Source organism: Erigeron canadensis, chromosome 9 (genome assembly GCF_010389155.1).
Source record: "Erigeron canadensis isolate Cc75 chromosome 9, C_canadensis_v1, whole genome shotgun sequence".
Lineage (NCBI taxonomy): Eukaryota > Viridiplantae > Streptophyta > Magnoliopsida > Asterales > Asteraceae > Erigeron > Erigeron canadensis.
In genome coordinates, this window is record NC_057769.1 from 34,641,675 (window position 1) to 34,713,763 (window position 72,089).

The 72,089-nt window shown below is 32.8% G+C and overlaps 4 protein-coding genes, 1 long non-coding RNA gene and 1 other non-coding gene across 7 annotated transcripts in view; 2 read left to right on the forward strand and 4 right to left on the reverse strand.

The window, feature by feature from the left end:
- LOC122581153 overlaps nt 1-1,477 on the reverse strand; it is an 8,922-nt gene extending 7,445 nt beyond the window's left edge. Inside the window, exon 1 of the mRNA XM_043753318.1 lies at nt 521-1,477. The gene's annotated coding sequence lies outside the window, so the exon portion shown is untranslated. The remainder of the gene's footprint in view (nt 1-520) is intronic.
- An 18,919-nt stretch (nt 1,478-20,396) lies between these two features.
- LOC122583033 lies at nt 20,397-21,095 on the forward strand. The gene is made up of 2 exons (XR_006321302.1): nt 20,397-20,768; nt 20,848-21,095. It is a non-coding gene; the product is annotated as an uncharacterized LOC122583033 (long non-coding RNA).
- Nucleotides 21,096-22,375: 1,280 nt separating this feature from the next.
- Nucleotides 22,376-27,901, reverse strand: LOC122582939. Of its 2 annotated transcripts, XM_043755369.1 has the most exons (9): nt 27,816-27,901; nt 27,617-27,721; nt 27,434-27,539; nt 27,212-27,341; nt 26,440-26,739; nt 26,237-26,341; nt 26,031-26,135; nt 25,812-25,935; nt 23,980-24,741 (listed from the first exon to the last, which is right to left on the reverse strand). In XM_043755369.1, exons 1-5 carry the CDS (start codon nt 27,831-27,833, stop codon nt 26,526-26,528), a joined length of 573 nt encoding a protein of 190 aa, XP_043611304.1. In that variant the 5' UTR covers nt 27,834-27,901; the 3' UTR covers nt 23,980-24,741; nt 25,812-25,935; nt 26,031-26,135; nt 26,237-26,341; nt 26,440-26,525. The 2 variants fall into 2 exon arrangements, with proteins under 2 accessions (XP_043611305.1, XP_043611304.1); XM_043755370.1 differs by lacking the exons at nt 23,980-24,741; nt 25,812-25,935; nt 26,031-26,135; nt 26,237-26,341 and adding an exon at nt 22,376-22,417.
- Nucleotides 27,902-41,376: 13,475 nt separating this feature from the next.
- LOC122582949 lies at nt 41,377-43,215 on the forward strand. The gene has a single exon (XM_043755380.1). It carries the CDS (start codon nt 41,790-41,792, stop codon nt 43,080-43,082), a length of 1,293 nt encoding a protein of 430 aa, XP_043611315.1. The 5' UTR covers nt 41,377-41,789; the 3' UTR covers nt 43,083-43,215.
- Nucleotides 43,216-61,515: 18,300 nt separating this feature from the next.
- Nucleotides 61,516-61,588, reverse strand: TRNAR-UCU. Its single transcript has one exon. It is a non-coding gene; the product is annotated as a tRNA-Arg (tRNA).
- A 673-nt stretch (nt 61,589-62,261) lies between these two features.
- On the reverse strand, nt 62,262-67,431 carry LOC122581723 (pyruvate kinase 1, cytosolic). The gene is made up of 16 exons (XM_043753987.1): nt 67,301-67,431; nt 66,852-66,948; nt 66,474-66,571; nt 65,869-66,024; nt 65,507-65,584; nt 65,086-65,217; nt 64,663-64,743; nt 64,497-64,568; nt 64,315-64,404; nt 63,953-64,097; nt 63,780-63,868; nt 63,546-63,641; nt 63,381-63,448; nt 63,158-63,257; nt 62,892-62,951; nt 62,262-62,696 (listed from the first exon to the last, which is right to left on the reverse strand). The coding sequence occupies exons 1-16, from the start codon at nt 67,367-67,369 to the stop codon at nt 62,544-62,546; spliced, it is 1,584 nt and encodes a 527-aa protein (XP_043609922.1). The 5' UTR covers nt 67,370-67,431; the 3' UTR covers nt 62,262-62,543.
- Nucleotides 67,432-72,089: the final 4,658 nt, after the last annotated feature.

A 72,089-nucleotide genomic window follows, 5' to 3' on the forward strand; every position in this document is an offset into this window, starting at 1 on the left:
TGTGGGATCAGAAACGTGTTCATCACATCCCGAGAAGACAAGATCAAGACTTAAAGCCCATCGATGCATATTTAGGCCCAAGATCAAAATTAGAGTCGGTCTAATTTAGACTTATGTTTCCATTTATTGTTTCAAGCTCTTATATAAATAAAACCCTCACGTAATACGATTAATTAATGAAATCAAAAACCAAAATTAATTCCATTCGTTTTCATGGTATCAGAGCCCTAAGTCGACTTGGGCTTCATCATCTACCTCTTTAATCCCTAATTATATCACCTAAATCAAAACTGAAGCCACCATGGCCGGAGAAGAAGGCAGCGGCTCCAGTAACGATTTGGCATTACAATTCGCAACTCTTTTACAAAACAACAATCACCAATCTCAGAATCCAAAATTATCGGACAACCTTCAAATTAATCTCAAGCTTAATAGTCAGAACTATGCTCTATGGACTCGAATGATTCGAGTCGCTATGGTGAAAAATCAAAAAATCTATTAAATCACTTAAGCGACTTACCTCCTGAGAAAGCCTCATCCGAAAAGTTTGAAACATGGGAGCAAGAGGATCTTATTGTATTCTCTTGGCTCATCCAAAATATAGAGCCAAATATTGCCGGAAACTTGACCGAGTTTTCCACCGCCAAAGACTTGTGGGATGCTCTCGTCACTACTTATAGTAGTGGCAAGGATAAGTTACAAGCTTACAATCTTCATGTTAAAGCCAACGAAATCAAACAAACCAACAAACCCATCGAAGACTTTTGGATTTCACTTCAAGGGATTTGGGGCGAGATTGATCGTATCGATCCGAATCCAATGAAGTGTCCAGAAGACATCAAAGCCTATAATAAGATTCGATCCGATCAAAAATTGTTTCAATTTTTAAGTGGATTAGATCAGAAGTTTGAATCGGTCAAAAGAGAAATCCTTCGACTCGACCCTTTGCCGGCGGCTAAAACCGCATATGCAACCATAAGGAAAGAGGTCGCTCACCAACAAATTTTGGGAGAAACCACCACCACGGCCGCCGTTGAAGGAGCACAAGGCATAGCCACCGGATTAGTGGTTAAGGAAGAAGATGGATTCGGGTTTGCCACCAAACGATTTAATCAAAGTAGTGACAAACAAAAATCAGTGATTCAAGATGATAAATCACATCTTACTTGTGATGAATGGGCCTGAAGAGACACACCAAAGACCAATGTTTCCGATTGGTGGGTTATCCAGAATGGTGGGTCGGAAATAAAAAGGGTCAGAGATTTAACCCATCAGATAGAGATAAATCTTCAACCACTCGCACTAACCCCACCAAAGAAAGTAATAGTAGTGATGGCCGGAGATCGGAGAAGGGATTCGGTGGGGTGGCGGCGGCTGAAGGTGAATAGGGGATTGGTTTTTCGGTGTTTGATGGTAAGAAAAAAGAGACAAGTCTCTCAAATGATTTTATTGAGAAACACCGATCCACACAACACCACCAATTACCAAATCCACATTTAAATAGTAATCAATTTTATAAAAAACCTTTTTTTATGGATCGGGTAATGGGCCTCCTGTTCTAAATCGGCCAGCAAAGATAATTGGGCCTAAATCAATAGCGAAAGGATTTGTGGCCCGTTCTGATCATTCTAAGTCAAACGGGTCATGGATTTTTGATTGTGGTGCCACTGACACTATGACTTATGATATATCAGATTTTTCTGTTTTTTCAAAACCTAAAAGGACCCATATTCAAGCTGCTAATTACGGGAAAATGGATGTTATGAATGGAGGATCAGTTATGATTTCTCCGAACATCCGTTTAACTAACTGTCTTTATGTTCCATCTTTGTCTCACAAACTTTTGTCAATAAGTCATGTGACAAAGGAACTTAATTGCTCAGTTCTCATGCATCCAACGTTTTGTTTGTTACAGGATATCAGGACGGGACAGATCATTGGGTGTGGCACTGAGAGAGAAGGATTGTATTATGTTGATGAAGTTACTGAAAGCGGGACTGTCATGCTTGCTCATGGAACTAGTGAGAGAGAAGCATGGTTATGGCATAGAAGATTGGGGCATCCGTCAGTTATTTATTTACATACGTTGTTTCCGAAACTTTTTCCTTTGAATAAAAAGATTGATTGTGAAACTTGCATTTTAGCAAAGAGTCATAGGCAAACTTTTAAACCTCGTAATACTAGAGTTGAATTTCCTTTTTCATTGGTTCATTCAGATGTGTGGGGTCCTGCTCCGATTTTTGTTGACGATTGCACTTGAAAAATAAAGATGAAGTTTATGATAGATTCACTGTTTTTTATAACATGGTTGAAACTCAATTTCAAAAATCTATCAAAATCATGAGAACAGATAACGGTGGAGAATATGTGAATTCACGAATGAACCAGTTTTTTCAATCCAAAGGAATAATTCATCAGACCACTTGTCCTCACACCCCCGAACAAAATGGTGTGGCTGAAAGGAAAAATAGGATACTTTTAGAAATAACTAGGGCACTTATTATTGAGTCCTTAGTTCCAAAGGGTTTTTGGCCCGAAGCCTTAGCTACTGCTACATACTCGATCAATCGGCTTCCTACAAAGATTCTCGATATGAAAACCCCTTTGAAAGTCCAGCTTCCATCGGTTCTTACTTTGCCGACTAGAGTGTTTGGATGTACAGTTTTTATTCATATTCCAAAATCATATCGTGATAAACTTGAACCGTGTGCTGAAAAATGTGTTTTTGTGGGATATGGGGTTACTCAAAAGGGTTATAGGTGTTACAATCCTAAAACTCGACGTATGTTTACTACGATGAATTGTGATTTCTTGGAAACCAAGTATTTCTACTCTCAGGAACTCAGTGGTCAGGGGGAGGAACAAAGTGACACACTGAGTTGGCTTCAGTATTCATCAGATGTTCAGACTACAGATAAAGATCAAGATTTACAGTCCTCCTCTCAAAGTGACAACCCAAGTCCAGACCTGATATCTGAGGTAAGTAATTCTGAACCAAACCATGATTTGGATATTCCAGTAAATGAAGTGCAGGGAAATGTTAATGAAGGATCAGAAAGTATAGAAGAAGTAATTCCAGAAAGTGCTTCAGCAGTACTTCCAGAAAGTGCTTCAGCAGTAAATGTTCCAGAAAGATATATTCTCCTGCCGAGGTCTACCAGGGGAATACCTGCAAAACGATATTCTCCAAAAAGGAGTTCCCGATCTAAGTATCCGGTAGGCAACTTTGCTGGTGTTGCAAATGGTGTTTTCTCCAAAGAAGCAAAGGCATTTACAACAAAATTATATTCAGAAGAGCTTCCGTCAGGAGTAGAACATGCTTTGAAGTTAAAGAATTGGAAAGATGTTATGAATAGTGAAATGGAAGCTCTTATCAAGAATGATACATGGGAGAAGTGTGTTCTTCCAACAAGAAAGACTCCAGTAGGATGCAGATGGATATATACCATCAAATACAAACCAAATGGAGATGTAGAAAGATACAAAGCAAGACTTGTTGCCAAAGGATACACTCAAACCTATGGCATCGACTATTCAGAAACTTTTTCTCCAGTTGCAAAGCTAGATACAGTAAGGGTTCTTTTCTCAATAGCAGCAAATCAAGGCTGGTCTCTTCATCAATTTGATGTGAAGAATGCCTTCTTACATGAAGAATTAGAAGAAGAAGTATATATGGAAGCTCCCCCAGGTTTTTTTCATGATTTCAAACATGGGGAAGTATGTAGATTGAAAAAGTCCTTGTATGGGCTTAAACAGTCACCCAGAGATTGGTTTAGAAGATTTACTCTTGCTATGAAGAAATATGGATACCAACAAAGCAATTCAGATCACACTTTATTTCTTCGACATAGAGGAAATCTAGTGACATGTCTAATAATTTATGTTGATGATATGATTATTACAGGAAATGATGAAAAGGAAATGAACAAACTAAAAACAGCTTTGTTTTCAGAATTTGAGATGAAAGATTTGGGAGATCTGAAGTATTTTCTTGGAATAAAAGTTTCAAGATCAAACCGTGGAATTTTTATTTGTCAGAAGAAGTATATGTTGGATCTTCTAGCTGAAACAGGAATGATTGATTGCAAACCAGCAGATACACCCATGGTCATCAATCAAAAATTATTTGTGAAGACAGAAGTTAAAACTATTGATAAAGGTAGATATCAAAGGTTGGTAGGGAAACTTATTTATTTGGCTCATACACGTCCTGACATAGCATATGTTGTTGGAGTGGTAAGTCAGTTTATGCATCAACCTCAGGAAGACCATATGGATGCAGTTCTACGAATTATAAAGTATCTTAAGAGGACATCAGATCATGGAGTGTTATTTAAAGCTAATGGTCATCTCAAGATTCAGATATATACAGATGCAGATTGGGCAGGAGATAAAGGTAATCGAAGATCAACTTCTGGTTATTTCTCAATGATAGGTGGTAATTTGGTTACATGGAAAAGTAAAAAACAAAAAGTTGTTTCTTTGTCAAGTGCTGAAGCTGAATTTAGAGGCATAGCTAGAGGGTTAGCAGAAGCGTTCTGGTTAAGGAAGCTTATGATTGAAATAGGTTTTGCTCCGAAAGAAAGCATTAAAATAATGAGTGATAATGAAGCTGCTATCCAGATCTCAGAAAATCCAGTTCAACATGATAGAACCAAACATGTGGAAGTTGATCGTCATTTTATAAAAGAGAAGTTGGAGAATGGGATTATTAAGCTACCTTTTGTTAAATCTGAAGAACAGCTTGCTGATATTCTAACCAAAGCAGTAGGAACGTCTATGTTTCATAAGTGTCTAAGCAAGTTGAATTTCGGTAGTCCCGCTATTCAACTTGAGGGGGAGTGTTAGATATTGTGGGATCGGAAACGTGTTCATCACATCCCGAGAAGACAAGATCAAGACTTAAAGCCCATCGATGCATATTTAGGCCCAAGATCAAAATTAGAGTCGGTCTAATTTAGACCTATGTTTCCATTTATTGTTTCAAGCTCTTATATAAATAAAACCCTCATGTAATACGATTAATTAATGAAATCAAAAACCAAAATTAATTCCATTCGTTTTCATATATAACATTTAATGATGAAGAATTGATAGAGAGAGAGATAAGAATATATGTGTGTTCTTGAAATCTAGAAAGAGAAAGAGAGATAGAAAGTGAGTGGTGAAAGAATGGGTGGAAGGGATTGGGGGTGGATAGGATAGGGTTGGGTCATGGGTTGTGGGTTTGACCCATGGGTTGACCCGACCACCTAACTAGTTAAATCAAAAGTTTCCTTGTACCGTCTAGTATCATATCAAAATAGGTGTGGTCAACCCACCTGCTAAGCATATCATACATCATTAAGTCTCAAAATGAACTCTCAATTAAATCATTAATTAATTTCGTTAGTCAAATTACGCGTAAAGTCAAACGGTCAAAAGTCACGGATATTACATGGTATGACGGTACCATAGGCTACATGTGATAGTCCTTTGTGTTTTTGTCCTCCTTCGTGTGTATAAACGTATGCAATGGTATTCACTAAGCTTTGGCTTATTCTTTTAGTTGTTACCTTTTTATAGGTGGCCCTGGAGGTGGAAGCAAGTTATGTAATATAAAGAATGGAGTTTGAAGTTGCTTTTTGGATTATTGATTTCTTTAGCTAAATGCGGTTAATGGTAACGTTGATAGCACCCGTAGAGACCCCTTTGAACTATGGCTCATGATACATCGACTTTTTTGGTTTAATTATTGATTTTTGTCAAATGTAAGAAATAAGAAGTTTCGGTTACTTTTATTGAGTCATTTTGTATTAGAAATGTGTTGGATTGTAATTGAAATGTATCTTTGGAAAAGTCATAATCCGTAACAGGTTTTGACGACGATTTTACGAATGGGTCATGCCGAAATTTCTGATTTTTGGTGCATTGTCTTTTATAACTAGTTTTACTTTTGTTATGTTTATTTCTATGTCTAAAACTTGTTTGAACTCAGAAATGACGTACTATGAAGTTTGGTTTTGAGTTGGATGAGTTGCAAGTCGTTGTAAGTGTCAAAATGAGTTATGGAAAATTTTTGTCAGCCTTTTTCCACTGCGCCGCAGTGGTAGGTCTCAGTCCCACTGCGGCGCAGTGGGATACCTCTGTAAAAAAAAAATTCTCTTATTTTCTTAACTCGAGTCCTGTCGTTTCAAGTTGGTAATCAGAGCCAAGGTTTAAGGGATTTAGCTATTTAATGTTTACAAGGATACCTAGACTTAAACCATAGACGAGACTTGACCTTATGTGTATAGTTTGGTTTCTAGTGACATATGAAAGTATTTAACAAAATTTCACTTGAGATGTACTATAATATGTAATCATAATAATGACTGCAGCATTATTATCATTGTATATTATAATAGCTCAAGTTAAACTCGTTAAATATGGAAGTATGTTAGTATGAAACTATAGGTTGGAGACCTTGCTTGGCAATGTGAATTATTTGCACCTTTGCTTGTCGAATTGTAAGTTTGACTGGAAATTTGAGTTGCTTTTGAGTTAATATGCCATGTCATGAATGTAAAGAAATGAGAGTTTTAAATACATGGTAAACGTGGAATATATGCTAATGTGTATTTGACTGTTGATATGCGAATGTGATAAAGCATAAGTTTTGCCTAAATAATCGGTTACGAGGTCGTAAAAGTGAAATCTTGAAATGATTTGTAAGTTAAGTGATGGATTGTCGCTTATAAAGAAAAAGCATGTTGAATAATTAATGAGTGTTGAATGTTGTGTTATTATTTAGTGTAAGACCATTGGGTTGTGAGACCCGAGGCATCATTATTATGGTGAAAGACCAGACACAGTATGACGATGAAAAGTAATGGTATAGTAACGTGTTTAAATTAGTAGTTTGTGTGATGGATGCATGCTACATGTTAGTATAAAGTGCATGTTAAAAGACCATACAAAGTTTGGTGATGAGAAGCAGTTGTGCAAGGATATGATCTAATTGGTTAATTAATGTAAAGAATGCACTTGATATGAGTAATATAAAGTTGTAGAATTGGAGATTCATAAGTTAATTATGATTGTATTAGTGATATGTTGAAAGACCATACGAGATATGGCGAATGTGTTTGAAAATGATAGTCAAGCTTTTATTAAATGAATATATGAATACTTGTTATGTGATGATGAATATTATGAATGAATATAGTATAGTGAAATCATGAGGATGATATAGTTACAATGAATTAGCAAATGATAAGTATGGTAGTTATAATAATTAAAACCTAATGTGAGGTCCTCCGAGCCAGTTTGTCTTCTTTTCCTTCAGGAGCGTGTGATACAAAGTTTGGGAATTTGATCAGCTAAATGTGAACGATGTCAAGTTTCGTGGAAGGAGGGGGTGACTAATTGAATATTTCTGTTTGTGAGAATAAAATTGTCTTCCGAAAGAAGTGAAGCGGTTAATTCCTATTGGTGCTTTACTCGTACGTTTAGTAATCATTGTATGACAGTCAAGTTTCATGTGTTTGGATCATCAATGCCGAAAAGAAAAGCATGAGCTATGGCGAATATTCTTGTTGTTCGTAATTTTTCTCAATGTCTTTTAGTGAATTTTATTCGTTTTAGTCGTTTCAAGTGCTTCCCCTCGTTTCCAGGAGGTACGATTACCTTACTTCATGAAATAAAAGATAGTGGTATGCGCGTGTGCTTAAGTCATTCGTGAGGTCAATAAGGTAACAATCGAAAATGAGCACTAGTTGTCAAGATCTGATGTTCTATTCGATCAGTTGGAAGCAGTTTCTTATTATTCTAAGATGAATTTTCGTTTCAGTTATCACCAACTTAGAGCACGTGATGAAGATGTTCCTAAAAATGTTAGCTATACTCGTTGTGGGCACGTTGGATTCGTAGTTATACCCTTTGATTGTATTAAAGATTTTTCAACGTACATGAGTCTTTTGAACTGCAATTGTCGCTTGTTATGAGATCATTCTGTTTTGTTTGCATTGACAACGTTTTGTCTATCTTAAAAGTCAATCCGGTCATGAAGTTCTTTAACGTGAAGTCTTGGAGATACGACGAAAGTGAAAGTTCCATGTCAATTCATTGGATGATCAGTCTAACTAGGAGAGGTGCAATTTTCCCGGACGTGTGATTACCAAAGAGGAGAACGTGGTTGATCCGGTTTGGATTAGTGTTGTGATGAATTGGAGACAACTTACAAGATCAACATAAACTAGAAGTTTCGCAGGTGACGGGTGACGAATGTTGTTTTGTTTTCGGCCCTCTTGAAGATAGTCTCGCCGTTGACCGAGTAAATTAGTAAGAATATGAAGTTGAACCCCGACTGTCACAAGAAGAGGTATGTGAAGCCCCGATGTTAATATTACCCGAAGACTTGGAGAATATGATGGTTTATTGAAACGTTTCCACAGACGGCCTTGATTGTGCTTTCCCGCAAGAGGAGAAAAGTTGGACGATGCTACGAGGCATTAAGAGAAATAAAGAAGAATTGTTTTGTTCCCGGCTTAGAGTTCATCGGATTTGTTTCTTTTACTGTAAAATTTTTGGTGTGTTTACCTCTATAGTATCAAGTTTATCGCTTTATTTTGATCTTATCATTCCTAAGTATTTTCTTTTCTTATCAATCAACAAATGTCGAAAAATTTAATTAACTCTTTTGAAAGATTACGTATATGAAGTTTGGTGTTACCTGGGTAAGTCAATGTAGTGGCGGACGTCTAAGCCTGTGAAGATCTCATCTTTCTTTTGTGTTTTATCATCGAACATACTAATCACATTTGATTTCTTCGTTCAAATGGAGGAAGCTCAAAAGATGTGTAGCACGGATATAGTGATGGAGATGTCTATGAAGATTAAAATGATAAATAAAACTTAAAACAGGTCATGATCGACAAGAATCTTATGCGGATAAAGGAGAAAGACTTATCAAGTTCAATTTTGGTGATTTTGTAATATGAATAATTTGTCTTTAGAGGCGTTTTACGAGTTGCATATAAGGAAATCTAAGGTCTCGGTTTTCGATTCTTTCAAAATACCTGCTCGAGTCGTCAAGGTTACTATTATTTGAAATCTCCCCAAAAAAAAAACTTCCAAGAATTTTATTCCACCTTTCACAATTCTCGTTTTAGGACATATTTTGCCACTAAGGTTTTACGTGTAGTATTAAAAGTAATCAAACTTCAAAATGAGTTTACATAAGACATTGTCGACAAGTCTTTAGCCTGGGGATGAAATGTTTAAGAAGTATAAATCAAGGCTATATAATGGCGTAAAGTTCTATGAAAGCAAGGAAGAAATGTCGTATGATTAATGGCAAATTGAGTGAATAGCTTCACTGCAAGGTCGTCACTAGATGTGGCTTGGATCATGAGGACGTGATCCGTTACAAGTGGGGGAGAGTTGTAACATCCTAAAATTTTTAGGCCAATGAGAATGAACCTTTATTATAGTTTTGACATTAAAATAGTTTCCTAATATTTTATTTCTAAATAGAGGGTTAAATTAGTTGGAATTTTAGCGGATAGCAGGTGTTATACCCACTAAATTTCAGTTGGGTCGTGGCATAACAAGAATGTAACAACAAAATTCTGGCAGATTCTGTACCAGTTTTTGTAATGTGTAAAACTTCCCTGTAGCAGAATTTTCACTTGTCGAATCCTAAAAAGAAAATGTAGGTTATTGTGTTAAGTAAATTTTGCCACTGTAATGGGTTAAAAAGACGAAGTAGAACTCTAGATATGAATTTTTGAATTCAGGGGCGCAATGCTAATTTTTCAGCAAAACTTGTTATGTGTCTGTCATTAAAACGGGTAAAACACATTCTTGCAAGTTAATTCATATCTTGGTCACTGAATATAAAATATACCTAAATGTGTTAAGAAGAAGTGACCACTGGAATGGGGTCAAACTATGTTGTAGAACTCAAGTTATGGTCATTTGAAGTCAGTAAGGTCAAAACTGTTTTGTTAATAAAAACAGCAGCAGTGTTGGTTTTTAAAACGACCAGAAGTCATCTTTGAAAGACAATTCACAAGTTGGTCACAAATGATAAAATGTAGATATATGAGTCTTATAAATTTGGCCACTGGAATCAAGTAAAAAGAGTGAGTAGAAATTGAGTTATGCTTGTTTGAAGGCAGCTTGGTCAGATATGAAAATAATAATTTTAAACAATAATTTTGTTGACTATTTTGTGATTACGATGAAAATAATAATTTTGGTAAGGATGTTGTATAGCCATATCATTATGATTATGAGAATGCTTTTGACATGTGGGTCGAGTCTTTATGAAAATTTGATTGTGGCCATATTTGCTTAAGTTGAGAATAATAAGAAAATGGTGATTTTGCTATTAAGATGAATGACCACATTGTTGTGAAATCAAATTGAGATTTTGAAAGAAGCCAACCTTAGAATATGATGAGACTGTGAATTATGTAAAAGTTGGGTTGGGCATTGAGATGCTAGAAAAGATTGTAATGTATGGCTTGTTAACCATGTGTATGAAGTAATTGAGCTTGATGATCTTATATGTGTAAATTACGAACTATTGCTAGGTGGAAAGCAATATGATTGTTAGATGGTCATCATGGATTTGGTTGTCGCGAAAGAGGTGAGTACTCTTGCATATGATTATATATACGCTGGGTCAATTGACCACATCATGTTGAAGTTGTTTATCCATGAGTGGAAAGACCACCATGTTGAAGTTGTTTATCCATGGGTGGAAAGACCACCATGTTGAAGTTGTTTATCCATGGGTGGAAAGACCACCATGTTGAAGTTGTTTATCCATGAGTAGAAAGACCACCATGTTGAAGTTGTTTATCCATGTATGGAAAGACCACCATGTTGAAGTTGTTTATCCATGTGTGGAAAGACCACCATGTTGAAGTTGTTAGTCCATGTATGGTAATTGATTTTGGCATAGGCCCGTATGGGGCATAGTTGTTATGAGGCCTAAGAACCTCTGGGGCCTAAGAATCCCGATAGTTATGATTGTTTAGCTTATATGGATCCATATATGTGTTGTTAGCGCAAAGGTGAGCATGCAAGAGATGGTATGACAGTACCATAGGCTACATGTGATAGTCCTTTGTGTTTTTGCTCTCCTTCGTGTGTATAAACGTATGCAATGGTATTCACTAAGCTTTGACTTATTCTTTTAGTTGTTACCTTTTTATAGGTTGTTCCGGAGGTGGAAGCAAGTTATGTAATATAAAGAACGGAGTTTGAAGTTGCTTTTTGGATTATTGATTTCTTTAGCTAAATGCGGTTAATGGTAACGTTGATAGCACCCGTAGAGACCCCTTTGAACTATGGCTCATGATACATCGACTTTTTTGGTATAATTATTCATTTTTGTCAAATGTAAGAAATAAGAAGTTTCGGTCATTTTTATTGAGTCATTTTGTATTAGAAATGTGTTGGATTGTTATTGAAATGTATCTTTGGAAAACTCATAATCCGTAACAGGTTTTGACGACGATTTTACGAATGGGTCATGCCGAAATTTCTAATTTTTGGTGCCTTGTCTTTTATAACTAGTTTTACTTTTGTTATGTTTATCTCTATGTCTAAAACTTGTTTGATTTCAGAAATGACGTACTATGAAGTTTGGTTTTGAGTTGGATGAGTTGCAAGTCGTTGTAAGTGTCAAAATGAGTTATGGAAAATTTTGGTCAGCCTTTTTCTACTGCGCCGCAGTGGGATACCTCTGTAAAAAAAAAAATTCTCTTATTTTCTTAAATCGAGTCTTGTCGTTTCATCATGATAATAATACACTTATAAATATAACAAGACCAATATACCACTCAAATAAATTTACGCTTTAAATGTGAAAATAATTACTAAAAAAAGGCTAAGGTTTTCTTATGTTTTGTGTTTACTAGATAATAAGGGTTTAAAATTATTATCTTTTCTGTTCATCTTCATCGACATCTCCATATTCGTTATTAGAGGCACAATGCAAGGATAACGATAAATATATTTTCTTCTTGTATTGTTGTTTTATTGTATACTCGTTTCTTGCTTCTATACTATACAAGATCGTATGGGTTTTCTTTATATATGTCTTTTTGTGTATGGACTAGCTTATTGATGCAATATAAGTAAGCATGCCTAGCTTTTTAATTTTTTAATTTGGTTATTAGTTACTCCCATTTGACTTATGATTTTTTTTGTTGCTAAATAATTGTTTACGAGCTTGGTGTTTAATTAATATGAGTATTCTTATATACTGTTAGAAGGATTTGTATTTTGGATTCTGTAAACACAATGTATCATAGATATTAATGTGATAATCTTCAGGTGCATAATGAAGGTTCATGCATAATTGGTATTTGAGTGTATATGTATTATGTAAATAATTAGTGTATATGTATCACGTAAATAAATTATTTTATTATATAAAAGGTATTTTTGTCATTCTTAGTTTTTTTCTTTTGTGATTTCAGTATAAATTGATGTAAATAGAACAAATTATAAATTTAGGTGGCCCATAAGTCTCATATAATAAATTGGTGGCCTAAAAGAAAACAATGAAATAATTGGGCGGCCTTAATGAACATTATCCCAAAAAAAAAGGTACCGGTGAAAAACCAGAGCTATTCTATCTATTGTTTAACAACACGCTCTGTTACTCAATGAAGGACAATATGGATACTTCTATTATAACTTGTAAGTTTTAAAAAACAAAAAGACTAGATCAAATTGTGTACTTGTACGACTGTACACATACACCATAATCACAAGACTCTAATGTTTCCATCATATTTTGATTGAGAAAATCGCAGTCTTTTCATTCTTTTAAGGAGGTGAGGGCTTCGCGTATGTGAGGCTGCGTACCCTATTTTTTTTTTGCAGGCGAGGTGTAGTTTTAGCCGCTTAAAAGATTGGGATGCTATGAAAAGTGGGGGCCTACTGTTTCTGGGGGCCTAAAGCATCCACTTGACCTCACATAGTAGTTGGGCCAGCCTTGCCTGTCGGGGCATAAGTCTTTCGTTTGGTTGGTAAAAAAAGGCAAAAAAATAATTGTTAAACAAATTTCATCACACCGACTAAGTGGGTGGTACAAACACTACAAACAATGTTTGGAGAATTTAATACAGTACTAATATAGTCAAGTGACATTCCTTTTTCTACTTATTCCTTTACAAAAATACAACTTTACTTTACAATATAATCAAACATTTACCTCATAATCAAATACGTTAATTTAAAAATAAATTATAAATTTATAATACATCAATTTTGCATCTTTTATTTGTAAACTACAATATTGATACATTTTGATCATCACACTTATTTTATTTTTTTTAACGGCGGATGGGAAGGTCGTTTTATCAAGCTTAGCAGTAACATCCAAACGGACAGTATGCTCAGGGTTCAAGGCACTACACCGCTGGTACCCCCAAAGGGAGCCTATTTTACGCTAAAGAGGTAAATGCCCGAGGTCAATGGGGAATACAAGATTCGATCCCATAACCTCCAAGCCAACATCTCCTCTCACCAAGATACCCAAAAGGTACCCCGGCTAGCCATTTCATCACACTTATTATCTTTTACTTTTAATTCTTTTCACTATCATTTTTACATTAATTACCTACATCACTCGATTTTCACCATTACCAGCAGTCGGCACCACTCCTACTCATCGTCGTCATCATCACCAATTGCTGACACCATTACACCATTGTCGTCATATTTTGCAAATACTGTATTAAACTAGCTATCACATTTGTTTAATTTTTTTAAATGGATCTAATTTGTTAACAATATTAATTTGGATAAATGTGAATTTTTTTTAATTAATTTTGCTAGTTTATTTTTATTTATGATTACAAATATGTATAACATATTTTTGAGATAAAGTGATAATTTTATTTTTATCTGTGATGATGATATATAAAAATTTTTAAGCATGCATTTTATTTAATTTTGAATAAAAGAAATGTTAATTATAATAGATATTAAAACATAGTTTGGTTGGGTTGTTGATGAGAGTGTGAAAGTTGGGTTTAGTTCTGTTGGATAGTTTTAAGAGAGAGATATTAGTTTTTTAATGAATAGTATTGGTGAGTTGGGTTGTGAATGAGATAGTCTAAGGTGAACTCCCGACATTCCAGCCCAACCAAAGCTTAACCTCTTAGTCTGTTAAAATACCAATTTAATTGTTCTAACTTAGAATGTTGATATGCAGGATGAAGCATAGGACCTTTGGTAAATGCATTGAATCTAGGAGGGACTAAAGATGATCAAGTTATGGACCACGGGTGTAAGCTTTTATCTGGAAGAGGGGCTAAATATGGACAATTGGAGCTAGTTTCTGCTAGTTGGACTGAAGTTGAATAAAGTCATCAAGTTCGGGTTAAAGTTGTAGAAGACAAGAGGATCAAAGAGAAGATTGTATTTTAATTTTATATAAATAGAATGAGATAGGGCACTGTAGCCTCTACCTCTTTCTGCAGCCTTTCTTACCGTCAGTAGAAAACCCTAAAATATTTTCCGATGTAATCTTCTTATTTTTGTTTTGTTTTGTAAGAACTCTAGTTTTAATACATCATTCAGTTTGTTCTTTAATCTGCTGCATTGATGACTGTCTATTTATCTATGTTTACTTATACTTTTCTACATGGTATCAACACCCAGGTTTTAAAATTAATTATTTTCTTTAAATCAAAACTATTTTTCGGATCCTTTTATATATAAGTATATATACATACATATATTTATATTAAGTTTTTTTTTTTGAAACCTTTTTTGATATTATCTCTTTATTAATCTCTTCTTACTGCTCATGTGTAGGGTTCAAATCTTTCTAGATTTTGGATCTTTCCATTTGTAGCGGTTTATTGTCATATCTTCAGATCCAATCTTTTTAGGTTGAGGTTGGATATATATCTGACATATCTCTCCTATCTTCTTTATCAATCTTTTTTTAGGGTTCATATCTGATATTATTGGAGTATATTGTTGCCTTATTATGTCCCTTTTCTATATATTGGAATTACTGTTGGCGACCCCACTGTAAGTCTCCTTACCTACCCATCTAGTAGCAAATTGTTTCTCACTTGGAGTGCTCTAAGTGTGAAAGGTTTGGCCTATCAGTTGGGATTTCTTCTTTATTTGTGTGTTTCTTGTTACTCTGTGCTTATTTGCTTTTAAAATGAATTTCTCTGTATACTGTGAGTATATTATTGAATCTTCTCGTATTGTGATCAAGTTTTATGTGAGTTTTAACTGATATCTATCTGTTCTAATCTTTTCTTGGTAGAAGAGAGGATTCTTGAGCATACCTGTCAAGACACTTGAGTGTTCTTGAATCTGGCCTCTGCTCTTGTTTTCCTTTAGGTTTATTGTAGTTCTTGTTATCTGCTTATTCTATATCTTTTTTTTTCTTTCTTTTGTGTTCTCTGTCTTATTTGTCAATATGGATGGATATGTTGATGATAATCTGGTACCACCTGAAACTGATGTTGAAAGTGGTATTAATGTGTTTGGTACTCTGATTAGCAATCTTGATTTTGGTGATCCTTTGTATTTGCATGCTAGTGACACATCTGGTACACCTTTAGTTAGCTTAAAATTGAAAGGAACTAAAAATTATAAAATATGGGCTTGTGCAATGGAACTTGCTTTGGAGACTAAAAACAAACTTTGTTTTATCAATGCGTCTTATGAAAGACCTACTCACAATGATGTTTTGGCAAAACAATGGGATAGAACTAACTCTGTGGTTCTTTCTTGGATTCTTGGTGCTTTGTCTGAAGATGTTTATCTGGGTCAAATTTTTTCTAAAGAGGCTTTTCTTGTTTGGGAGGAACTTAAGGAGACCTATGATAAAGTGGATGGGTCAATAACCTTTAATTTACATCATAAAATCAATTCTTTAACTCAAGGTGGCAGTTCTTTGTCTGATTACTATCATAGATCGAATGCTTTATGGATACAGTTTGATTCTCTTGTGAAACTTCCTACCTGCACATGCAATGCAGCTAAGGGGTTTCAAGAGCACCACTAGTTGATTAAGCTCATGCAGTTCCTTATGGGACTGGATGAGGTTTACTTGCCCATAAGAAGTAACATTTAGACCAGGGATCCCCTTCCCAGTGTAAAAACAAATTTTGCCATAATTTGTAGGGAGGAATCACACAAGGCTGCACCTGTTGAGGTTCCTCCAAAATAACAAAATTCAGCTTTTGTTGCTAAAACCTTTGAGAATAGAAGGAAATTTTCTGAAACAAGATCTTTTGAACCAAGATATTCTGAAAATAGAAATGTTGAAGTGAGAAGGGGACCTAATCTTAATCTTAAATGTTCTAAATGCCACAGAATAGGGCATACTATTGAAGGGTGTTATGAAATTATTGGACAACCACATGGGTACAACAACTCTTATAGACCCAATGGTGGGTTTGTTAAGAGGAATTCTCATCAGTCTTTTGGAAATTAATCTTTTGGAAGGAATGTTTCTAGTAATCATGTTGTCTCTTCTGAACCACAAGGTTCTGTCACTCCTTATTCTGGTTCCAGCTCTAGTGTTGGACCTTCTGCTTCTAATTTTCAAGTTTCAAGTGAACAAATCAATCAGATTGTGAAAATGTTGAGTGAAAGTTCTGCTACAAAGCCCATTCAGTCCAACATGGGAGGTACTTTTATTTAACTCAAATTCCTTTTTTAACTCAAATTTTGAAAATTTTTTTAGATCAAATCATTCTGAACAATTATCCAAAGCCATCAAAGGATGGATAACTGATTCTGGTGCTTCTCAACCTATGACAAATTCTGTTAAACATATGTTTGATGTTGTTGATGTGTCTAGTCTAGGTTTAATTGTTGGTCACCCTAATGGAACTCAAGCCAAGGTTGTTAAAATTGGGAATTTAAGATTAACAAACAATATAATTCTGTATAGTGTGCTTGTTGTCTGTTCATAAGTTGGCTAGGGATAATAAGTTCTTTATTGGTTTTGATGAGGATAATTGTTACATTCAGGACTTGAGAACAAGAATGACTGTGGGGATTGGTAGACAGTATGATGGTTTGTACTTGTTTGATGAATGTGAAAATGGTAAGAATATTGTGTCTTGTTTCAATACCAGTCTAACTTGCAATATATCTAAACAAACTTAGCACTGCAGGCTGCTGATCATGTGCTCATGGTCCTTAAGGACAAACTTAAACTTGATAATGTGTTGCATAATTTTTCTTGTGATGTTTGCCATAAAGCAAAACAGACCAGGGAACCTTTCCCTTTAACTGAGCACAAGTCCACCAGCCTTGGTGAACTTGTGCACCTTGACCTTTGGGGTCCTTATAGAGTGCAACGTAGGGAAGGATACAAATACTTCCTTACTATTGTTGATGACCATTCCAGGGCTGTGTGGGTTTACTTAATGAAAAACAAAGATGAAACCTTTGATAATCTTGTAAGGTTTTACAATCTTCTTCAAAATCAATTTAATAAACATGTGAAAATCTTTAGAAGTGATAATGGAAGTGAATTTATCAATCATAAAATGAGCAGTTTTGTTAAACAAAAAGGAATTATTCACCAAAACTTCCTGTGTGCACACCCCACAGCAAAATGGTATTGTTGAAAGGAAACATAGGCATTTGCTTAATGTAGCAAGGGCTCTTATGTTTCAAGGGGGGTTACCTCTTAACATGTGGAATGAATGTGTGCTAACTGCTACCTATTTGATTAACAAGTTACCTTCTTCTGTTCTTTCTGGAAAATCTCCTTATGAAATAATTTTCAAATGTTCACCTAATCTCTCCTACTTAAGGGTTTTTGGATGCTTATGTTTTTGCCACCATTTTAAATAACTCTGATAAGTTTAGTGGTAGATTTGAGAAGTGTGTTCTTATTGGATATGCTGATGCAAAAAAGGGCTATAAGTTATTTAGTCTTGATAATAAAACCATCCTTTATTCAAGGGATGTTATTTTTTATGAACATGTCTTTCCTTTAAAAATAAATCAACAAGTTTATGAAAATGAGATTACTCATTTAAACTTTTTTGATAATAATCTTTTTGATAATAATTATCCTTTTATTAATAATCATCCAAAACCTTTAAATCCCAATGATGAAAGGAGAGAGCCTAATTCAAGTGATGACAGTAGACCTTCTAACCATGGTAGCCCTTACTTGGGCTCTGGAATGAATGGTCCATCTGATCACTCTGGCAGTCTTCTTGAGATTACCAGTGATCACGATGCAACACTTGTTGAGGATTCACACAATTATGAGGGTAATGATAATTCTAATGACCCTGACCAGTTGAATGGTAATCCTGTTAATCTTAATGACAACCCTGTTAATCTTAGGAGGTCTACCAGGACAACCAGACTGCCAAAGAATCTAAATGACTTTGTGTTAGGTACTAAAACTAAACACAGTATCACTAATTTTGTTAATTACTCTAAACTTAACACTGAAAACATGTGCTTTGTTACCAACCTTAATAAGCACCTTGAACCCACCTCCTTTTCTGAAGCAAGCAAAGATCCTCTTTGGATTGATGCTATGAATGCAGAAATGGAGGCTTTACACAATAATGGGACTTGGACTCTCACTGATCTTCCTCCTGACAGGGAACCCATTGGGTGTAAATGGGTTTACAAGGTTAAATACAAGTCCAATGGGGATGTTGATAGATATAAGGCTAGGTTAGTTGCTAAGGGATACAGTCAAAAGGCTGGTGTTGACTTTGATGAAACATTCTCTCCTGTTGGTAAAATGGTTACCATAAGATGCCTTATCACCATTGTCACTCAAAACTGTTGGCCTATCTTTCAACTTGATATTAACAATGCTTTCTTGTATGGGGAGATTGTTGAGGATGTTTATATGACACCTCCTCGTGGTTATTTTTCTACTACTGATAGAAGAATGTGTAAGTTGGTTAAGTCTTTATATGGGCTCAAGCAAGCCCCTAGGAAGTGGAATGAAAAATTGACTTCTACTCTTGTTGATTATGGCTTTTGCCAAAGCATTAGTGATTATTCTTTGTACACCAAAAACTCAAATGGTGTTTTTATTGCTTTACTTGTCTATGTTGATGATATAGTTATAACTGGTAATTGTGTTAAAGAAACTAATCAGTGCAAGTAGTTCTTAAGTACCAGATTCTCTATAAAGGATCTTGGTAAATTAAGATATTTTCTTGGTATAAAAGTTCTTGATACAAATGATGGTGTTTGTATGACACAAAGAAAGTATTGTATGGACATCATTTCTGAATATGGTTTGTTAGGATGTAAACCTTGTCATACTCCTATTGACTCTAATCTGGGACCTTGTGATGATAATCCACCTCTTGAAAACATCACTGAGTATCAAAAATTGGTGGGTAAGTTGACTTATCTCACCCTTACCAGGCCTGATATAGCCTTTGAAGTGCATGTCCTAAGTCAATTTATGCATAATCCTTGTTTGTCTCATTTTAAGCTTGCCTTGAAGGTACTAAGGTATTTGAAGGGCTCTCCAGGGAAGGGGATTCACTTGAAAGGTAAATCTAATGTCTCCTTGACTGCTTATGTAGATTCTGATTGGGCCAAGAAGGTGACTGCCAGGAAAAGTATCACAGGATACATTATCTTTCTTGGTGGCTCACCTATATCTTGGAAAAGTAAAAAGCAGTCCACCATATCTAGATCTTCTGCTGAGGCAGAATTTCGAGCATTAGCAGCCATGACTTGTGAAATTCTGTGGGTGCTAAAAATTTTAAATGAATTTGGAATTAGGCAAGAACATCCTGTACCTATTTTCTGTGATAGCAAGGCTGGAATACAGATTAGTGCTAATCCTGCGTTTCATGAGAAAACTAAACACTTTGAGATTGACTTATATATTGTTAGAGAGAATCAATTTGGAAATTGTTGAAACTGTGAAAATAGGTACTGAAGACAATCTTGCTGATTTATTCACAAAGGGACTCACATCTGCTCAACACAATAAACTCTTGAAAGATTTGAGGCTAATTGATCTCTTCCATAATTAAATTGTGAGGGAGTGTTAAAATACCAATTTAATTGTTCTAACTTAGAATGTTGATATGCAGGATGAAGCATAAGACCTTTGGTAAATGCATTGAATCTAGGAGGGACTAAAGATGATCAAGTTATGGACCACGGGTGTAAGCTTTTATCTGCAAGAGGGGCTAAACATGGACAATTGGAGCTAGTTTATGCTATGTGGACTGAAGTTGAATAAAGTCATCAAGTTCGGGTTAAAGTTGTAGAAGACAAGAAGATCAAGGAGGAGATTGTATTTTATTTTTATATAAATAGAATGAGATAGGGCACTGTAGCCTCTACCTCTCTCTGCAGCCTTTCTTACCGTTAGTAGAAAACCCTAAAATATTTTCCGATGTAATCTTCTTATTTCTGTTTTGTTTTGTAAGAACTCTAGTTTTAATCCATCAGTCTGTTTGTTCTTTAATCCGTTGCATTGATAAGTGTCTATTTATCTATGTTTACTTATATTTTTCTACATAGTCACTCCATATAAAGCATGGAAACAAGTTTAAAAAAGTTGTAGAAAGCAGCTGCTTAAGAATTTTACATCTTTCGATGAAGGTTGAGTTAACCAGAAACACATTTTTGGTGGAAATTTTTTTACTTTCTATATAGTTCCTGTCAAATATGATGATACAAATATAATTATGCTTTGGGTGACCTGACCATTCACAAGGAATAGGTTATGATTCTTCAAGTATACATGCTTAGGTTTCAATTTACTTGGAATGTGATCTTAGGTAATTTTTTTCGCTTTGCAGGTTCAGGTATCCAGGATGTCCTTTTTATTGTCGTTTACCATTTTATTTGTGTATACAGGTTGTCTTCTTCATGCTCATCGAAGTAAAGTGATCCCGAGGCGACCAGAAGTTTATTTTAGTTTGCTTTGTGAAGAATTGCAGTTGAAGCAAAACAAGTGTGATCATAGACTCATAGCTAGGATCTTTTAAAATCCAATCATTGTATTGAGAATATTTTGTTTTGTTGGTTTTAGATTATCTATGTACCGCTCTTGTATGTTCACTTTATTTGAATGGATGATTTCATGTGCTTTTGCCTTATTTGAATTTGAATGTTTATGTTTTAGTGTTTAGGAGGATATATCATTTTTGTAATTTGATTGTGTATTTTTTGAAAGCTCATCAAAGTCTATCAAACAGGGCCGGTCTGAAATATTGGATCTTCAAGTAATTTGGACATCCGGAAATGACCCAAGAGTTGAAACAAAATCTTTCATCTATGCTTTAAGCATAACGATCAACATTACAGCACATAAATAGCACGTGATAAAAGATATGAACAAGTAGGTGTTCAGTCCTCTTGGACCTTCTCCTCGGGTTCCATGGTATTTCAGCAACCAAAATAAAGGGTGAGAAATAGGCAGCATGCATGCAACAGGCCTCCGCAGCTCTCCTTTTACTTTCCCTAGCAGCACTTGATTCTTCTACTCCAAATTTCCTTTTAACAGTAACATCCTGTTCCTCGGACTTAAAAGGAGTTACTTTTACTAAACTGGACACGGCGTCAAGAATAGAACGTGATCCAACATGTACAAAGCGGTGGTTGCCTTTGTCATAAGCATTGCACAATTTGACTAACGCCTCAAGATGCTCTCTTCCACATGGGTACTCAGAAAAAGGATATATGGGTGTTTCACCCGTATAGAAGTAGATAACATCAATAGCTATACCCATCTTTGTAAATGTCTTTGCAGCTCTCTCCGCAAATAGCATAGACAGATTCGTAAGCCTGGCAACCAACAAACACATTAGAAAACATTCTTAAAGGTATTTGCAATGAGAAAGATATAGATACACACTAAAAAGTTATAAGAAGAATTACATACCCTCCAACGAAAACAGCGAGCCTCTTTTTGTTATTACTATGTTCAGCGAAGCGTTCTACCAAGGGCATACAGCCAAATGAGAACATGCCTAAAAGGTCTACTTGACCACAGCCGGCATTCATATCTGTGAAACAAGCATGGTCATGTTTAGTGGTTGAATAATAAAAAAAATCCAACATATATAGCTAGCTTGTAATTAAACATGAAGCCTACATGGGAACTTAGCGACTATATCTTCAATAGATCGGGTGGGATAAACCAAATGTCTAGAATCAGAGGAACCCATTGTGTATAAGCCCGCAACAGTATCTGGATTTTCCTGTAACAAAACAAAAACATCAGTTGTTATACATTCCCTGTTAGTAACGGGGCAATCATCAGTTGTTATTTTTGTCAAAAAGTTTCTTCAAGAGGATTAACAGATTAAGGGCAACGTACCTTAAATTTGGCTCTGCAATAGAATTCAATTGCATCGCATAGATTCTGAAAGATATCAGAGTCACAGGGCACCCAACGAGAATTGTCGACACCGATAACTATGCACTGAAAATATATATATTCATCAAATTAGAGTTTATAGCAAAATAGAAAAAGAAAGGAGATGAACCACTTAGATAGAAAGATAGATACCTCTGCGGCATCCGCCATGAAGATGATGATGATTCTGAAAGGTTAGGTACGGTGCCTGCAGCAGATGAATAATCAATAATAATGACAATCTAAAACAGATGAATGAGAAGTATTAATGTTATAAAAGAAAAAGATAAATAACTTACGGAAAATATATTAGAATAAGCGACTCAAGAAATCAATAATTTGAGAGATCAGGAAATCTTCGATTCGAATAAACAATTAGTAGGTCCAGAATTTATAGGATTTTTAACATCAAGGGATTTGAAACCCGATAACTATTTCCTTATTTAAATAGAAAGTGACCGACTTATCAAAGGATTTGCACTACGCATTACCTTAATGAACCCAACCCAAATTATAAAACAAGAACCGACCACAACCAAAGTCAATGACAATTCTAGCCCGACATTCTAGCCCAACCAAAGCTTAACCTCTTAGTCACTCCATAGAAAGCATGGAAACGGGTTTGAAAAAGTTGGAGAAAGCAGCTTAAGAATTTTACATCTTTCGATGAAGGTCGAGTTAACCAGAAACACATTTTTGGTGGCGAATTTTTTTACTTTCTATATAGTTCCTGTCAAATATGATGATACAAAATTATGCTGCTTTGGGTTACCTTACCATTCATAAGGAATAGGTTATGATTCTTGAAGTATATATACATGCTAGGTTTCCATTTACTTGCAATGTGATCTTACGTAATTTTTTTTCTTTTTGCAGGTTGATCAGGTATCCAGGATGTCCTTTTAATTGTCGTAATTTTTTTCGTTTTGGGTGACCAGAAGTTTATTTTAGTTTGCTTTGTGAAGAATTGCTGTTGAAGCAAAAGAAGTGTGATCATAGGATCATTTGGATTCCAATCATTGTAGTGAGAATATTTTGTTTTGTTGGTTTCAGATTATCTATGTACTGCTCTTGTATGTTCACTTCATTTAAATGGATTATTTCATGTGCTTTTGCCTAATGTCATTTTCAGAGAGACTTCCATAATCGTCAAACTCAGATGCTTTTCCAACTGATTTATGACATTGAATTTGAATGTTTATGTTTAGTGTTTAATTAGGAGGATATATCATTTTTGTTATTTGAGTGTGTTTTTTTTGTAAGATCATCAAAGTCTATCTAACAGGGCCGGTCTGAATTATTGGATCTTCAAGTAATTAATTTTGTCATCATGCCATCGATCTTATGAGTCAAAATTAAAAGCTTCAAGTTCGTTATAAAAGCTTTAAGCTCATTTGCATGACGGGACTCCCAAAAGATGACAATCCCAACTCAATCTCACCTACGCAACAATCCTGTGTACACTCAACAAGGTCTTGGCTAGTAAGATTGGACGATCCTATGAGGATTATCCTACTTGAATATTATGTACTTTGACTGAAAATAACCTCATTTGGACATCCAGAAATCAACTACTTGCAAACCCTCATTTGGACATCCAGAAATTACCCAAGAGTTGACACAAAATCTTTTATCTATGCTTTAAGCATAACGATCAACATTACAGATTTACAGCACATAAATAGCACGTGATAGAAGGTAAACAAGTCACACACTTAATGTGATCCGTTGAACAGACAAACATTAACAATTCAGCAGAGCATACATATCCATTAACAGTGCATTTCAACAACCAAAATAAAGGGTCACAAATAGGCAGCATGCATGCATCAGGCCTCCACAGCTCTCCTTTTACTTCCCCAAGCAGACACTTGATTCTTCTACTCCAAATTTCCTTTTGACAGTAACATTCTGTTCCTTGTACTCAAAAGGGTTTACTTTTATTGCTCTCCTTTTACTTCCCCAAGCAGACACTTGATTCTTCTACTCCAAATTTCCTTTTAACAGTAACATTCTGTTCCTTGTACTCAAAAGGGTTTACTTATATTGCTCTCCTTTTACTTCCCCAAGCAGCACTTGATTCCTCTACTCCAAATTTTCTTTTAACAGTAACATTCGGCTCCTTGTATTGAAAGGGGTTTACTTTTAATAAACTGGACACGGTGTCACATATAGAACGTGATCCAACGGCTACAAAGCGGTGGTTGCCTTTGTCATAACCATTGCACAATCTAATTAGCGCCTCAAGCTCCGTTCTTCCACACGGGTAGTTAGAACCAAGATATTTGGGTGGTTCACCTTTAAAGAAGTTGATAACATCAATAGCTATACCCTTGCCTCTAAATGCCTTTGCAGTTGCCTCCACAAATAGCATAGACAGATTCGTAAGCCTGGCAACCAAACAAACACATTTATATTGGCATATATAAGATACCAAAACTAGCGAGAAGCTAGGATACAAGAGAGAGTGAATAAAATAGATTACAAGGGTTGATTGAATTTAAAGCAATTCCATCGACCATTCTAAACAGGGATTAGAATGGCACAATAACTGCTAAACCATCTAAGATCTAATATGCACACTAATCTCCATTCCAAGTGTTAACTTAATTTTGATTTGTAAAAAGGTCAAGTACAACTAAACCATTCCAAAACTATTAAACTAAATTTTAATTTGTACAAAAGTCGAGTACAACTAAACCATCCCAAAACTATAACAATATTATTAAATTACGCATTAAAGGTACATATGTAAGTTGCTCGTCCTGCTTCTTCTACATATAGTTATTGTTTTTTCTTTCAAATGTCGTGATATTATCTTGACAAAAATTCTATAAAAGAATTTGCAGTGTGGTATGTCATCACCGCTAAGAAGTATAATCAAATCTCTAGTATCTGAACCCGTCTAGAAAATAAAAGAACAGGGGATTAAGGGGTGTTGCTCCAAAGGGAAAAAGAAGGAAATGTATGAATGGTCACAAAAGGGGTCTAAATGAATTCGGTAAAATTCTGGACTGATGTAAGTTTGTGGTCTTATGCGCCAAACAATGTTATGAATGTGCTGCATAGGAGCTAAACTCTAGTCATATGTGCAGCATGGGGTGATGAATACGTCACAAAGGTCTACTTGTCAGGACGATAAAGAGTTTGAGTCGGTCACAAAGGAGAGTCTCGGTACATATTGCATACACATGTGTTCATATGATTATGTATGTATGAAATGTTTAAATGTTATGTTTTAGGGGGGAAATTATTGTATAAAACTACCCTTTGTTTATTACAAGCAGGGTTGGATTTGACTTATGAAACAGAGGCCGACCTTTCCCATAGTGTTAGAGGGAACTGGTTGACCTTTGACTTTTTTAACCTTTGTTTACTGAATAAGAAAACGTTCATAAAAGTTCTTTGCAATGAGAAAGATATAGATACACACTAAAAGGTTATAAGAAGAATTACATACCCTCCAACGAAAACAACGAGTCTCTTTTTCTTATTACTATGTTGACCGAAGCGTTTTACCAAGGGCATACAGCCAAATGAGAACATGCCTAAAAGGTCCACCTGACCACAGCCGGCATTCATACCTGTGAAACAAGCATGGGCCTGTTTAGTGGTTGAATAATTAGATACTGTATATATATAGCTAACAGCAACTACTCTAATTAAACATGAAACCTACGTGGGAACTCATTACTATTTCGTCAATAGATCCAGTGGGATAAACCAAATGTTTAGAACTCAAGGAACTCATTGTGAATAAGCCCACAACAGTATCTGAATTTTCCTGTAACAACACAAAAGCATCAGTTGTTATGCATTCCCTGTGGCAATCATCAGTTGTTTATGTTAAAAAGTTTCAAGTAGGATTAACAAAGGGCAACATACCTTAAATTTGGCTTCGCAATAGTATTTAATAGCATCGCGTAGATCCCGAAAGATATCAGAGTTACAGGGCACCCAACGAGGATTGTCGACACCGATAACTATGCACTGAAAATGTATATATATATATATATTCATCAAATTAGAGTTTTTGAAATCGATAGAAAAAGAAAGGAGATGAACCACTCGGACAGAATGATAGATACCTCTGGGGCATTAACATTCTGTTCCCCAGACTGAAAGGGAGTTACTTTAATAAACCGGACTTGGATAGGGCATCACGAATAGGACGTTATCCAACGTGTACAATGTGGCAGTTGTCATTGCCGTCATTATCATTGCGCATTTTAATTAACGCTGCAAGCTCATTTCTTCCATATGAGTAGTTAGAAATAGGATATCGGGTTGGTCCACCTGTATACAAGTCGATAACATCAATAGCTATACCCTTGCCTCTACATGCCATTGCAGTTTCCTCCGCAGATAGAAGAGACAGATTCGTAAGCCTGGCAAACCAACAAATACATTATCAATTGGCAATTTGGCATATATAAAGATCCCAAAACTACTAAACCATCTAAGTATCTAACTCGCACACTAGTCTCCATTCCAAGTGGTAACTTAATTTTAATTTGTACAAAAGTCAAGTACTGCAAAACCATCCCAAAACTATAAGATATTATTTAGTTACACGTTAAAGGTACATATGTAAGTTGCTCATCATATTTTTTGTACATATATTTTTTTTTATAAAAGAATTTGCAGTGTGGTAGATCGTCACCACAAAGAAAAGTATAATCAAATCCTTAGTATCCAAACCCGTCTAGAAAATAAAGGAACAGGGGATTAAGGGGTGTTTGGTTCGTACATCTCCAAAAGGAAAAAGAAGAAAATGTATGAAATGGTCACAAAAGGGGTCTAAATGAATCGGGCAAAATTCTGGACTGATGTAAGTTTGAGCGGGATTAAGAAACATACCCTGCAACGAAAAGAACCACCCTCTTTTTCTTGTTTTTATGTTGACTGAAGAGAGAGTGTTGAGTCAAGGGCATACAGCCAAATGTGAACATGCTTAAAAGGTCCACCTGACCAGAGCCGGTATTCATAGCTGTGAAACAAGCATGGTCGTGATTAGTGGTTGAATAATTAAAAAATCCTACATATATATATAACTAACTACTAATTAAACATGAAAGCTACCTGGGAACTTAGCAACTAATTCTTCAATAGATCCAGTGGGATAAACCAAATGTTCAGGATTAACGGAACTCATAGTGTATAAGCCCACAACAGTATCTGAATTTTCCTGTAGCAACAGAAAAACAGCAGCTGTTAATTATGTCAAAAAGTTTCTTCAAGTAGGATTAACAAAGGGTAACGTACATTAAATTTGGCTCTGCAATAGAACTCAATAGCATCGCATAGATCCCGAAAGATATCAGAGTCGATGGGCACCCAACGAGAATTGTCGACGCCGATAACTATGCACTGAAAACATATAACTAAATTCATCAGATTAGAGTTTTTGAAATTGGTAGAAAAACAAAGGGGATGAACCACCCTCAGATAGAAAGATAGATACCTCTGGGGCATCCGCCATGAAGATGATGATTCTGAAAGGTTAGGTACGGTGCCTGCAGCAGATCAATAATAATGACAGTCTAAAACAGATCAATGAGAAGTATTAATGTTATAAAAGAAAAAGATAAATAACTTACAGATAACATATATTAGAATAAGCGACTCAAGAAATCAAAAAATAGTGAGATCAAGAAATCTTCGATTTGAATAAATAATGAGTAGGCCCAGAAATTATACGATTTTAACATCAAAGGATTTGAAACCCTAGAACTATTTCATTATTTAAAAGCTAATAACTTAAGAACTATTTCCTTATTAAAAAAGTCACTGACTTACAGAAAACATCAGAGGACTTGCACTACGAATTACGTTAATGAACCCAACCCAAACTATAAAACAAGAACCGATCACAACCAAAATCAAGACAATGTAGAAATCCCACTAAGGTGAACTCCCGACATTCTAGCCCAATCAAAGCTTAACCTCTTAGTCACTCCATAGAAAGCCCATAGAAAGCCCAATCACGAGTTCATGGGATTTCTCGAGTTCTGTAGTAGTCGATAGACACTCGAAACTCAAAAAGTGATGGTATGTATGTACAAAATTATAGTTAGGTGCATCTAAGAGTAAAGACGATGAAGTGTCTGAACAGCAAAATACAGTCAATCAAAACCTAGTAAGTTTGTGCATTGTCTTTCAGTCAACCCTTTTTGTTGTCATTGTCATTACCATTGCAGCTTTTAATGAACGCCACAAGCTCCCTTCTTCCATATTGGTACTTAGACGTAGAATATTCGAGTGGTCCACCTGTATAGAAGTCGATAACGTCAACAGCTATACCCCTGTTTCTAAATGCCTTTCCAATTTCATTCACACATAGTATTGACAGATTTGTAAGCCTGGCAGCCAACAAACACATTATTAATTAGCATATATACAAGAGAGAGTGAGAGAGAGAATAAAACAGATTACATTGGATGATTGAAATTAGAGCAATTCCATTTTAACCATTCTAAATAGGGCTTCGAATGGTGCCAAAACTACTAAACCATCTAACTTGCACACTCGTCTCCAAGTGTTAACTTAATTTTAAATTTTACAAAAGTTAAGTACTGCTGAACCATCCCAAAACTATAACATATTAATCCACTAAATAACACATTAAAGGTACATATGTAAGATGCTCATCATAATCTTGATTCTTGACAGAAATTTAATAAAAAGAATTTGAAGGGTGGTAAATCATCACCGCTAAGAAGTATAATTAAATCCCCAGTATCCAAACCCATCTAGAAATTAAAAAACATAGTATTATGGGGTGCTAGGTTCGTACAGCTCCAAAGGGATAAAGAAGAAACCTAGAAATGAAAATGTATGAAATGGTCACCAAAAAGGGTCTAAATGAATTGGTTACCAAAATGTGTGAATGGATTTTAAGGCGTGTAACAACTACAAAGTTCTCTGTAAATATTATAATGGTGAAATACTTTAATGGGGCTAGAAGACTTAGACAAAGAGACCCTATGTCTCGTTATGGAAGATTTTACTCTTATGTTTAGGAAAAAACTAATGGAGAACAGGGGTCTCAAATATCATTGGGGTTGTAAAAAATTGGGAATTACTCATCTATGTGTTGCTGATGACTTGCTGGCTATGTGCTATGGCAATGCTAATTCTGCCAAACATATAAAATATAATATAGAAGCATTTAGTGGGCGCTCTGGATTGTATCCAAATGTTGGGAAAAGTTCTATATTTTTTAGAAATGTCAAGAAGGATGTTAAAGACCAAATTGTTTAAGTTGATACAGTTTAAAGAGGGAAACTGCCCGTTAGGTACCTTGGTGTACCTTTAATTACAAAATGCTTAGGTACTAAAGATTGTCAAGAGTTGATTGACAAAGTAAAAAGAAGGTTGATGGATTGGAAAACAAAGAGTTTGTCATGTGGTGAAAGACTGCAACTGATTACATCTGTATTATCGTCAATGGAGTTGTACTGGGCTTCTGTTCCTGCCGGGTCGATCATTAAGGATATTAAAAACCTTCTTAAAGGCTTTCTCTGGTGGTGAGTTTACTAGGGGTAAAGCTAGAGTTGCATGGAAAGATACTTGTTTACCAAAGGATCAGGTAGACGGGGTTTAAAGTCTTTGAATGATTGGAATGAGGTTTTACTCAACAAACACATTTGGAATATATATGTACTAAAAAGCAGTCCATATGGGTTAGATAGATTGAAACTGACAGATTGAAGGGTAGATCTATTTTGGAGATTGGGTCTAGTGGGTAGGCATCTTGGAGTTGGAAGGGCCGTTTGAAAGTTAGAGACCTTATAAGGAAACATTGTTTATTGTAAATTAGAAAATGGTAGAAGTACATCAGTTTGGCATGATATGTGGTGTAATGTATGTACCCTGAGCATCTATATAACTGGTACTATGATTGATGTTGCAAAGATATAGTCTTACTGCTAAGGTTATAGACATGATTGAATAGTGGGAGTGGGAGGGGGGAGTAGGGTCTGGAACGATACAAGGAACTATGGAAGTAAAATTAATTGGTGTGGTGTACTCAATGCATCCCGAGTCATGCATTCATTTAATGGTTAGCTATACAAGGAAGAGTTACAATTCAAGAAATACTTTGCAACATAGTATCGTTGACTATTGACAGGATTGGTTGACTGTTGACTTTTTTACCCTTTGGCCTTTGTTTACTAGATAAGAAAATGTTCTTTGCAATAAGTAAGAGATCTATATACAAACTAAAAAATAATAAGAAGAATTGCATACCCTCCAACAAAAACAACCATCCTCTTTTTCTTATAGGATTTATGCCTGTGAAACAAGCATGGTCCTGTCTAGTGGTTGAATAACAACTAAAAAAGAAAAATTCTACATATATATATAATTAAACATGAAACCTTCGCGGGAACTTGGCAACTAATTCTCCAATGGATCCGGTGGGATAAACCCACAACAGTATCTAAATTTTCCTGTAACAAAACAAAACACATACGGTATATTAATTACGAGTAATATTCAGGTAATCATCAGTTATTTATGTCAAAAAAGTAGAATCAAACAAAGGGCAACGTACATTATTGGCTTTGAAATAGAATTCAATAGCGTCACGTTGATTCTGAAATATATCAGAGTCAGGGGGCACCTAACGACACCAATAACTATAAACTGAAATATATATCATTAAATTAGAGTTTTTTGAAATATGTAGCAAAACAGATAAAGAAAGAAAGGGGATAAACCCAACCCAGATAGATACTTCAGCATCCGCCATGAAGATGATTCTTTAAGGTTGGTACGGTGCCTACAGCAGATCAATAAATCATTATATTCTAAAACAGATTAAATCATACGAAAAACACGATGATGTTATACAAAAAGGAAAAGATAGATAACCTACAGAAAATACATGCTTTTATCTTTCTTCCAGAAACTCCTGTCACCGACGAATTGATGGATACAGGTTATTTTTCTGTAATTTAATGGTTCATAGTTTGATGGTTATCATTTGCAATTGGGTTTTTTTGGAATGTGTGAGTTGATTAGTTTAGTGATTTTATGAAATGTGCAGAGGAAGAAAACATTGTTGAATGGTTAACTGTAATAATAAGTCATAAGCAATTCAGCATAGTTCATTTACATTTAACAGTGCATTTCAACAACCAAAAAAGGGGAACAAATTAATCAGAGGTAGCATTAAGCCATGCATGCATCAGGCCTCTACAGCTCTCCTTTTAATTCCCCACATATGCAGCACTTGATTCTTCTGCTCCAACTCTCCTTTTAACAGTCGGACTTCTGTTACTCGGACTGAAAGGGAGTTATTTCAAATAAATTGGACACGGCGTCAAGAATAGAAACCTGATCCAACGTGTACAATGTGGCTGTTGTCATTGTCATTACCATTGCACCAGTAAACTAAGGCCACAAGCTCCGTACTTCCATATGAGGAGTTAGAAATAGGATATCGGGGTGGTTCATTTGTATAGAAGTCGATAATATCAATAGCTACACCCCTGGCTCTGAATCCCATTGCAGCTTGCTTCACACACTGCATAGACAGATATGTAAGCCTAGCAACCAACAAACACATTATTAATTGGCATATATAAGATATCAAAACTAGCGAGAAGCTAGGATACAAGAGAGAGTGAATAAAAGAGCTTATAATGGATAAATTAATTCCATTGACCATTCTAAATACAGGGCTTAAAATGGTACCAAAACTACTAAACCATTTACGAATCTTACTTGCACACTATTCTCCATTCCAAGTAGTACTAAACCATCCCAAAAGTATAACATATCATTTAATTACACATTAAAGGTACATATGTAAGTTGCTCATCATATTTTGTTTACATATATTTTTTGTTTTTCTTTTTCAAATGTCATGATATTATCTTGACAAAAATCTTATAAAAGAATTTGCAGTGCGGTATATCATCACCGCTAAGAAGTATAATCAAACCTCTAGTATCCAAAACCCGTCTAGAAAATAAAAGAACAGGGGATTAAGGGGTGTTTGGTCCGTACATCTCCAAAGGGAAAAAGAAGAAAATGTATGAAATGGTCACAAAAGGGGGCTAAATTAACTGGGCAAAATTCTGGACTGATGTAAGTATGTGCCGCATAGGTGTTACAGTTCTGGTCTTATGCGCCAAACAAGGTTACGAATGCGCGCACCATATTGGAGCTAAAATCTAATCTTGTGCGCTGCATGGGGTAATGGATACGTCGCAAAGGCCTTATTTTCATAACGATAAAAAGTTGGAGTCGGTCACAAAGTAGAGTCTCGGTACATTTTGCATACACATGTGTTTGTATGGTTATGTTTGTATGGAATTTTTTAAAGTTAAGTTTTAGGGTAAAAATATAAACATAATTTTTTCTGAAGAATTTGCCATTGTACAAAACTACCCTTTAATTGTTTATTACAAGCAAGGATGGATTTGAATTGGAAGAGGGAACTGGTTGCCCGCGGACTCTTTTTAACCTTTGTGTAGTAAATAAGAAAACGTTCTTAAAAGTTCTTTGCAATGAGAAAGATAATAAGAAGAATTACATACCCTCCAATGAAAAGAACCACCCTCTTTTTCCTATTTCTATTTTGACCGAAGAAGACGGAGTGTTTACTCAAGGGCATATAGCCAAATGTGAACATGCCTTCAAGGTCCACGTGACCACCGTCGCGATTTATATATGTGAAACAAGCATGGTCCTGTTTAGTGCTTGAATAATTAAAACAAGCCTACATTATATATAGCTAACAACTACTAATTAAACATGAAACCTACATGGGAACTTAGCAAATAGATCCGGTGGGATTAACCAAATGTTCAGAATCAACGGAATAATTAACTTCATTGATTCGATGGTTTATGTGAAAGAGGAAAGGAATGGGTGGTTTCACTTTTAAAAGAAATTTGCATAAGACTACCCACAATGCAACGTTCTGCATTTACTACATGCATTCTAGTCATCACTGTCACATCAGTTTTTTACACATTCTTCCTATATGCATTCTCTCTCCTTTTTTTAACTCCAACTCATCCTTTCCACATGCAACCTCTCTCTTCCACATCATCATTTCTTTTTCTATTTTAGATTAAAAACTTTTATTTTATAATCTTAAAAAATATTTAATAAATAAATGTAAAAATATATTTAAATAATAAACAGTAATAAAACAAGATAAAGCTAAATAATATTTTTTTTTAAAAAACTTGCATTACATAAAAAAAATTACATTTTCCTAAAAAAAGTAAAATACAAATATTCAAATTAATTCATGTGGGGCCTACTAGTGGATGCATTTTAATAAAGCATGTGGCTTTTTTTTATAAAAAGTTATATTTAATTCATGTGGGGCCTACTAGTGGATGCATTTAATTAGGGGTGTTAACGGTTTGGTTTTTACGTGGTTAAACTGTATACCAAACCGTTTAAAAAACTGAAAAAAACCAAACCGTTTTTGAATTTGGTTTTGGGTTTGGTTCGTAACCAAAACCGAATTAAATATGTGATTTTTGGTTTGGTTATGGTTATATGATAATAAATTTGGTTAAACCAAAAAAACCAAATAACTTATATTATTATTATGTATTATTAAAAATATTTAATGCATATATTTTTTTGTATGGATATTTATTAATGTATTTTTTTTACCTTTTATATCTATTTGTCTGTTATGTTAATTTTTTCTTGAAATTAGAAAAATTCAATTGACAAACGATGAAGAACTCGATGGAATTTTTTTTAAAAATAATGACAAACAACAATTTAGCAGTTTCAGTTATGTTTACTTATTTATCTATATTGTGTTTGAAGTCTAAATTACTACTTTGGTGAAGATTGAAATTATGAACCTACTTTTGATTGAACAAAACTTAGACAAAAAAAAAAAGTTGAAATTGTGTTTTTCATATTTGGTTTTTTTGGTTTTAAACCAAAACCGAACCGAATTCTAATTTGGTTTTTGGTTTGGTTTTTTAATTTTGAATTTGGTTTTGGTTTGGTTTTAGTTTTGAAAAATAAATTTAAAAAAACTGAAAAACCCGAACCAAATAGATCGAATAACCGAAAAACGAACCGATGAACACCCCTACATTTAAGTGCACTTGGCCAAGCATGTGCTTCCCCTTCGTGCTTCCCCTTCATGCTTCCTCTCTACTGCATCCTTTCAAATGCTTCCTCCATCTCACCAAATGCTTCCTCTCCAATTGAAGCATTGCGGATAGTCTAAGGAATTGAAGAGAAAGAGAAAATGGAAGAAGATGGTGGTGTGGGGCGGAGCGAAAGGTAGTAGCCAAATGGTGAGACATGATTGGGTAAAAGAATCCGTAGGATTAAATTCATAATTTTTCAAAAGCTTGTCTAATTTATAAAATAGGCATTTTTCTTTGTTTATTTAGGTAATAATCTCATATTTAAAATTAAAAAAAAAAAAAAAAACCTTTACATGTTTTGTAAAAATTATAAACATTTACTGAAAGTAAAAATTTAACAAACATTACATAAAATTTTTATATTTGAACACTTAATTGATTAAATTATGTGAATTGAATTCGAGAAGACTAGCAAGTTCCAACTACGAAACATCAATTCAACTTCAAATGGTTGTGTGAGACAGTTTTTCATCGCTTCAAACAAGTGTCCAGACTTTTACTCCTCCGTCCCATATTAAATGTCATATTTTGATTTTTAAAGTCTTTTTCTTTCAACTTTGACCGTGATTGAGCTTTAAATGTACTTTTCATTGATATAACTTTCATTCACTAATATATAACAGAATCAAAATATTTACTATTAAAGTCGGAAGAAAAAGACTTGACCGGTCAAAATAGGACAATTAAATTAATAGGATAATTAGACTTTTCCATTTCTCCAACTAATCCAATCCTAAAACTCCAAGGTAGCTTTATGGAAAGCTTTTTTCAAGAAAAAAAGTTTTTTAAAAAGCTTTTTACCATTGGCTACAAAGACTTTTTCCATCAAAAGTTTGACAAACATCAAGCTATTGATGAAAAGCTTTTTTTCAAATTGAAATTCTCTACCCCTCTTTTCATGTTCTATTTCTAACCTTGTTTAATTGTAATTTTTGTTTTATACTCATTTTCTATCTTTCAGTAACATGCCAACAAAGTTTTCATTTGACATGATATGGAAGTATCATAGTTTAGTTATAAATAAATATATAAATGTAAAAACATAAAAGATCGAGTAATGTAAATATAAAGCGACAAGACGATCGAGTATTATTCGATTTCTTTTTAGCCTATTGGTTAGTTTATTCTCATTCATGGTCTTTCCTTTATTATATATAATTGTTGTTGTATTGAATCTACTATAGAAGAAAAAAAAAAGTTATACTGTATGTTTCTATTATTCATTATATGTTATTCTTAGTCAATGCTACAATTTTACAAACAAAAATATAAAATACATTTATCTAAATTAAAAAGAGGTTATATTTTCCACTCTAAATAGATGGGGATAAATTGTATATATTTAGCAATAATTATGAATTTAGTCATAAAAAAGCTTTAGAAAAGCTACCCATTGGAGTAAATGGGTTTTTTAAAAGATTGGTGTTCAAAAAAGCTTTTAAAAGCTTTTTTCCTTTAGAAATGCTCTTCGTGATTTTAACGATTTGAAAAAAATAATTATAGGAAAGTAGCGTTAAAAAAAGTAAAAGAAAGTAGTGAAAAAGAATTTATAAGACAAAATTAATACTTGTGTTGGGAAATATATTTTTAGTTATAGGACAAAAGTTATAGGAGAGTACTTTTGTTCATTGTGATTTTTGAAGAGGTCATTTTTTTTTTCTAAATAATTGTACATGTGTATTGTAGACTAAGGTTAAAAATATTTATTTGTGTTATCAACAACTATATTACAAAACTGCTCGATCTTAAGATCAAACATGTGTGATACAAGGTTGAGTGGCCTTGACACCGATCTCGAGTTTGTATATCAAACAAGTATGTATAAGTGTCCGTTGTATGTTCGAGATAGTTTTCAATATCTATTTATAGCTATCTTAAAAAGTGTACCTAATAAAAATTCGAACTCATGTCACTTTTAAAAACATCTGAACATCATTTCATTAAACAAACTAGTGAAATGAACATTGTTAACTCCTAATGAAATAGCTCATCTCATCTATACCCACATGTTTTGGGACATCCACAAGAAGTTTATGTTTAAGTTCACTATTGAATGACGAGCATGATACCCATGTAACGCAGCGGCGATGACATTAGTTGTGAAGTGGTGGCGTCGACGGATGGTGGTGGCGGTAATTGATACAAAGATTTTTGATTTTTAGGGATAATGAACATCTTTTAAAAAATTATGGAATGATTGTGAAAGAAGGATAAAATAGTAATTTCGCATGTCCCAAAATTGTAAACTTTTCAACATAAGACTATAATTTTTATATAGTAGTATAAAAGTATAGAAGTATAGATAAATAACGTGTTTGGATCATCTCAAAAAATTCCAATTAATGCAAAGCCGAAGCGATCAATCTTACTTATTGGTCCGGTATCTCATCAACTATATGAATTTTAACATCTTTGACGCAAGCAAAAACAATTTTAACATACTGTAACTAGCGTTGTACCCGCGCGATGCGGAATAAGAAAAAAAACATCGGTGGTTTGTGGGGCGGCGGCGATGAAAAAAAAAATAAGCAGGCGGTGGTTTTATGGTGGTTTTTGGGGCGGTGGTGGATGGTGTTTATGGGGGAATAGCGTACATAGAAGGTGGATTGCGGCGGCGGATGGTGGTATTTGGGGCGGTGGTGGATGGTGTTTATGGGGGGAGAAAATCAGAGAAGCGGGGAGGGAGAGAAAATCGGAAATCGGATGAACGTATGTGTGTGTAATGAGCGTGATGGAGAAAAAATAGGGTAGTGTAAATTAGGAGGGCATAAAAGACATTTTAAAGGTAGAGGTGTTAAAAGGGGGGTGGGGTAGTTTACTTATTAAGGGAGTATAAATAATTCAGAAGAATAAGGGTTATTAGTGAGGTTTTTATTTTTATTTTTATCTTATACTAGCTAATCAATCCGGGTTTAACCCGGGACGCTTAATTAAAAATTTAAAACCAAAAAATATATAGAAATATGTATTTAATTTGTTGTCAATACATTATAATTTGGTACGGAGATGACAACATACTTGTAAAGATGAACATTAATAAAACTGTTTGGGTTGATGAAAAATTAAAAAGTAACTATCATAAATCAATGGTAGATATAAAACTAAAGTTAAAAGTTATGATATTATTTTTCATGTTAATTAAAAATAATTAAGGTTAAAAAAGTAATATGAAAGAAAAAATAAATGACATATTGCCTAATATAAAAAATAGTTTTTTTTTAAAAAAGAAAATCTATTATAACATCATATATTTTTAAAAATAGTTTAGAAAAAAATAATAGCATACCACATAGATAAAAAGTTTATACAAACAATCTTCTTTTATTATATATAGAGATAGACATAAAATCTGAAAAAAGCTTTTCTACATATAATGAAAAAAAACCATAGTAGAAATACTAATATGCAAAATAACTTGTTCTGTAAATGTTTGTAACTTCAAATACAATCGTATGGCTATTACAATAGGTACACCACGATCATAAAATATGTTTCTCATTCATCATAGTAACATTTTTCATGTTTTTTCATATTAAATCACTACTCTACGTTATGTTTCATTATCACATAATTCTTTTTTTACCATGTAGTGAACCATATAACCCAATAGGATGCCCCGATAAGATCCCCGTTGGGTATCGGGTCGGGTTCGGGTATCGGTTTCTTTTCGGGTTCGGGTATAGTATTACCCGCTCTATTGCCATTCCTAGAGCTAAGGTTGTTTACACTTTAACCTTTCCCGTATACTGTTTACTATTAAAGTATTGACGAAACTGAATGTTTATTCAATATTTACTTTAATTATGTCATTGGTATCTTGGGGAATTAATGATTTTATATATTAGTGTCATTTTAGACTATACAATTATATACATCTTGGTTTTGGCCGGGTTTGATCTTTTTCAAGGGTTTTTTTTTAAAATGATATCTTAAAGGTTTCTCTTAAAAGTGATAATAAGGAACGTGGACTGAGGTCTCTAGCATCCCATAGTCCCATATCACTTGAGGTAATAAAATGATACATTATATTATTGAATTTAGTTAGTATAAGGTTTAGTCTTCAGACTTTATGTTACGTATGTACAATTTTCATTACAATAACACCTTTATTACCCAAAGAAATAATCTTTTATAAAATGTTGTACTACTTTTTATTTAATATAATAATAACACATGTTCAATATCCAGCTAAAACACTAATGCACATTATAAGATTTTATATCCGATATTTAGTATTTTAAGCATGCTTTGGGGATACAAGTAATATACTCGTACAAGTTTTGGGATTGATACCTATTATTATGAAAACGGGCACAAGAAAAGAAAAGAAATCGTATATGATCGACAGGACCAAAAAAAACAAAAGAACCAGACTCTTTTTTATTTTTGGTTAAAACGTCACATTATGCACGTAGAAATGTGGAATGGGCTTAAAAATGTAGAATACAGATAATATCTTCAACAGGGCTAAAGCAGATCACACTGGACTAGCCAAGTTATACCCTTATAAAGTTATAATGGGCTAAAATTTTCTAAGGGTTCAAAACATATGAAAGTTGAACTAAAAAAGTCAATGTGTGTATAAGTACGTGAGATGTGAGTGGTAACTAGTGTTGGTGATAACAGTGATAGTAAATTATGCATTTTTTTTAATTATCAATTATTAGTATCAATTACCAATCTAATTAGAACATCTCCGATGGTTGTTTTTGAAAAACTTTTTTGTTAAAAATTATGTAAGAGTGTGTAAGAGGTTTTTTAGATAAAGCTTTCCACTCCAATAAAAAAAAACTTTTAAAAGCTTGAAATTGAAAATAAAATATAGAGTTAATTGCAGGATTCATCCCTGTGGTTTGTCTGTTTTCGTGGTTTACATACCTGCTCAAAAAATTTCGTGAAATAGGTCCAAACTACTCAACTTTTCTGTACATTTCATCCCTGAGGCTGACTCCGTCAATTTCTTTCCGTTAAGTGTCATCACGTGCCTTTCATATGAGGACACTTTGGTAATTTTCACTTTACCTTTACACTTGCAGAACCCTCATAAACGATTCCTTGCATTGAATCATCAATAACCCAATAATAATAATCATGACAAAAAAGTAGTACAAAAAAATTCAATCATTATCATATTTTCATTTTCATATAACCGACTCAGTAACAACAATAATCTAATATCCAATAATTTAATGCAAAATTTAAATTAGATAAAATCACAAAATCATTTAATCATCAGCAAAATCAAAACACCAATCAAAAATTTAAAATCAAACATACAATTTAAATAGATAAAATCACAAAAGTTACAGAACAAATTATTACAATGACAAAAAACTAAAACTTTCAAGCTTAGCATTTACCATGAATCTGAATTTATAAACTTATTCATCTTTATCATGAAAGTCAAAGTGCAGCCCTCTCACTTTGGTGATTTCAGTCGAACATTACAAAAATGTACCAATTATCAAAGGTACCATCTTCCTAATTATCATATCAATTTAGGAACCATAATTAATTAATGTATATATAGATATGGTTGGCAAATGATGGCGGTATAGAGAGAGACAAATAGAAGAAAGGGGGGCGGTTTGACATGGAGGTGGTGATTTGGCTAGCAGCAGGTGGAATAAATCTTGAAGTTTTGAAGCTTTCTGATTAAATGGATAGATTAGGATTGAATTTTTTAAAGAATTATATACACATGTGTGTGTGTAATATATGTGTGTTTTCAATGGGGGCTGAGATATATTTTAATCGATACAAAAAGAGGAAAAGGGCAGGTGGGGTTGGGTGAAAACATACAAAGTTGCCCTCGTGTGCTGTGCATGTGCCACGACTTAACGGCATGAAAGTAACGCCATCAGCCAAAGGGATGAAATATGCAACTAATGTTGATAGTTTGGATGTATTTGGTTAACAAATTTGAACAAGGATGTAAACCATAAAAACGAGTAAATCATAAGGACGAATCCTGCAATTAACTCTAAAATATATTAATTTAGTGTAGAGATAGATTAAAAACAAGAGTAGGTTGACAAATATAACGTCTTTCATTTCTTCTCTCATCAAAAAAATTATATTATATCAAACTTTAAGCTTTTGAAAGCTTTTTACCATTAAAGTAAAAGGTTTTTTTTAAAAAACATTTTACACACTCTTACAATTTTTTATACCAAAAAGCTTTTGTAAAATTACCATTGTGGATGTTTTTATTAGTAAGGTTTTTGACTTTAAAAAAATTTATCATAGTTCGAATCTTATTTACTATATTTAAAAAAGTGGATTATTATAAGGGTTTTAAAAGTCCTAAGTTCCATACCGTCTAATTAAATATCATTATATGGTCTCATATGTTAACAACTAACCATTAACTATTAAAATCACTGCAATTAAACTATGGGTTGTCTATAAGGCTATCTCCAATGCTAAGGATGTCTTTAGACATCCTTCAACTGCCACATCATATCCTTACAAATCCTTAAAATTCTTACAAATCCTTAAAATCCTTTAATTTTATCTCCAACCATACAAACATTCTTACATATCCTTACATCATATCCTAGAATGAAATGTAAAGTTAAAAAGAGGCTGTGGACATCAAAAACTATATCCTTGGTGAAGGATATATAGACTATGGATAAGCAATGACAAAAATGCTATAGACAAGAAAGAATAGGAAAGGATCTCGACCAATATGCACAAACTTCTCCATTGGAGATAGCCTAATAAAAATTTATATGTTTGAAGGTTTTAGAATTTCGGTGGACTATATCCCCAACCCGATAGATACATGAATCGATACATATCCAAACAGGCAAACACCAATAAAAGGGTGGCGCAAAAGATATACAACCAAAACAATGGGCAGCTACTTGTATGAAAAACTAATTTCCCAAAACCAAAAACCAAAACCAGCTGCTCCGCGGCTCCGCCCCTTTGCCCCAAAATCTTTTATATCACTACACCCCATCTACATACAATTCCACCACTACTACTTGCAATTCTACAATCATCATTACCTCAAATACTCACAAAATTTACACCTTTTTAAAAATTCTAAATTCTGGGTATTCATCTATACATCATTTCAGTTAGTGGGTCTATTTCAAAATTTGATCTGGCACAAGTTATTTATTATTTTTTTAACTTCTTGTGATTTTAATCAGCATTTTTCAAGATTCTAAGTTGTGGGCTATCATCCACATGTCATTTGAGTTAGTGGGTAATTTTCAAAAAAATTAATTTTGTACTGGTTTAATTTTAACTGTCTTGAAAAATTTAGTAAAATGGAAAATAATAATGGTATATTTCCTAATACTTCTCAAGGGTCCGGACTGATGGGGCTAGAAATGTCATTAAACCATCAACAAAACCACCCTAGTTTCCACCACCACCAACAACCACCATTCGCCGCCGTATATACTTCTAAAAAAAGAGGTTCTCCGGTTAGTGATGAAGAAGAGCCTCATGGCAATAATCCCTCAACCACCGAGGAAAGTGGTGGTGATGGGATGTTAAAGAAAGGATCACCATGGCAAAGAATGAAATGGACAGATAACATGGTGAGGTTATTGATAATGGTGGTCTTTTACATCGGAGATGAGGTGGCGGCTGAGCAACCGCCGGCGGACACGGCGGTGAAGAAGAAAGGTGGTGGTGGTGGTAGTGGTGGGGGTGGGGTGATGCAAAAGAAAGGGAAATGGAAATCAGTTTCCAGGGCAATGATGGAAAGAGGTTTTTATGTTTCACCACAACAATGTGAAGATAAATTTAATGATTTAAATAAAAGATATAAAAGGGTGAATGATATTTTAGGAAAAGGGACAGCTTGTAAAGTTGTTGAGAATCAAAGTTTGTTAGAAACCATGGATCATTTACCCGCGAAAATGAAGGAAGAAGCGAAAAAATTGCTTAATTCTAAGCATCTTTTCTTTAGGGAAATGTGTGCTTATCACAATAGTTGTGGCGGTGGTGGTGGTGCCAGCGGTGCTGGTGGTGGGAGTGGTGTAGCCCACCATTCTTCACCACCAGAAGTTACCACCATTGAGCAATTGCCACAACATAGGCAAATTTGTGTTCATGACAACGATAATGAGGACGAAGAGGAAGACGATGAGGGAGAAGAAGAGGACGAGGAGGGGGAGGAAGAGGAAGGCGATGTTTTAACAAGCCGAAAAAGGGCTAAAATGGTGGAAAATGATGGTACTAATGAGAACTTAGTACAACAATTCAATAGTGAAGTAAGTCTAGTGATTCAAGATTTGACAAAGAGTGTATGGGAAAAAAGGCAATGGATGAAGATAAAGATGATGCAATTAGAGGAACAAAGAGTAAGGCATCAAGGTGAATCATATGAGTTAGAGAAACAAAGATTGAAATGGTTGAAATTTAGTTGCAAAAAGGAAAGGGAAATGGAGTTGGAAAAACTAAAGAATGAAAGAATGAAGCTTGAGAATGAAAGAATGGTGCTTTTGTTAAAACAGAAAGAAATGGAATTGGTTGAACTTCAACATCAATACTCATCATCTAATGTTCATAATCATAAAAGGACTAGTGATCCATCTTCCATCAATGGTTGATTTAATTTCATTATAGCTATAATTCTTTTCTTGTGTATATATACGAGTTGTTTAGAATTTAAACATACATAGGCTTGTTATTTTGTACCTCGTAGGCTCATATTCTATGAATCAATAGATGTTTAGAATGAAACATCCCACTTTTTGTCCTTCAAATAACTTGTCAATATGTTCTTAATAAATCTTCTATCATTGGCTTGTTTTGATTTGTCATGGGTTTGTTAAACTCTATCAAGTTTTGCTGCAGTTTTATCCGTACACCAGTTATAAAATTTGTTACATTTAATTTTTAGAAATCATCTTACAATGTAACTCTGTAGTTAAGTTATTACTTAGGGGTGATTGGTTCAAAAAGGGGAAATGGTAAGGGTAAGGGAGTCGTAATAGGTAAGGAATATTATCATTATAAAATATATTATATCATAATAATTAATAATTATAATAATAATGAGATGTGAGAGAAGGAGTGAGATATTGATAGTCATTCCCTTCAAATTATTGTATAATGGGTCATTACCTACTTTTAGTATTGATTAACCACTTTTTTCTTAATCAAACATTATTAATGATTATCTTATTCATTCCTCACCCCCAAATACATCCAACCAAGCATGCCCTAGTATACTTTACACATGTAACATTTCCATGTTAATGTATAGTATACTTTACACATGTAACATTTCCAAGTTAATGTATGTTCTTTTTTGGTGTTATGTATTGTGATAAGTTTGAAGAAAAGTTCTACACGAGAGGGAATCCTGGAATTTTGTTAATAAGGGGCAAATTTTTTCGTAGCAGTCAAATGTAAATATACACCAACATAATATTTGAGTAGAATTATAAAGTAATTCAATAATTCAAAAGTAATAAACTAAATACAACTAATGAACTAATACAGTTACATTTTAATTAACTCATAACGCACATGCGAAAACAAAATATATATACTCTGAATCGAATTTAGTTGTATCTATACTTCTATACTACATATTAAAAATTATAGCTCATATTGAAAGTTACAGGGGGAAATGTCCATTATGTCCTCGCTTATTAACATATCACGTAACAAATATATGCGCCAGCTCATTTAGGGTAATTTTATTAATTCACGTCCAAATATAGCTCCCACTTATTAATAAATCACGTAACAAATATAACCCTCCCTTTTCATCTATCACTGCTCATCTACATGTCCTGTGCACACAAACTAATTATGGTAATTATATTATTATATTGATAGATGATCATGCTTGATTTAAAATCATCAATTAACTGGCAAACTTTTTGAACAAACTTGATAATAATTTCCATAATTAAAATGCCATGATTTATTTGAGTTGTATATAAATACTTTTCATTTTACACAAAATTTTCATACTACCATTTTGTTAACAAACCTTTTAGACCCCAAATGGCAAAAACCAATACGTCTACCAATGCTTTTTCATCGTGTAAAAAGAAAAATCGTTGAGGCTCGCACATACAACCCCAAATGACAAGGCTTTACCATGATATCCCGCAGCAACGTACGGGTACCATGCTAGTTTTAATAAAAATAAATATGAGATAACTAAAATTTATCTTATGATGGTAGTTAAAAAAATACAAAGTACATCAAGACTAATGATATGAAAAGAAGCTCACCAAGACTTTAAGAAGAGAATTTGTACTTTAATTACATCCCACATCGATACACAAAAGAAACTCACCATCATTCGACTATCAATAATAACTATATTCTAAAAATGCATAGCTTTAATTGTTATCTAAATTTGGAAGAAGTCGAGGGCCATAATATTTTAGGCCAAGGGCATCATGTACTAATTTGGGCTAAAAAGGTAAAACATTTAAACAACCTATTAGGAAATCAGTTATAGGATATAGCTAATTTATGAAAAATTGTTGGGGCATTAGTGCATTACCCCCCGTATGATACAATGTACATCCGCCTTATAAGATTTGCACTGAATTAACAAGTCAAGCTCGTTCAATGAAAATGAAGATAGCCGATAACGAAATATTAGTCATTTATCTCTTTTACTATACTATTTAGTAACAAATCTCTATCTCTATCTCTAATAAAGCAAGGTTCCTTGTATCTAAAATGTTTTAAAAAGTTGCCAAGTGGCAACCTCCCCCTTTCTTTTAAAAAAAACACCCCCTTAACTTAACAAAATTTACACGGAGGCTTTAAACAAAAAGATATTGAAAAATAATTCAATGTTTTTTTTCAGGGATGTTTCTTCTCCATGACTTTACTATTTCTTCGCCTTTCTCATATTTAGGGTTTCAATTTGAAGATGTTTTTTGCTCTTGGCCAGACGGAATTTGCACGAAATTTTCCCCGGGAAAACAGCATTGAAAGTTTCAAATTAGGATTATGATTTGTTTTTCTTGGCTTATAGTTTTTTTTTTATATAAAATGCAAATTTAGATCTATTCTCTGTTTTTATCTTATTTCTAACTAATTTTTGTTGATTATTTGTTCAGAGCTCGCCTCCCATCAAACGTATTTTTTTTTATATATATAAAATGAAATTTTAGTACTATTCTTTTTGAGGGTTTTGTTGAATGAGATATTTGGGTTGCCTGGGATTGACGACATGGAGTTTTGTTGGATAAGTGTATTGTCAAAGGTTTTATTAGTTGCAACCACGTCAAATTATTGTGTTTAACTTGTATTTACCATCTGATTTGGCTACCCATATTTTTAATGTGAATGACACAAAAATCTTGCTAGGTGGACTGCAACAATATTAGATAACCTTAGATGGTTGTATAATGTATCCGATCATATGTAGTCTATGTAACAATTCAAAATTAATCTTACTTATCACATTATGGGTTAAAACAACTTATTTCCACTACTGAGGGCATACTTTCTATTTGTATATAAAAAACATACAAGTTGAACGGAAACCAACTTGTGGTTAGTGATAGTCATTTCTCATTTCACTTATTTTGAATGTAAAGCAATTGAAACCTAAATCATTCGCATTCTTGCTTTGTAACTTTTGCCAGACTATTCCTACAAGCTTTGTCTGAAGATATCAACTGAATTCATGTCTTCCAACTTTTGTGCCATAGGGTAAACAAAACTGCGAGCTAAACAATACAATGACACTAAACGCTAATACTATTAAAAATATATAGTCAAGCACGCATTTAGTAACACTTAACGCCAATTTTATGCATTTGAAGGTGTTGATACATCATGTTTAAGGTCCATAAGGAAACTTGCTGCCCTATTTGTCTTGTCTTATGAAGTGTTTATTATCATGTACGATGTATGCATCTAACGCAATAATGTTGATTTATTTGATTGAATATATTACACTTTTAGCTCTCAATGGATATGTCGTAAGCAACATTGTTTGCTACTGAGATTGTATATGTAATAAGTTGATTTTACTATAACAGGATTGCCGATAACCAAGTTATAAGGTTTCAGGATACGCCTGATGAGATGAGAGTATAAGCTCATACGATTAATTGGTCGATTCTGGTAAACTCGGTGACAGTGTTGAGGTAAACTTCAATATGAACTTGAAATGTGTTGGAATTTTATTTACTGTGCTCGGTAGCTTTCATTTTTGAACTGACTTTTATTTTTGTTGAAAAGATCACTGTTATATACCGGGCTATGATTGCGAGGATTGGTCAAACTCAGAGGATGTGAACTCTTCAGCTTATTTAGGCTACTCTTTACAGGTGGATTCTGAACTTCATTTGCATCTACCTGCATACGTACCAAAGGAGTTCTCCCTAAACTCTCCACTAGGTGAGTACATGACTTTGATCATTATTCATCAGTGACAAAATGGACAAGTATATATCAATATGATTGTATCTTTTTTGTGTAACAGCTTCTTGAGCAAATATCTATCTTTTTTGGAGTAGTTGATCTTGGCGTTTTTCCAAATACGACTGTTAAAAAGGAAGTCTCTCTTGGTGGGTATTGATCATTATTAATTTGTGTCCTAAACATGTTACCTCTCAGCTGACTTTTAAAAATGAATGTACAGGAATTCCTGTTTTTCCTGGGATGCATGTTGTAACCAAAGCTTTCGATATAACCAAGGTATTCCTTGACTTTCTTGTATTCAAATTAGATGGGTTAGGGTGGTCATGTCAGGCTGACATGATACGTGAAAGTGATTCCCATGCTCGGATTCGATTCTCAAAATGGGTTAAGAAAATATATCTAGAGGCTTTCCGGCTTCTTGAAGTTGCCCTGCAGTAGCATATCACACTACTGGTAAACATTGATTTTATAAAACAAGATATATATTGCCTCCACCATTAATATTACATGTAATCTTTATTTTGCTGTGAAAAGGGAACTCTTTCAAAATATATCTCATCTGACACGGTGGTTCTCTCAACAGGAACCATGAACATGGACCCCATTACGAATGGTGTGTTTGAAAGTGAAAGAATGAGAAAGGATGCAAGTGAAAGAATGAGAAAGGACTATTTGGTTGGTTGTATAAAAAAGATGCAGCTAGGAGGTTGATATATCATATATATAGTTTATTAAATGTTTTTTTTCGATTTTAGCAACATTGCGAACTTGACACCAAAAATGCAGATATTTTTACACTATAATTGTTTTAGGATTCATGATAAAGGATAAAACATTTTCATAGAATTGAAGTTTTGATATCTAATATTGAAACTTATTAACATGGCTACTTTCATATGAAATTAATTTTGATTCACTGCTTTCATATCAAATTCCCGTATAGCCACGACACATATAACGTATTTATGCTTTTAATAAACGTATTTTGCGAAACTTTTATATAAACGCACGGGTTGAACCCGGATTAATTAGCTAGTCTTTGATAAATAAATGAACATTAGCCAAACTCGAGCTCAAGATTGAGCCATGTTCATTTGATTTGGCATTGTCATAAATTAAGTTCGAATTTTCAACTTCAATCAACAAGTCAAGCTCGTTCAATAAGTCAAGCTCATTGTCTGACGAGTAGTTCCGCCCTCGTACAAATGTATAATTGTATATAGTAATTTGCAAAAATTTTAAAAAGTTAAAAGAAGTTATTATGTCCAGTACTTTAAGCTCATGTAACGAGTACTTCAGCGCTCGTACAAGAATATATAGTACGGAGTATTTTTTTTAATAAGTACAAAAAGTTCAACAAATATGTTCGAATGAATAAGAGGGTACTTGTCATTTGCTCATCTTTTATACTTTTACTAAGTATTTTACCCCGAGGGTGCGCGGTTGTCTAAAGTTTTTGTTTTCAATGCGCAATTATGAAATCAAGAAGATTACGAAGGTTAAACAAAAAATTGGTGGAAATAGTGTTTCTGATTCATATTTGATGTTGTCTTTTCATTATATATTGAGTCTAACAAAAAAAAATACTAAAATTAAATATTTGTGGGACTTTAGTCTTGATTACGTTTATGTGTTTATATTAGTATAGGATAGGATATAGGATATTACATATGAAATTAGAAGATTTGGTACATATCTAAAAGATGCTATTACGGGGTTTATCAAATATATATATAAAAAAAAACAAGTAAAATATCAAATAAAATACATTGCTAAATTAGTTTTATTTTAACAAAAGCATTAAATATATTCTTTTTATAGCCGTAAAATGACCAAACAAACAGCATCTCAAAGTCAATCAATATGAATATATGTAACACTGAAACAAATTTTATCAAATTAACACATACAACAAACTAAATGGAAAAAAAATCCAAAGAGCAAAATGCTATAATGACTTGTACCCAAATTAAAAGTCACACAACAAAAAAATTTTGGCTGAAAAATAGGAGTGTTAGTTGAAAACTTATTAATTTATCCACATAACTATTACTCGTATCATTCATTTTAAATTGTCTACATCATACTTCCCTTATAACCCGGCTTATATCGGGATTGGGTACCTTGTTGTTGTTGTATTCATTTTAAATTGTCAAGGACTAGGAAAAGTGAAACTTTCAATTTACCCAAATTAAACAATATTCAAATCAATTCAAAATTTCAAATCCACATTCACATTTCGCTTATATAAAGGGTTTATTAAGCCCATCCCATAATAACTAAATCTATACCCGGTCGTTGACCCGGTTAGAAACTATATATATATGTTAGAAACTATAGATGCAAGTTATTTTATGACCACTTATTTTAGGACCAATCTTAAGACATGTGTTTTTTTGTAACTTACACACCACCATGATCATCTCCGACCACCATGATTTTCCGACCACCGCGTCGCCGGAAAATCATGTATAAGTTAACTTACACATAATTTTCTGGTGGGCCCGTCGCCGGGAAGTCTTAGTATTTTTACAAAAAAAAGTCTTGTATGTCGTAGTAGATGATAATGGTGGTGTATAAGTTACAAAAAACACATGTCCTAAATGGTCTTAAACTAAGAGGTGGTCCTAAAATAATCCACCCCAAAAACTACATATATATATATATATATATATATATATATTTAAGAGTACACGAAACGTATTGAACTTTATATAAAAAAATAAAATAAATCAACAAAAGTGTAAATATCCAACTTTTAATACTAAAAGGCATAACATATATCTAATAGGATAATGACGGGTTGAATTTTGTTGCATTGTCGGGTGTCGGGTTTTGTATAGATCTGGTCGGGTTTTGACCCATGCTCATGCCTAACAACACTATCGCCACCGCTGCCATCCGTCACGACACCACCGCTACCACCCGTCACCTATGATGTATTGCACGGGTGCCCTTTTAGTATAATAATAACAATGCATATATGACTTAAACTATTTTTACTTTTGATTTGAAATTATAAGTTTAAAACCTCATTTTATGAAGCCTTTCTTTCTTTTTATATGTCTCAACCGATAATCCCACGCAACAAAACTAATTTACACTCGGCACAAAGATTTTTAGATGAAAATTACTTTACGCTGCTTTAAATTCTTTCCTTTTTACTGGTTCTTCAAGTCTAACACCATTTTAATTTCGTTAGCTATGTAAAATATTTTAATTTAAATTAAAAAATTAAATACATGTCGTAATTAGAAAATATATTTATATAACATTAAAAAATTACCTTATTTACCAAAAGTTTGACTTTTAATTTTAAAGGCTATGATTGTTTTGTGTATTATTTTAGATAGCTTAAGAGAAAAAATTTATCTATGAGACTAAGGTGTTCATAGGAATTTACCCTAAATGGATATCGAAGCTTGAATGTGTATATATATATATATATATTTTTTCTCATTATAGCATGACCGACTGGTTACCAAGTAATTTAAAAGTTTTTTACCCAAAAATAATAATTTATTGTCGGTTTAATATAGGGTTTAGTGCGCCGGAATGCAACTAACTATGTCCAGAAAGTTATAGTGTGCAAGAACTAACGTTTTTTTATTGTATGTATAAACTTAATAAAAAAGTTTAAATCATGTAACTTTTTGTGACCGACCAATCAAAACCTTACACGTGGCATGTTCAATTTATTTTTTTTCACGTGATAGCTTATATGGGATGCCACGTATACACATTGCATGATTTGAATACTTTTACTGAGTTTATGCATATAATAAAAAAAACGTTAGTTCGTGCACGCTATAAATTTTTGGGCATAGTTTGTTTCATTCTCGCATACTAAATCCTTTAATATATTATATAAACATATGGTTCCCATAACAGAAAAGAAAAAATAAATTATCTTCAACTTTGTACATTTTTTTATAATATAATATATATAGTCAGTTTAGAGTTGTGATATCTAGACGCGGTAACCCATCAACTTGATATTTTGGGTCGGTTTGACCTTTTGGGTCAGTAAGTTAACCCGTCAACCCAAAAATATTTAAATTTTATACAATGTTGATAGTACATCGACCCATCAACTCATTTGATCTAACAACCTACAATCCATTTGACTTAAACTTAAAGAGCAAACCTCACTTTTTACACATTGAATGACCAAATAAAAAAAGTTTACATGGGTATCACACATTCGACCGGTCAACCCACATTACTCAAAACAATTCATTTGATCCAAAAGCAACCAATTTGACATGTCAACGAAAAATAACTCATTTGACCTAAAACAACTCGTCTGACATGTCAACCCATGTATTAATCGAGACGATTGGGTCGACTCAACTTTGGTTCGGGTCAGAAACTTTTCAACGTGTCAACCCGATCCTAATAGAACTTATTTATAGGTCTAGGTAAAATATTATACATAAAAATAACTGTATCAGATATATAAGATATAAAATTTCAACTATCATACTTTATTGCATCTTATCGATAGCAAAAGGCTATAATTATCAAACTATTATTATTATTATTATTATTATTATTATTATTATATATTAATGAACTAATGCTAATTTATAAACTAAAATTTAAAACTTAATTTTTATTTTTTATAATAAATAAAAAAGTTAAAAGAAATTTTATTAGATAGTGATATAACTACACCAACTTCATAATTAATCGTTTGTTGTTTCGGGGGATTTTGTTATTTTCATTTTTGTACATGGATAAAATTGAAATTTTATGTATATATAAATTTGGTTGAAAATAGATGCATACAACATGAAGACTTTGCATGCTTGTTACGAAGACAGCAAGTGTAGAAATTGACTAATTGTTATGTTACCATTAATATAAACTATAGATTAAATAAAATAAATTAGTTACCATGTTTAAAAAAAAAGTTTGACTTCAATTTTAATGGTTAAGATTAATTTAACTTTGAATTTCAATGATCAAGATTAAATGATAAATTTATTTTTTTCTCTTTGTAGTGGTAGCCATATATATATAATTAGCCCCTCATATCGTACCCAAACCACCCCTTTTTCTCTCTCTCACGTACGTGCATGGCTGGGAGAAAAAAAACCAAAAGAAAATCAACGGCTGCCCCTAAATCAAACAAGAAATATAAACCATCAAAAGCTTCTTCTTCAAATGCTGTTGCAGTTGCGGTTGATGTTCTGGCCATTCTTGAGGAACAACATAGTATATTGACAGGGGCGAAATGGGCTCATCGATATTTGTCGACAGAAGTGAGTATTTTTTACTACAAATTATACGATCTTTTTATATTGATAATTATATATAGTACTGTGTTGTGTGGGTGAAACCGGAAACGAAGAAATATATGGATATATGTACATATATACGAATAGATTGATTATTGTTTATCGTTGTTACTGATTATTGGTTGGGGTATTTCAAGAAAAAGAAAACCATCTCTGGTAATTTTTCTAACTAATAATTTTCTTATATCAATAAGATACTCGAATTAAATGTAACATTTTACAAGTCTTCTTTCTAATGATATAAAAACAAAATAGATCTACATAGGAGGGCTTCCAATTAAGGTGTCACTCCAAAAAAGTAATAAGAGAAAGCCCATTGTAATGCCCTTAAAAGGAACTTTCTATTAAATTCTCACTCTTTATATTTATAGTCTAAGATTAGCCATACCATTATAATAATTATGTATATATTTTTGCAATTTCATTGCTTTATCATTCTAACCCAGTAAGTCTATTAAAAGGCAAATAGAAATATACTATTATAGAAATAAAATATATATAAAAAAAAAGGAGATTTTAATGATTTATGAATTTGGTTTTGAGGTTTTTGAAAACTGTAATTAGTTATTTTTTGTAATTTGTTCTTAAAAGGTAAATTTCGCTGGAAAATTCGTGTCGGGATTCGACAGCAGGAGGAGTAACATACGTTGTTTTAACCGTGTCCACGTTAGAGATCTCCTTCGAAATAAAATTGCCTATTTCAACTTATTAATTCGTCCAAAAACACGACGACTAACAGGGTTTAACCCTGCCTGCTGGGTAATTAATTGTTTGTTTCTTTAAATGGGTACAAATTCAAATATCGTGCTAACTAATCATTTTGTTTATATAAATGGGCCGTAGATTTTAATAAGCAGGCTTGTGATAGTTTGAAGCTGAATCACCCATAGACAAAGGTCTCTCTCTTAGCTAAATTTATTTACGCGTTTTTTCTTTTCGCTTATTAGTTGTGTTGCATAATTAATTCATGCAAGTGAAGAATGAGCGAGCTGAAATTTTTTTTGCAGTTATTAAAATAGTGGAAAAAACTTTGTTAACGTTTTTCATTGATTGAGTATTCAATGAAAAACAACTCTCAATCAATGAAAAACGCCGATAAAAATTTTTCCACTCTTTTAACAACTGCAAAAAATCTTCGGCTGGCTCATTCCTCACCTGCGTAAATTAATTATGCAACACAATTCATAAACGAAGAAAAATAACGCATAAATTAATCCTCTGTCTCTGGGTGATTCAGCTTCAAATTATCACAAGCATGCTTATTAAAATCTACGGCCCATTTCTATAAACAAAAATGATTAGTTAGCACGGTATTTGAATATGTACCCATTTAAAAAAATAAACAATTAAGTAACTAAATTACCCAAATGGAATTGGTTGAGCTTCATCATCTAATATTCATAAGAGGGCTAGTGATCCATCTTCTATCAATGGTTGATTTAGTTTCATTCAAAGCTATAATATTTTTCTTGTGTTATATAGTGAGTATTGTTTAGAGTTTAAACATGGGGCTTGATAATTAGACCCATAAAAAAAATCATTTGTACCCAAAATTCAACCTTTGACTAACTTTTCATAATAATTATTACCTTTTACTAATTTTTTAGTTAGATATAATAAAAAGTAATGATTATGTTTTTTTAAAGTAATGATTATGTTTTTATTTATCTTTAACCAAAATTAATATTTTAATGTTTCATTTTATTTATGTATCAACATGATAACATGTAAATATAAAAATGTAAGGTTTATTCTAATCTCTAATAATAACAAGATAAAAGTACAAACACTAAAATAATTAACAAAATGTAAAGGTTTATTTTAAATTTCTAGTAATAAAATAATAAAAGTACAAAAACACTAACTTTTTTAGTCCCAACTATCACTAGATGGGTGCTGAAGACACCTCTATGTCGATGGTGAGTGAACTTTGCAACACGATCAATTAATCTGGATGTGACCAGTTTAGTTTGATCGTGTACCAGGTTAACTGGAATTAAGTATTAAAGTGACAGAATATTAATACATGCAATAATATAAATGACGAGTATATAAACTGGTGAGACAATATGTAATTTTCAAGTGTATTTTATTTATTACTTGTTTAAATAAAATACAAGGTTGTTGCGGAACCAAGATAATACAAGAATGTAAATATCCTAACAACCCATGAATTACAATTGATCTAAACTTGAAAATTCTCCTAAACAATCGAAACACTTAGAGTTGTGAAATGTTTCTTTTTGCGATTGAGAGAATATTGCACAAGTTCACCAATATTGCAGAATATATGTATTTGCAAAGTTATTGATACAGCTTGTGCAAGGACCTCTATTTATAGTCGAAGATTGAGCATGGGGATCTCAACTTCGATGTACAAATATGGTTGACAGCACACAAAAGTATTGTTTAAATAATCCTTTGTGTGTGTTAAATAAAGTAAGACAAAAGGTTACTTTATTCAACCACTCTACATCTTTGTATCTTTATCCAAAGACAATATCATTGTCCGGTTAAAAGGATGTAGAGTAAAAAGGTCCTCCTCGTAATCAGTGTAAAGCTTTGTAAGAGCATTTACACTGGAGGATTCTCCAGTTGATTGATCTGGTAGATTGTCAACTGGGCTTCGCTGCCATTGCCAATCTCTATCTTCCATTTGTTGTCTTTGACTTCAACTGGAAGGTCTTCAAATTCTAGTCGTCTGATCTCAACTGGAGGAAGTCATCAGTTTCTAAACCTGTACAATGCAACTGGACTTCTAATATTTCGGACAATTCCTCATGCTCTCCAGATGTCACTGGAGAGCTCCAGTTTAGTTAAAACTGGACCTAACAAACTTAATTAATCAAATATATTAATAACACCACTCTCACGACGACAAAGACTGATATATAGATCTAGACACGACCTATACATAATTTTCCATCAGGCTGCACACGGACCATGGTGAAATGTCCAATATGACGTGATAACAGGCATTGAGTACTCGCCTTGTAACTCCACCATGACAAAATGTGATTCTCCATTTACAAGGGCAATTGTAAGAGCTCTGTGATGTTCAACATCTTCCGGACCACACCAAAACGGAAAATCGTCGTACTGCCTCTCTTGTCTAAAGAATGGACGATCACACCAAGCTTATTAGCAATTAAAACACTTGCCTCGGGCATTTTCATCTAATGTTCCGGTGGACAAGGGGAACCAAAGAAACACAGGTCTTGATACATTAAATTTATATCGATAACGAAAATCCTAGAGTATAAATCATATCGATTTTGCAACTCTTTTCTCATTTGTTGTCGAATGTACTCATAAAAATTGTCTTCATTAACCCCTAAAAAACGACTCCAAAAATGACATATCAAAAATGTGTCCATATTTAGAGTAAAAAATGGATGCTAAAAAATGAGTTTGACATATAAAAATCAGTTTACTAAAAAATGACGTCCCCCCAAAAGAAAATCAGTTTTAATAAACTCTTTCTCTTCCAAAATAAAGAGCATCATGCTATTTAATCCTCCATTCCCCCCCCCCCCCTCCAAAAAAAAAAACCAAAACATCTCCTCCCTCCCTTCCACAAAACATCCTGCTATTTCTCTTCCAATGGCCGCCACCCTCTCTCTTCTCTAACCACTGCCGCCCCTCTTTTTAATCCTCCATCCAGCGGTTGGTGGTGATTAATTTTAGATTCATAAAGTGGCGGTTGGTCTTGGTTGCGGTTTAGATCTGAAAGCGACGACGGTTGGTGGTGGTTGCTGAAGATGGCGGCGGTTTAGATCTGAAACGGGGTGGTTGCTGAAGATGGCGGCGGTTTAGATCTGAAACAGGCAGTGGTTGGTGGTGGTTGATGAAAGTGGCGGTGGTTGATGAAAGTAGCGGTGCTCGGTGGTGGTTGATGAAAGTGGTTGTGGTTGGTGGTGGTCGCTGGTTTTTCAGAATTGAAAGTGGCGGCCGGAGGTTGTCACGGGGGCGGCCGGAGGTTGTCACATGGGGCGGCCGATTTTTAGTAAGTTTATTACATATATGAATACATGTATTTATAAAATATATATAAGGATCAAGTTTTATATCGCTGGGAATGCATGCTTGCCGGAATTTTCGCCGGAAAATTTATGTTTCTTTACGTTTTCGCCGGAAAAAGTACGTTTGCCGAAATTTCGCCGGAAAATTTATGCTTGCCAGAATTGTTATTACTGTTAATTTGTTCTGTAGAAATGATAGTTGTAATTCATTATTTATAATGTATTTTATTTGTTGGTTAATCTTTGTATTTAATTCCTTTTACTAACTGTATTGTATTATTTCAAGATTTCAATTAAATTAAATCTCTTTTTAACAAAATTATGTTTTCAATAATTTGACTGAAGGGACTGGTATAAAACTAGGCTGTTAAAAATTTTGAAGTCATCTCTCAAGTCTCAAACTGTATTTTATTGTTTCAAGATTGTAATTATATATTTTAACAAGTATATAGAAAAAATAAATTAAAAAGATAATATAATATTTTATGTTTAATAAAATTGAAAAAGTAAAAGCTGAAAAGCCATGACAATAACCTGCTAAAGTAAAAGTTGTCAGAAATTATATTTAAATTGAAAAATGAATTGACTTTAGGGTACAAATAACATCACCCTTAAACATCCATAATGAGTATTGTTTTTGTATCTCTATCAATCAATAGATGCTTAGTTAGAAGCATCTTTCACCTTTTTGTCAGTCCAAATATTTTATCGTTGGTTCTTTTGATTTGTCATAATGGGTTTGTTAAAATCTATCAAGTTTTGCTGCAGTTTTATCCGTACAACAGTTATAAAATTTGTTAACATTTTCTATAAATCAACTTAGGAATGTAACTTGAAGTTAAATTATTCTTTACACATGTACCAAACTTAAAACAGGACATCCTGTAACATCTTCAAGTTAATATATATTTGTATTATAGTTTTTGGTGTTGTGTTGTGATACGTTTGAAAATAGGTTCTACATTTATAAAGTTTGTACTAAATGTTGGTTAGAAAATGATATGGCATAACGTACAACAAGAAAAAGATAGCAAATAACTTAATATTAGTCATTTAAGTGTATCTCTTTTACCATGCTATTTAGTAACAAATCTGTGATATACAAATGAACATTAGCCAAACTCGAGCTCAAGATTGAGCCATGTTCATTTAATCTAGCAACCTTATAAATTAAGTTCGAGTTTGGCTCAACTTCAATCAACAAGTCAAGCTCGTTCAATAAGTCAACTCATCGTGTGTTTTCAAGTACTTCCGCCCTCGTACAAGAGTATATAGTAATTTGCAGAAGTTTTAAAAAGCTGAACAAATTAATATGTTCAGTACGTCAAGCTCATGTGACGAGTAGTTCAACGCTTATACAAGAATATATATTATTTTTAATGAGTACAAAAAGTTCAGCAAATATGTTCGAACGAATAAGAGGGTGTTTGTCATTCGCCAATTTTAGATTCTAATGACTTATTAACATTAGATTACAAATTAATCATTTGTTTACCATATGCTAAATTCTTAATATGAAAAAATAAACACTAGGGGCGCGTTTGGTACGCGGAATGTTTTTGGAAGGAATGAAATCTTTTAAAGGAATTGAAATCTGAATGAATGAAATTTGACGGAATGTTTTTGATTTTTTAAAGATTCAAGTGAGGGACGGAATGAGATTCCTTCCTCCATCCACAAGGAATGGAGATTCCATCAAATGGGGGAATGTTAACATTCCAACGGAATGTGATTCCTCCATCTTTAACCAACCAAACACACTAAAGAATAGAATTCAATTCCAATTCCATCAGATTCTATCAAATTTTGTGAACCAAACACGACCTTTGCACTTGATTTTTAAGCTGATACTTTATAGTTTATAATGCTAAACAGTGAAGGGTTGAAGTAAGAAAGTTTAGGCCAAATCCTCTTTGGTTACCGAAAAGTTATTATCTATGTACTAAAAAGGTATATGAAAATACAAGTTATCTATACATTATAATACAAGTCGAGAAAAAATTGGAATGCAACTGGCAATGTTTTCTTCAATCTTTTATTATACTAAAACACAGTTGCTCTAATAATTTATCGACCAATTACAGCTCTCAATTTCTTAATGTTGACTTTTTTTTCAATTTTGACTTTAATTTACACTTTTTTGTTTTCCATCACAAATTTACACTTTTTACCCAATAGTTTTAATATAATAAATAAATAATAATAGCTTATATATATCCGATAAAATAATAGCTAATATTTATCCAACAAAATAATAGCTAATATATATTCAATAATATGTTCTTTCATATATATAAAATTAATTATATAAAAATAAATTAAATTTATTGTAAATATATTAAGATTTTAGTAGTAACTAGATTTTAGACCCGTGTCCAACACTGGACACGGGATTTACGATATTAACAATATTAGATCTTCATAAATTTAAGTTATAAAAGCTTACAATTTTAAAAAAAACATGGTTTTAAGTGTTATATTTTGCAAGTTGTAGTACAATAATCATAGGTTCCTCACTGTCATTATTAGCCTAGACATATTGATGGAATTGTTTGCCGTAGTCATTTCACAAGGCACATGCTATATATAATAATTTCTCCATTATAATATATTTTGAAACAGATGTACTCATAATATGATATTATTAGAAAAAATAATTAAGAATTAAAATATAAACATATTTGTGATGCCGAACTTGACATTCAAGTATATGTATTTAATCATGATGCACGTTCATAACACGCATATGTTTATTTTCAATCACCTGTTCTATGATAATATGATAATAATTAGAATTGTTTTTATATTTTTTGATAACAATTAAGATTCTTCTATTATTTGTTAATAAGTCATTAAGTTTTCAAATAAATATTTTTTTGTAAAAAATATTTCATATGTTAAATTTTTGTATTTAATTAAATGATTGTAAATTTTAAAAAATTCTCTCTAGTTGATGACTAAAAATAAATATAAATTAAGTATCCAAGGATAAAAAGTGTAAATTATTGATGGAAAACAAAAAAGTGTAAATTAATGAGACTTTTTCTACAAATTAATATAAATATTAATATAATAATATATTTAGATAATGATTATTAGGATTTTTAATTTGTAGTTTATCTAAATGATGACATCATCAAAAGTCAATTTGATGAGAACGATGTGATTGGTTAATTAGTCATTAGTTCAACTGTCTTATAGTATATATTAAGATTATACAATTTTAATTTTAATCTTAATCTTAATCTTATCTTAATATATACTATAAGACAGTTGAACTAATGACTTATTAACAATCAAATCGCTCAATTGTATCAAATTAAATCTCGCTTATGTCATCATTTAGATTAACTATAAATTAGAAATCCCAATAATCATTATCCAAATATATTATTATATTGGTATTTATATTAATTTGTAGAAAAAGTCTCATTAATTTACACTTTTTTTTTTGTTTTTCATCAATAATTTACACTTTTTAACACTAAATACTTTATATTTATTTTTAGCCATCAATTTGAGAAGTTTTTCTTAAATTTTTTAAAAACGTTACAAAAAGTATTTTATTTAATTTTTTAAAGTTACAATTGTCACTCAAATCAAAAGTCCTAATTGTTATCAAACAATATAAAAACAATCATAATTGGTATCTAATTATCATTGGACAGTGGTTGAAAATAAACATATTCATGTTATGGCCCGTATCATGATCAACCACGTATACTTGAATGTCAAATACGGGATCACAAGTATGTTTATATTTTAACTCATAATAATCTTTCATAATAATATCACATTATGAGTACAATTGGTTTCAAAAAATTATATAATAGAGAAATTATTGTAGCATGTGCCTTGTGGAATGACTATTACAAACATCTCATCAATGTGTATCAGCTAATAATGACTGTGACGAACATGTGGTTATTGTACTACAGCTTACAAAGTATATCACTTAGAACCGTATATCTTCCAAATTATAAGTTTTTATGAATTAAATGTATGAAGATTTAATATTGATAATATCGTAAACCCCGTGTTCAGTGTCGGACACGGGTCTAAAATCTAGTCAAAGAACTGAGACGCTTATAAAGCCTTTTTAAGAAAAGGAAGTATTATGCATAGAAGGTTACCAGTTAGTAATTATTATTTTATCTATATACTTAAAAACTAATATGTACAAGTCTTAGGTATAACTCTTTTTACTTTTATCAAATCTGATATTTTACCCTTAAGTTTTTAACTTTTAACTTTTACCCAATTATAATATAACTTTAATACTTTTGACTCATTTCATTTATACCCCTCAAAGTTCTATCTTTTAACTTTAAGCCCTTATCAAAGATTTCGTTTTCAATTTTTGACACTAAATTTTCGAATTCTCATGTTTCTATTTAATTACTTTCTCACATTTACGTTCACTTTTTAAGACATCTGGTTATACATAACATTTTTTAATATATTATATTGTTCGTCATCTTACGTTATACGTTCATCTAACATTAAAAGACAATACATTATATCACCATCGTCAGAATGTCATTATTTGCGATAATATAGTAATTGTATTATTTTATGTTGTTGTACACCCTATCATTTTTATTGTTCTTATATGATATTTTTATTAGTGTTATATATATATATATATATATTGCCTTTTTTTAAATTTGGGCTCTAAGATTTAACATCAATGTATTTTCATTATACTATTATATATATTCTAGCTAGCCTCCAATGAAACAATAGGGTTAGGCGGAAGACTTTCTTCTATAAACGTGTTTATAAATGTACATTACTAGCTAGACTTGACCTATATACATAGAATCTTGGTGTCAGATGCAGTCCTGAGGAAGCCGCTTGTGAATCTAACGGAAATAAGTGCTTTGTCGGTTGAAGGTGCTCTCTTGCAGCTTTTCCATTTATACATAATGATAATCATTGTGAAAATTTCTTACAACTTGTATGATTCTTTAAACTTACAAGACTGTTATTAATCCGAGAAGTCATAAGTGAAAGCTTAATGTGATTAAATATGAAGAATATAACAAAGATAAATATTTAAGAATGAAAAAAAAAAAAGTCAATGATGACTAGTTCAACTGGTCAGAGGCATCACAGGTTTTACTCAAGGTCTTGAGTTTGATCTTTAGGGATGGCAAGTCTAGGGTTTTTTTTTCATCCGAATACTTGTAACGGCTCATGGTGAACATCTCGTTGTCGGGTACGTGTAAGACTTCACCATTATATGGTGAACTGACTGAATGTTCAAAAAAAAAATTGGAAAAAACAATTAAATTTTAAAACACGCCCAGTGGGACTCGAACCCACAATCGCCTGATTAGAAGTCAGACGCCTTATCCATTAGGCCATGGGCGCTTTGTTGTTTTTATAATTCGAACAGTTGAATTAACTGGATTAAGTCTATATTCTTTTCAAACTTTAGAGAACGTCAAATACTCTGACCACAATCAATGGAATTATTGACAACATGGGAAATATTTTTCTTGTAATATCTTCTGGAATTTGGAAGAAAAGACAAATTGAAATCACTTTTATTTCATATATATCTTATGTTCTGCATTTAACCAGTTGTGTTGGAGCTTTTGTTGTCAATGACTTTTGAAAAAATGTATGACTTGGAACAACTTTGTTCAAGTATTTAAATCGTATAGTAAGTGTTGTATCAGATAGTGTTGTAATGATTCATTCCTATAAATGATAGCGACTTTAGGTTTGAGTTCTAACCGTCAAAACAATCGCGAAAAGACTTTCCCTGCCGAGTAACTTTAAAACGATCAATACTTACATAAGTTTTTACTCTTAGATCTAAAGATACTCAGAACAATGCTTTTAAAAACATAGAATGAAAACCAGCTGAACTAAACTTATGAATACACTTCTCAAACTACAGAACCTATACCATGGACAAGAGCGAATTACAAAACATAATGTTAAGAAACGAAGAAAGTAGTGTGAGTTCTAAAAAAAGAATAAACCAGTGGTGATATCATATCAAGAGGAGCAAGCGATATAAATTACTTCAAAACTGTTAAAAGAAACCAAAAAACCCCTTCTTGCTTCTTATTCAATTCTTGGTCAGGCTATTAAGATACGATGGAGGGGGCATTAAATATTGTATCAGTAATTTTGTAGAACCAAAATTTGCCCCACACCAATGCCTTTAAATGTATATAAATATGCATACAAGTTTCCAAAAGCTGTGGAGGTTCAAGAGACCTCAAAGTTGGTGATGATAAACACTTCACCACTTCCAAAAAAATTGGGCTTAATATAACTTAGATATTGGGAAATGCAGGCATGCCCACCGTTCTTAATCTTCAAGCTCGATAATTTTAACAACAGATGCGTCTCCAACCTTTTGGCAGACCACAACCCGATCATGTGACTTGATCACTCCTGATGCTTTTCCATGATCTAGTGCAACCTTCAGGACAGACTCATTTGTTGCACTTGTAGATTCGGCCTGCAGATAGATAAGTTAGACTTCTAAATACTATTACGCTTACCACTCCAATCATAACATTAAATCAACTTAATACCAAAAGTCCCATGATTTTAATTTGGCATTTATTAAGATTTTTTAGTGATTAATCGTATTATTGTAAGATCAAACACAGATTAAATCAACTAAAAACATGAAAAATAGAAAGAAACTTACTGGATGTCGAGGGTCAGCAAGCATGGGGAAAAGACCTCTAACAATGAGTGATTGCCTTGCCTGCCCATGCATTCCAAGGATAATGAAGTATTAGCTTATTAGAGGAAGATGTGTCATAAGGACTCAAAGTAATAATGACAAAAAGTATGAATAATTAACAATACAGGGCTAATAATGCTAAAAAACAGGAATCAGAAACTAAAGTTGATTGAAGACAGGGATAGTAATGGGTTTTTATAGTAAAACATGAAGAAGAGTGGATATACCTCAAATGCGCCACTGAAACTCCACTTCAGTTGATTAGTTTTTAGCCTGGGAATGACAACTGATAGAACTGGCATTGTTGGCCGATATTTCGCAATCAATCTGCATTTAAAATGCTTAACTTTTAGATTGTGGAACTCATCTTGTTAAATGTGACCAAAGCAAACTAGATATTTGTTTCTTCAAACTTCAATTCTTCACTGAAGCAAATGAGAAGATGCATACCTTGCAGCCCTTCCAGAAGAAGTGAAACAGATAATAACAGAAGCCTTCACCTTAATGGCTGCCCGTACCTAAGAAATATGTCGGAAAAAATGTTCAGATACTGCAACAAGTGAAAAAGTACGGATTTACAAACTAGGAGGCATATGAGCAACGGTGGAAGGATACCGCAGATGAAGCAATTGATTCCAAGTGAGACATTGGTTCTCCAACATATTTGACAGTTTTCTTGAAATACAGATCTTGGTTGAACACCTTCTCTGCCTGCAAGTATAATCCAAACATTTATGCATTTTACCAGCAAAAAATGCATTGAGAAAAGACAAGTTACATAGTATAGAATGGCATGAGAATTATATGACTTAGCAAAATAGACTGAATTGCCACTCAATAAGAAGTTACCTCTGCACAAATCTTATTAACAATAGATATGGTCTCGACGGGGTATAATCCACGTAGAGTTTCAGCACCAAGAAGAATTGCATCGCTTCCTGCAATATGTGGTAATTTATTATAATCAGGTAAAAAAACATGGAAAGATGTTATGGACAATAATGTAGTTACAACAAACTAACCATCTAGAACAGCATTAGCAACATCAGTTGCTTCTGCACGTGTTGGCCTTAAATTGTCAGTCATGCTATCAACAACACGAGTAAGCACAGCTGGTTTTCCAGCCATGTTACACTTGTAAAGAGCAGCTTTCTGAAACAAAAAGACCTGCAAAAATGTATGATGATCAGATTAAGAGCTTACAAGAAGAAAAAAGCACACGCCCTTTCTATTGTTTCAAACAGATACGTCGTATAATATTCTTACTTGTTCTGGTTAATAACATAAAAAAAATGAGTAATATTTTGTTGTCCCATAACAATACAGCACATTTCTTCTAAGTATATCGCCATGAGATTGATTACTCTATTTGGAAAGAACTTACCTTCTCTGGCGGGAGATCGATGCCAAGATTTCCACGAGAAAGGATAATACCATCTGCCTCTTGCAGGATCTCATCAAAGTGAGTTAGACCCTATAGGAAAAATAAAGAAATCAATGCATGTTCATTACAAAGACTGTTTGCAAACACAACTAGAAAGAATTTTACTATAAATCAACAATCACCTCTATATTTTCAATTTTTGCAAATATTTGAGTTTGGCTAAGATCACCAAGCTTGGAAAGATATTCACGTGCCTGTATTTGAAAGACAATAGGTTAAGCATGATAGTGTCTAAAGCCTAAACTTTTGGGATAACCGGATCAAGAGTGAAGTGGAAAGCACACTTACTTCGCGAACATCTTGTGCATGGCGAGTGTATGACAACGAAAGAAAGTCAATCTTATTTGCGACTCCCCAGGTGCTGATGTTCTGGAATGGGAGTAAATACTCGTCAGCAGAGACCAGTGACAAGAATAATGTTCAATTGTATTAAGTACAATTATTTGTACACTATAATAAAATACTCTTAAAATCGCCATGAAATCCATCAAAATTATAAAAATGGTGCTGTATTGGAATAAGTTGATTGTAAAACAAAAATCTGGTTGAGAGATAAAACACAATGATTTTCAGTAGGCTAAAAGTGGTGAACAGCATCAAAGGGACTCCAAGTGATCAATATATATCCATAACCCTTTGAGAGAAGTATATATTGGAGAATAAATCCCTCCAAACTTAACTTTAGCCATAATGCCATATTAACAAGCTCACCTCTTTATCTTTTTCTGTGAGAGTGGGCAGATCAATATGAATTTGGGAGGCATGGAGAGTGAACAACGCTCCAGCTAAAGTCGCAGAATTCTTTATCTTGCAATCAACATCAGCTCCATCCACTTTATCAACCTGCTCAAGTCAAGTCAATGAAAATCATACTCAGTGTTCTGAACAGCATTAGGTCATTGAAAATTATACTCGATTTTCAGGACAAAATGTATGCTTTAAATTTTAATTTTATGTGTTATGATCTGGAAAAGGCATACATTTCATTTGAAGCACCACATATAACAGTAATACATGCATATATCCACATCTAACTCCGTCCCGGGAACAAAAAAACTAACTCTGCCTAAAAAAGCAACAAGAGACACGCTAATTGCCACGTATTATTATAGCATAAGAAATAATGTCTTACCTCTAGCCAAACAGAGGTTGTTTCACTTCCTGTGAACAAGTACTGACCAACAAATATAGTATCTCCCTTTTTCACAGCCTGCATATACAAAATAACAGTTTCATAAGCATAGAAGACACTAGAAGATAAGAATAGTCTTAAATGAATGTTCAGCACGCACATATGTTTTAAATAGATCATGAAAGAGTGAAAAAATGCAAAATTCAGAAAATTTTATGGATTTTTTGAACAATTATCCGTTAGATACAATTTAACGCTTACTTACAAACACACAGCGGCGCAGTCTTAATAGTCCTTAAGTTAATAGAAACATTATTAAGAATCATTGTGCGTATACTGACAAGAAAATTAAACATTCTCACCTTAGCTAGTCCATCAAAGTTGATTGGCAGTACTTGTGAAGAAGCTTCCTGACCATTGTCAGGGGTCAGAATAACATTATCATCCTGTTGAAGTGAAATGGCTTTCTCGCTCTTATTCACAACCTGCATCTCAGCCCCAACTGTATCAAGCATTACCTGGAAGCAAAACAAGAAACTTTAAGATATTACCAAAATTCTAATTCTCTTTATGTTTACTATGTTTCAGAGAAAGACTTATAACCGTGTTAATAAAATACATCTCAAAACCCTCTGATAATAAAGGTAGTGCCTTTAATTCTTTCTAATCTTCTTGAACTAGCAGCCTAGAGCCATAATGGAAAGGAGAGACTAAAACCACAAAACAAGTTAACACTCATCGGAGTGTGTGCATATTAAGTTGACCACAATGTACCTTACCAATGTTGTTACATTAAACTACCTTACCAATGTTGTTACATTAAACTATCACTTTGCTATCGATGTAATAAAATGAGCAGCACAAACAGATTACATTGTTACTTAAAAATAGACAGAAGTATTTACTATTTAATTTTTAAGATGATCAGGTGAAGTAGATGAATTAAAGAGCGAAAAAAATAACATACAGCACAAAGCTTCTTAGTGCTCTTGACAGCAGTCTTCAGATTATCCAAAGTTTCTTGGTGATAAGCAGAGTCACCCCATGAAAAATCAAATCTAGCAACTGCACAGCAATAAATTATCACAAAGTTAACAACATGCTAAACTGTCGCTATAAAATTTCTCACCCTAATCGCTCAAAGCTCTCCAATTTCACAACCAAAAAATTGCTGAAATGAAAAGCCTACTCAATATGTAACACATTTTTTGTTCAAAACTTGCAACAGAAACTGTAACGGCTACACGAGCATATTGTAAATCTTCGATAAAAACAAATGATTTAAAACAATATCACTCACTCTCACATGAACATTATGTAAGATAATAATATAAGAAAATCATACCAGACATGCCAGCTTTGAGGCAACCAGAGATGACATCAACGGATCGTGAACGAGGACCTAACGTTCCGACAATTTTAGTCATTGCAGGGAAAAAGTTCTGCACATACATATATATAAACATATATATCGTTAAAATAGTTATTTATTAATCAAGTAACATATACATAAATACGTACACTATACATACATAATTACACATATATATCAAGTTACATATATATATATATACATCATGTAACATATTACACACACATATATATATACAAAATCATAAACAGATTAATTAAACATATACGTATACAGAAATATAGATACATATATATACAGTAAAATCACATGACCTAAATTTTTATAATAGTCAAACGAAAAAACAGATCTAGCAATTAAAATTAACATACAGAAAACATATAGATACAGATATATGTATATATATAGGTAGATATACATACAGATTTAGAAGGCTCAAGGATTGTAGCCATTCTGATAGGTTCTTCAAGAAGCAAGTGATTCGAATGCATTTTTACTGATAATTAAATCTAAACAAAAATATATGATATTTGAGAGAGAAAATTATTATTATTATTATTATGAATATGAAATTTTGATTGATAGAGAAACAGATGTGTGATTTGATTTTATAGAATAAAAATGATAAAAGTAGGTTTGCCCTTTCGGAGATTGAATATAAATGGAAATTAAATAAAAGGAAAGCAAAATAATGGAATATGCTCCTTTTTATTTTATATAGTTTTGTATGTAAAGCATGTGGAAGATCGAGAACCCGGTTTTTGTTTGTTAAATTAAAAACACAAGGGGCCCATGTTTGAATGTTTAACAGAAAAAAACTTTAAAACACAAGGGGCCCATAAAGTTTTCGTCTTCCCCAAGCCATACTAGTTGCCTAGTTGGAAAGTTTTATAAGCCATCTCATTCAATGCAAGTACCAACATTTTTATTTACATTTTATTTATTACGATAGTAAGAACCCGCGTGTTGCGGCGGTGAGATGGTGAGGGTGATAGCCAAATGTATTAATCGTACGGGTTCCGTCCTCGGATTTAAAAATTCATCGAAAGTATATCGAATGACATCTCTAATGAAAGAGCATGAAATTTTAAGAACACCCATATAATTTTTATAATTTATGGAATGTACGGTTTTTGAGATAAAAGATTTTGAATGAATTGGAGGAATAAATGATTTATGCAGGAGAGAGAAAAAATATGATTGGTTGAGATTTGAGGAGAAAGAAAAGGTGTTTGGTAAATATAGAATTGATAGAAGGACATTTTGGGAAAATAAATATTGAAACTTAAAATGTTAAACAATGAGAATCTGTTTTATAATATAGTATAGATATAGATATAGATATAGATTATTAGATTGGATCATTTCATTTTACAAATGAATCGGTTCAAACGGATAGTTCGATTCTTGGTTTCTCACAAGTTTTGAATTTGACTCTTAAGAGTGATTAGTTTGTGAGTTTTTTCCCTGAATCACTTGTAACAGCTTATGGTCTATATCTCATAGTCTATAGTACGTACAAGGCTTCACTATAAGCTTGGATCATTTTAGTTTAGGAAATTTAAATAAATAAAAAGTAAAGCGTTAGATTGTTACCCATACCTTCTTGAATTTCTTGAAAACAAAAAGCATTTTAGTTTGAAGTGAAAATTTTAAAATTATGCAAGTATTTTTTTTGAAATTACAACTATAACTAATGTATCAAACACTTTAAAAAATAAAAGTTTTAAATAACAGTTTTACTTAAAAATTATAGTTTACAGTTTCAGTTTAAAGTTACAACTATTTATATTTTAAGAAAAATAACTTGTGATAAGCGTGGAATAATTATACTTTATAACTTATTAAAATAAAATTGTAACTTAGTATAATTTGTTACCAGAATAATTTTTCTTACAAAACCAAACCAACTTAGCATATGAAAGGTTATAAGTTTGAAGAACCATACCAAAATAATTGTACTTTATAACTTATTAAATATAACAATGATAGTTTAAAGACTCCAGTCAAACATTGGTAATAAACTGACTCATAACCCGGCTTACCTATTTTTTATGAGTTTTGCTAGCGAGTAACACCGGTAACATAAATTAACAATGTAACAAACTACATGAATTGAAAAGAAGTTACAAATTGTATAGAACATAAACATAAATATAAAAAAGAATGAGAATATGTGACTATTAGATATATAAGTTTGAGTCTAAAATTTCTTACATTTTAATATTTTAATTCATAAAAAATATGGAAGCCTAATTATTTATCCATTATATAATAAATATTAAAAAAATTAGTATGTGACAAGTTATATATACCCAAGCTTAAGTATTCAACCTATAACATACTGCTTATTTGGACTGCTAGGGTTCAAATCATTAACCAACTAACACATCAATTAAAAAAACTACAGTTATAAATATAGTTAAACTTGTTATAATATTAATTATGGTTATTTGATAGATGTAATATAATTAAAAATTAGGGAAGTTAACTTATAATTTAAATATGACACGCATCATTCTAAGAAAGTATCACATTCGTATTTAGAAACCACGATCATGTTTTGATATACTAGTGTAGGAGAGAGATATCAAATAAGAAAGTTGTTTAAGGAGAGAAGGTTGTTTTTTATTTTTTATTTGTTGTTTTTTTTTCTTTTCAGAATTAAATAAATTAAATAAATTTAAAAAAATTCTTTACGTGAAGTGTTTGGTAAGAGAGAATCATAGCAATGAAAATATAGAAGAGAATGAAAATAATGAGAAAGAGAATAAGTATTTTGAAAGAGAATGAATTTCGTTGTTTGGTACCCACAGAGAACGGATATATAAAGAAAATAATTTTGTAAATAATAATAAATTTAATACATATAACATCTTGAAAAAAAATAATACATTCTCATCCATTATCCACAAGTTGTAGAAAATCAAGAGAATGAAATTGATTCTCCTTTTTCCATTCTCCATTCTCATTCCCTTCATCATTGCAAACAAACAAATGAAGTCTTTCTCATTCCCATTATCTCCTTTTCATTTCATCATACCAAACACCCTTTATACTTTACACATGTCTATATACATGTAGAAATCACATGTATTATATTTTCTTTTTTTATTTTTTTATTTTTTTTAAAACGAGTTTATGTTAAAAAAAAATACAAAAAATTAAAAGTTTAAAAGAACTAGCTTAAAAAAATAAAAAAACAAATCTTATCTCCTTAAGTTATCATTTCTTCATATCTTTACCCTATCAGTATGTATATATATATATATATATTCATTTACGTTTAACCAACTCTTCGTAAAAGAGTTGGCCACCAGCTGCCACTTTTTAGGAGCAATTTGGGTTCGAATCTTGCCAGAGATATAATTAAATTTAAGTAGTTGAATTACCTTAACACTATATTTGCTGGGGGTTATGTGAGTACTAATTTGGTACATGGGATCAGTACCGTGTATTCATTTATGTTGATATTTTTATATTTTATCCTTCCGTTTCGCGCATTTCTCTGACATTCAAGACATCAGTAAATGACACCGGAGAAGGATGTGTCAAAGCACGCATATTATTGTTACTTCATGTTTGCATAATGAACTTTTTCTACTAATATTACTAAGTTTGTTTCAATCTGGGTATTATTAATCGTTTTATATTTTTACTAGATTTTAGATCCGTGTCTAATATTTGACACGAAATTTATGATATTATCAATATTAGATCTTCATATATTTAAGTCATAAAAGCTTTATAGTTTTGAAGATATACGGTTCCAAATGTTATACTTTAAAAGTTGTAGTATAATAATCACATGTTCGTCATTGTTATTATTAGCTGAAACATATTAATGAAATTGTTTGCCATAGTCATTTCACAATTCACATGTTACAATAATTCGTTTATTATAGATTTTTTTGAAACCGGTTGGTACTCATAATGTGGTATTATTATCAAAGATAATTAAGAATTAAAATATAAACATATTTGTGATTCTGTAATTCACATTTAAATATATGTCTTTAATCGTGATGCGAGCCCATAACACAGAAAAGTTTATTGTCAATCACATGTCCTATGATAGTTAGATAACAATTAATATTGTTTTCATTTTCTTTGATAACAATTAAGACTCTTGATTTGATTGACAACTCTAACTTTAAACATTAATACGCAAAACTAATATATAAAAAAAGATAACAATATTGATGGCTAAAAACAAAAATATAAATTAAGTAGTATTGAGGGCTAAAAAGTGTAAATTATTGATGAAAAAAAAAGGTGTAAATTAGTGAGATTTTTTCTACAAATATTAATATTATAATATATTTGGATAATGATTATTAAGATTTTTAATTTATAATTAAATTAAATGATGACATAAACGTAAGTCAATTTGATAAATTTGAGTGATATGATTGATTAATAAATAATTAGTTCAATTTTTTTATAGTATATTAAGATTAAGATTAAGATTAAGATTAAAATTAAGATTGGATTTTGTTTTGGAAGGTATACATTTTTTAAATTAAAGAAGTACTCTAGAAAGAATAGGTTTCCATATGGAAAGAAAAAAAAAAGGTTCTAGAAGAGTAGAAGTCATAATAACAAAAAGAAGACCATATGACCATATGCATGCCATTTCTCTTTGATTTCATACACTTGACTTTTAGCATATATGCCGCATCTTCAAAGTTCAAATGTTGTAAAAATCTGTAATTTGTAATACCCATTTATATGTTTACTTTGACTAAAATAACAGCTTTGATGCTGATAACACTACGGCAATATTAAGCTTTGATGTCAATGATAGTATGATGAATTTTTTGTACGGATAGGACTCAAATCACTTCAAATGATGTAAGTAGGAACTTCAGTTTGATATTTTACAAAAGTGGGAAGTCCGGCAACTACAACACCGGACTTGTCCACGTACACACAAGTCCGGTATCTACACCACCGGACTTGTTGATTTGATATCTCTCGCCAGGAATCTTGCACTATTCAACCACGTTTGGAATCTCAAGCTTTTCAGAAGTTCGGTATTGTAGAGACCGGACTTGGTGTCCTTTTTGCAGAAGTTCGGTGGTGTAGATAACGGACTTGTGTGTACGTGGACAAGTCCGGTGTTGTAGTTGTCGGACTTCCCACTTTTGCAAAATTTCAAGCTGAAGTTCCTACTTACACCATTTGAATCGATTTCGGTCCTATCCGTAC

Excerpts from the sequence above, each read along its gene's own strand:
- LOC122582949 (XM_043755380.1), top strand. The coding sequence starts at position 41,790 with ATGGAAAATAATAATGGTATATTTCCTAATACTTCTCAAGGGTCCGGA.
- LOC122581723 (XM_043753987.1), bottom strand. The coding sequence starts at position 67,369 with ATGCATTCGAATCACTTGCTTCTTGAAGAACCTATCAGAATGGCTACA. Across the intron at positions 65,218-65,506 it reads CAACCTCTGTTTGGCTAGAG|GTTGATAAAGTGGATGGAGC; the intron begins GTAAGACATTAT and ends TGACTTGAGCAG. Across the intron at positions 64,098-64,314 it reads TCGATCTCCCGCCAGAGAAG|GTCTTTTTGTTTCAGAAAGC; the intron begins GTAAGTTCTTTC and ends ACATTTTTGCAG.
- LOC122582939 (XM_043755370.1), bottom strand. Across the intron at positions 27,540-27,616 it reads ATTGCAGAGCCAAATTTAAT|GAAAATTCAGATACTGTTGT; the intron begins GTACGTTACCCT and ends CTGTTGCTACAG. Across the intron at positions 27,342-27,433 it reads ATTAGTTGCTAAGTTCCCAG|CTATGAATACCGGCTCTGGT; the intron begins GTAGCTTTCATG and ends CTTGTTTCACAG.